This window comes from Liolophura sinensis, chromosome 12 (assembly GCF_032854445.1).
Source record: "Liolophura sinensis isolate JHLJ2023 chromosome 12, CUHK_Ljap_v2, whole genome shotgun sequence".
Lineage (NCBI taxonomy): Eukaryota > Metazoa > Mollusca > Polyplacophora > Chitonida > Chitonidae > Liolophura > Liolophura sinensis.
The window spans coordinates 11,052,677-11,117,958 of record NC_088306.1 but is presented as its reverse complement, the minus strand read 5'-3'; the positions used below and the strand labels follow the sequence as shown (position 1 = coordinate 11,117,958).

At 39.6% G+C, this 65,282-nt stretch overlaps 2 protein-coding genes across 2 annotated transcripts; both read left to right on the top strand.

The window, feature by feature from the left end:
• Window positions 1-4,715: 4,715 nt before the first annotated feature.
• LOC135479479 (short transient receptor potential channel 7-like) lies at window positions 4,716-23,524 on the top strand. Its single transcript, XM_064759329.1, has 16 exons — window positions 4,716-4,844; window positions 5,697-5,899; window positions 7,017-7,190; window positions 10,451-10,948; window positions 11,755-11,928; window positions 12,322-12,486; window positions 13,073-13,322; window positions 14,035-14,174; window positions 15,275-15,377; window positions 16,550-16,701; window positions 17,543-17,694; window positions 18,584-18,785; window positions 19,839-20,021; window positions 20,204-20,347; window positions 20,990-21,059; window positions 22,057-23,524. Exons 2-16 carry the CDS (start codon window positions 5,876-5,878, stop codon window positions 22,401-22,403), a joined length of 2,778 nt encoding a protein of 925 aa, XP_064615399.1. The 5' UTR covers window positions 4,716-4,844; window positions 5,697-5,875; the 3' UTR covers window positions 22,404-23,524.
• Window positions 23,525-34,857: 11,333 nt separating this feature from the next.
• LOC135479687 (short transient receptor potential channel 7-like) lies at window positions 34,858-47,972 on the top strand. Its single transcript, XM_064759590.1, has 14 exons — window positions 34,858-35,046; window positions 35,690-36,178; window positions 37,125-37,298; window positions 37,939-38,103; window positions 39,534-39,774; window positions 41,441-41,580; window positions 42,243-42,372; window positions 43,122-43,273; window positions 44,123-44,274; window positions 44,657-44,858; window positions 45,212-45,400; window positions 46,169-46,288; window positions 46,728-46,797; window positions 47,533-47,972. Exons 1-14 carry the CDS (start codon window positions 34,858-34,860, stop codon window positions 47,970-47,972), a joined length of 2,853 nt encoding a protein of 950 aa, XP_064615660.1.
• The last annotated feature ends 17,310 nt before the right edge of the window (window positions 47,973-65,282 follow it).

The following is a 65,282-nucleotide window of genomic DNA, read 5'->3' as shown; positions in this document are numbered from 1 at the left end:
CTTTGCTTCCCAGTAATCTCAAACACAGTCAGAAAAGCTTTCAAAGCCATTTTTCAGCTGAAAAAAGTCCTCAGAATAAGGGGTAAAAAGGTTTTTTTCGACATTTTTGTTATCGCCATTAAGCTTGTTCTGTCCATGTAATATATGGAAGATTATACCTGATTATATTTCAAAATAATCTGTAATATAAAGTTCACACCTTTCTGCAAATACGCAAGAGTGTGTCAAATAATGTTAATCATTGGTATATGCTGATAGAAAATTTCGTTCAATTTACTTCAATACCATGTTCAATTTTATCCTTGAAATATTTTAATATTTTAACTTTCACGCTGAATTGTTTGTCTCATCAATTGTGCCATGATTCATTTTATGTGTGGTTGTCAGTGGCTTCCGAATTTTTTTTTTTTTACAATAAATGCTGTAAATCATTACTTGGTGTTTCAACGCACTACATGTTGATTTATCTACACATAAATGCGTTGATCTTACGCGACGTGTGAAAAAAATCAAGGTTTCTAGAATGATTGGTTGATTTATTGATTGATTTGCTTATTTCATTGGTGTTTGGTGTTTCACGCTGTACACAAGACTATTTCACTTGTACGACGTTGGCCAGCATTATGGTGGGAAGAAACCGGACAGAGCCTGGGGGAAACCCACGACCATCCACAGATTGCTGGAAGACCTTCTCACTTAAGGCCGGAGAGGAAGCCAGCATGAGCTGGATTTGAACTAACACCGACCTCCTTGATGGGAGGTTGATCTATTTATTAAATTTGCATTAGATTACGTTGAACTAAAAAAAAAACATTTCACTTATATAGCGACCATCATGGCCTGTCGAATTAAACTTAGTCACTTTGACAAGAATTATTCATTTATTTGACCAGTGTTTTACGCCGTACCTAAGAATATTTCACTTATGCTACAGCGGTTTGACGAGAGGCGAAAACTTTTACACATGGTCAAAATAGAACGCCAGAACCGAGTTATACCTGATCTTTTATTTGGAAGAAAATCAGTTTTGTCTCCTGCACATAGTCTGTTTTACGAAATCTAGCACAAGTGTATGAGTGATGGAAATCGCACATAGCCAGCTGGAAATCACCGCGTCTCGACAAATCTCCTGATGTAAAGCAGCAACCTGACCATATGGTTCTTGCCTTGTATTTATTAAGCAACTGAAGATTTAAGTTATAAAGTGAAAGTGTTTAAAAAAACAAACCCTGAACAAATTGTGGTTGGTACATTGGTCAAAGGAAAGAGCAGTGTAGAAAGTTGAAACATTCTAGAGTCAAAAAAGTATTTGTAGCTGTGTTATTTTTGGCTTAAGTGGTCGGTCTTTGATAAGTATGGACCCTTGATTCAAGCACACGATCTCATATTGAGCTCAGCGCACGTGGACAACAATCTTGTTGACAATGGGATTTCTTGATCATGGTAACACAAATGTCGAAAGTTCTTCCAGTACTCAGACTCTGGAAAACTGGTTATAAAGGTTTAGCTTGTTTAATTTTCGGCGACAAAATATCCTGACACAAATGAGCCGGGCGCAGATTTGGCCCTTGGGCGGGCTATCTGGATATTGTTGTGTACATCATCCAATCAGCGTTGATGGAAATGTCACGTGTAAAATATAGATAAAACGTGTGATTTGTCCCAAGAATCCTGAAAACAGACAACTGAATGTTACCCGTGTTCTATAAAACCACAGTAGAACCTCAATCATTATCAGTGTTTTGTTAACTGTTTAACGGAGAATGAATTATGAAAACCATATCTGGACAGCATGAGAATAATGCTGCGTACTTTATTTAAAAGAGACAAAAACATCCCACGGCACATGTCAAATTCAATCAAATTGTTGCCATTATTTAAGAATACCCCCAGTCATTAGCATTCACAAAGTATTTACCTCACCTCTACACCGTTTTCTAATCCATAGAGAGTACACAGAAACCAGTCGAACCCTCTTAATTTGTATTTTTTTAAAAACTGGTTAAGTGATAGAATGAATCCTTAGTTATGAAACACTTTTACATTTTTCGGTTCCAGAATCGGTAAATAAATTCCTAAAATGTATAGAGCGAGTAACATGATAATTAACTTCTACTTTCTACTGAAAAGCTATAATTTGAGCTATTCTTGGTATATCCAGCAAATCTTTTGCCAAAAATCCGAAATATCCTATTTATAAGTGACTGTTTGTTTTAACTATGAATATAAGATCTTTGGCATCGTCAGCTTGGCAGCCTTCTTCAATTTTATCCAAATGTAGACACTGTACTTTGTTAGTGCATTTCTTACACCACTGTGGTCAATTTTGTCAAAACACAGACGAGACAAAAAGGCTAACACCCCTGTGGAACTTGGGGCTGTTGGAATCGTCGTGTTGTGTGGTGTAACGGAATCGTGTATAAACGAGCTATATGTATATATAGGCGATGGGCACGACTGTCTATTGTGCTCCAGATCCTCTGGCTCCAGGAGCATGTAAATGGCGATTTCATTTATTTGACTGTGTTTCATTTTTTGGGATCTTCAGTTAGACGTAAAACACCAACCCAATAAATATAGAAATAATTTTCTAAATGGAGGCAACCTGAGTGCCCGGCGTAAACCACCGACCCTACTCAAATTAATTACGAACTTTTTTCTTGTGACGTACATAATTGCACACTAGTTTGTTGGAAACACACTTTAGACAGCACGGATGACCACCAGTGACAATTTTTTGCCACCATGGTCCCATGAACACTGAGTACGACAATGATGAGGCCAGGAAACTCCGGGATCAAGCGGCAATTTTGAACCTACAACCAAGCATGTTTGCTCCTACCGCTATACACAAAAATCGTCGAGTGGCAAAATTCGTGAGTAGTTATTTACGACAATGACATAAAAAAACAACAACAAATGAATAGAATAATCCTTAGGGAATACATCAAGATCACTGAGACCAACAAAGAGTCTGGCTCAATCGGAAATTGGATCGACAACCAAGCATAATTACTCCTATTGCTTTACGCACAAAAAATTCATGTGAGTTAGGAATAGCTTAATACTTGATAGAGCCCACTTACTATGTTCTGAACGAGTTTAACATAGGCATGACACAAGATGTTATTTGCGACAGACCAGGTTAGCTAGTGTCTATATTCCAAACATGTATAAGGCGGGGGGTGGGGGGTTAAGTTAATAAGCCAGGTGAGTCAACCTGAAACACGATCTCAACTAAAGTACCCTCCACTACGATATTTTATTGCCATTGGACGTATAACCTTCACGCAAGGAAAACTATACAATGGCTTTAACAAAATAAGAGCCGATGTTCATAGATGCGAAATCCAATACTAGTAATCACTGGGTAAGATATGTGGAGATGTGAAAACTTGACACATTCAACAACAACCTTCTGCTGTCAGCTTTATGGTAAAGGAATTGCATTGAATTTCATTACTCTTTACGTACTAAATTTGTCAACCCTATCACCACATGTAGGTTTTTGGAAGATATCAAAAAATCAACCCAACATGACCACCATTTTTTGAACTGTGGTTTCTGGAAATGAAGTTGTTACCTGGGTAACCTCCTGGGGATTGGGTAGGAACACTTGGCAATAAGTTTTCTGTTCTATCCAACAGACAAAATTCTGATATATTTTAACTAGGTGCACAATAGCAGTACAGAAATATCCAATCAGTGCCCCTTCACTCTTCAGTTCGGGGCCAAATCTTTGACCCAACTCCCCGAAATGCACTTGTGTAATCTTAACAGCAATGGCTACGGCTGTTGTCAGTTATCGAAGAAGAATTGGCAACGGATTAAAATTTCGTCGCCGTTTTTTCTTAATATGTTCCTCTTGACTATTTATTTTTTTAATTTGATGGAGATTCAATGTTTCGCTGAACAATTTTCACTTAAACGACGACGGTCAGATAACCGGAAGGTCAGGATCTTCACTTGGTACATGATTTTAATTACATCGTAGCTAATATTAATGACATCTACAGTTCATCTTATTTCTAATGAAGCCCAGATAAATTTATTGATCAATCAACCACATATGTAGGATGTTTTTCGTGTTTTGATTGAATGATTGTTAATATCTTTTTCAAAGCGAGTTTTGGGCTAACGCCGTCGTTTCCTCAAATTACAACTTTGCGGCCTCTTAGCTTCTACCACGGGTTTGGCTAAAACTATAGGCGTATCCATAATTCTCTGCCAAACCTTCGGGGTGCTGTGGAGGCATGTCCAGTCTTGCATGTGCCCTCCCCTTTGTCAATATTCTTAAACAGGTGTATCAAATGTTGCGGAGTTGTGCGGAAAACAACATAACGTACACTTAATACAGCCAGTCACGTGCCACACAAAACTGCAGTCTTTGTATCTATTTCCCAATTACCCTTTATTCCATGCTGTTTTAACTTTTGACCTTGGCCGTATACATGTACAAATCAGATCATATTAGATTTCTTATCACTGCCAGAACACCACTCAGAAAATAATATTTAGACCACACCTTTGTTGCTCTAATGACTCTGGAAACTTCGCATAAAAAAGTGCACACCTGTCGTCAGAAGCTTTTGTAAGGAACAATGCCATCGGTAAGTTTGCTTACATATGCCTGGAGCTAAGTTTTCTAAAATATTTCATTTCAAGAGTTTTGAAAGATATTTCATATTTTTGATAAACATTTATCGGGCTGGAACGAGAATTCAAAGACAGGGAGGCTACACTAGGAGCTATGTTTGTTGTACAGCTGGTGTGTCAAGTCGTCATTGGTTTGTCTTGTATGCAGCTGTGTGTCTTGTCTACAGTGGCGTGTCTTGTCTAGAATGGTGAGTCTTGTCTACAGTGGTCTGTGTTGTCTACAGTGGTCTGTGTTATATACAGTGGTCTGTGTTATCTGCAGCGGTTTGTATTGCATACAGTGTTCTGGTTTGTCTACAGTGGTTTGTGTTGTCTACAGTGGTGTGTCTTGTCTACAGTGTTTTGTCTTGTCTACAATGGCAAGTCTTGTCAACAGTGGTCTGTGTTGTCTACAGTTGTCTGTCTTGACTACAGTGGTGTGTCTTGTCTACAATGGCGAGTCTTGTCAACAATGGCGAGTCTTGTCACAGTGGTCAATGTTGTCTACAGTTGTGTGTGTTGTCTACAGTTGTGTGTCTTGTCTACGATGGTGAATCTTGTCTACAGTGGTATGTGTGTTGTCTACAGTGGCATGTCTTATCTACAGTGGTGTACCTTGCCTATAGTAATGTGTCTTGACTACAGTGGTTTGTCTTGTCTACAGTGGTATGTATGTGTAGTGTCTACAGTGGTGAGCCTTGCGTACAGTGACGTATCTTGTCTACAGTGGTGTGTCTTATCTACAGTGGTGTGTATTGTGTAGAGTGATGTGTAGTGTTTACAGTGGGGTGTCTTGTCTATAGTGATATATAGCGTTTACAGTGGTATGTCTTGTCTACACAGTGGTGTGCGTTGTCTACAGCGGTGTGTCTTATCTACAGTGGTATGTCTTGTTTACGGTGGTGTATCTTATCTACATTGGAGTGTCTTGTCTATAGTGGCATGTCTTGTCTACAGTGGTGTTTCTTGTCTATGATCGCTTCCAATAAGAACCAATGACACAATTGCTAATTTAATTATTAACTTACTTATCTAATGCATTATTTCTTTTTCTTTTCCAGTTTCTCGCTTGTATAACACGGGGTCCTGAACGGCTAAACCTGATTGCTTTTTGATACTTGTGATCAGTTTTTGGTACTGGGGATGAGTTTCGTTGACATTTCTCACTTTTACACTGGTGTTGCCTTGTACTGGAAGCAAAACGTAACTGTTACACCATCGCTAAACCAGGAGCATTACCATGGATCAAGCACATGGATTTCAGGTAAACATCGCTGTGACGCATTATTTTCATGAACATCATACACTGTCGCATTACTTTCATGAACATCATACACTGTCGCATTACTTTCATGAACATCATACACTGTCGCATTACTTTCATGAACATCATACACTGTCGCATTACTTTCATGAACATCATACACTGTCGCATTACTTTCATGAACATTATTACCGTCGCTCTTATATCACATGTCCGTCAATGAATTAAGGGTGTGTCAATTAGACAATCCCAAGATCATTACCCGAAACAGTTATTTCGCATGTCTATATAAAAAAAGCAAACTTTTTAAATGATATTTATGCGAATAACATTCCCAAGATCCTGATTGTTCCAAACTTTGTTCATTCAAACTGAGATATCATATGAATAAAATTAGAACTCATTATTTGTACGAAATAAGACTGCCTGTAGGTGTACGAAAGTGCAAAGTGTGGACTTCTAAAGCAGAGTTCAGTTTTGTCACACTGTTCTATACCTATCGTATACTAGTTGCTTTATGGAGTACAATGCCTGTGTAAAATCTAAAATAGATTCTGTGAGAAAAATCTGTGTTTTTTTAACCGAATGTCACGGAATACACTTTATTATGTTAAGTGATGAGCTCAGAGTGAATAGTTCAGTCTCAATGCACTCTATGAAATCAAAATAATGTGCTAATGGAAAATACATAGGCTTACTGATATCCCACAGGACGGTCACAAACGAGGTGTGAATTGCACAGGAAATGTGTAGATTTCTTCGCCGGAACCTTTGTGACGATGTATATATCTCCATACGTCACACGTGGAAATGTCGTCAGTAACCTCTCGACAATCGAGATCCGTGCACTTATCTCAGGCACTCTGGTTTCCTCAACACATAAAACATATCGCTATGGTATACCTTTACAATTCTCAAGTATGGAGTTAAATAAACAAATAAATAAATAAATAAATAAATAAATAAATAAATAAATAAATAAATAAATAAATAAATAAATAAATAAATAAATACAGAATGGCCAGGTTGTCTTGTTGCCAATCGTTCATGGTCGGTTCACATGTTCTGTATTTCTGGGTTTCCCTGTAAATTGTGTGCAATTTTTCCAAACTTTCAGAAGGCCCAAACTCAAATGGAGTCGAATTTACTGATGGCCTGTTCGAACAGCGATATCCCGGCTTTGACCCAAATTCTGGAAAGTCGGGATTCCTTAAAGGAGATTGACTTTGGATGCGTGGATTTGCTGGGAAGAACAGCACTTCAGCTGACGGTAGAAAATGAGGATATTGAGGTATGGCGTTATCACGGGTTTCCTGTGAGGCCACCTTTTCGATCAGAGGAATAATTCAGTTTTAACGTTGTTAATTATCCTTAGTTGGATGACATTGTACCGAGCGTTTCTGTTTCGGCTAAATATCTCGCCTTGTATTGGACTTTTTGTGTTGCGTGACGGTTTCAGGTCGACAATTCGAAATTTTTTTACCACAAAAACCAGGCTGTCAAGGTTGTTCCATCAGATGCTTTCACACTAAATTTCTTAATTTTTACAATGAGTGCAGTCCTGTTGTAAGTCTCTGTGTCCAGAAGCACTGGTGCTATATACTTCAGACTGCTACGAGTGTTAGGCTTGTTGATAGGGGAGACACGCCATTCATGAAGGCCCTTCACTTAAAGAGAAAATAACACAAAAAGTAAGCATCGGTACAAAGACCTTTAATGTTGCATCAGGATAGATACTTTTTGAGAGTTTTGTCCACACAATCGGATGCAGTGAAATGTTTGTAAGACAGTAAAATGGGCGTTCTAATAAATTATATTGATAATGTACATATATGTTGCCATGATATATGAAGTGCATGTATTTTCAGACTTAGTTCTTTCTACTGATTAGTACTTCGTATTTATGTTTTCTTTCCCTATCACGGAAAGACAAAAAATATTAAACACGTATACTGCCAGGTAGAAGATCCATTGTACATACCAGAATTAGATGTTTATTACATTCCATTTTTATTTTCCAAGGGAAATTGGAAATTGAATGCAGGTATCATAGCCTCGTTTAACTTGTCACCTACGTCCACTCATACTCACTGTTAGAATTGTCTGTCGTTAGTGGCATGTCACAACACAAGCTCTACACATTGTTATTTTAAAGAGAATGCAATCAGAATGCCATTTCTAGTTCACGTTATAAGCTTATTTTCTGGACCAAGAACCATTGCCGTGGGTGACGTCATAATTATTCATGAACGTGTGGCGTGCTTGATAATGGGCGTGGACCCAAGAGTAAGCTGTGGTTGAGGCTCAATGAGTATACGTAATCACATTCCTACAGAGCTGGCCTAGGACCAGCAATTTCAAGTGCTTCACACACCAGGGACAGCTTCAACTTCGACTTTCGACGGCTGGCGACTAATGACTTTTGAAAAGTCGAGGATTAAGTCCGTAGCGGTTCACAAACTAATTGGTGTGTTTAGATTTAAGCCAGGGAGCTTTGGCAAAAAACTTGGCAAAACGACTGTGCTTTGCTCGGGCTGCACACCCATCCTCCACTCATATATACTACAGGGCAAAAGAAACGTATAACTTTTAAATGCAGTTTTTTCTATGGAAAAATAAGTTGAATAAGTTTGAACGTTGTGCGAATACGTTTGCACATAAGCACCCTGTGTACACGTCACTTTTTAACGAGATTTATTGAAATTGGTGTGAGACATCATGAAAAATGAGAAAAACAGAGTTTCGGGCCCTGTTGAAAATTCTCGATAATGACCGCCGTATAAATACCGATGTAGCACATGGTAAGGGTGCAATACCATAAAAAAACATCTAAGAGATGCCGAGACTCACACAAGCAGAACGTGATAGAGCCACTGGTATGGCCGACATGGGGGCCAGCCAACACCACATTGCCAGAACATTCAATTGCAGTCAAGCCACCATCAGCAGACTGTTGGGTCGTTACCGCCTAACAGGCAGGACACAAGATCGTCCAAGATCGGGCAGGCCAAGTGTTACAACGCCTGGCGAAGACCGGTACATCCGCACAATCCACCTGCGTAACCGGTTTGTGACGGCGACGTCAACGGCGGAAACGGCACTGGGACACACCATCAGCAGACGCACAGTCTTACGACGACTCCGTGTGAGTGGTATCAGAGCCTATCGCCCCTTCCGTGGAATGGCATTGACTCCTCTACACCGTCAAAACAGGCTGCGTTGGGCATAGTTGTACGTCGATGGCAGCGACGAGACTGGGAAAGGGTGCTGTTCACTGATGAAAGCCAATATAACCTCTTCAGAAATGATGGTCGAATTTGTGTGTATCGACGCAGGGGAGAGTGATTGGCACAAAACTGCATTCAGAATGTCCACCCTTTTGGTGCTGGTGGGGTGCTTGTATGGGGCGGAATTTGTGGACAGGTGAGAACGAGATTGGTCATCATCCAGGGAAATCTGACTGGCCAAAGATACCGAGATGAAATATTGGAACCTGTTGTGGTGCCATTCGTGCATCAAGAACAAAGGGGTATCCTTTTGCAGCAGGACAATGCACGACCTCATACCGCCAGAGTTGTACTAAATTATCTGGACACCGTTGATGTCAACGTACTGCCTTGGCCAGCACGATCGCCAGACATGCATCCCTTAGAGCATCTGTGGGATCATCTTGATCGACATCTGAGACAACGCGTCCCTCCCCTACAAAACAGGCAACAGCTCGAACAGGCTTTATTTGAGGAGTGGGACAGAATTCCTGATGACGTCATCCGGCGGCTGACGACTTCCATGAGGAGACGTATTTTGGCTTTAATTGATGCAATGGATGCTCACACACGCTACTAACGATCTGTCTTATGACATGATAGGACATTAGGTACACCTTTTTAAGGGAGTCCCTTTACTTGCATTTGTGTAATTTTTCAGATTTACCCCATGCCTTCTTTACTCGGCCTGACAGCAAGTGTAATATCCATATGGCTTTGAATTTTTGAACAGAAGTTGGAAAATGGTTTATTGCAATATAATGCTTATCATGTTGATACTGTCTGTTTTTCTTTCTCTTTCTTGTGGTGCTGAACAAGGTTATACGTTTCTTTTGCCCGGTAGTTTAGTTAACAACCGTCATGCAGGTATATTTACTTTATTATTTATTTATTTTATTGGTGTTTTACGCCGTACTCAATAATATTTCACTTATACGTCGGCGGTCAGCATTATGGTGGGAGGAAACCGGGCAGTGCCCCGGGGAAACCAACGACCATCTGCAGGTTGCTGACAGACCTTCCCAATTACTCCCGGAGAGATCCTGGATCATTACGCTGCCGTAGCTCGCTCATGCAGGTATAACTAAAACAATGTTTGAGCGCGGTGTTAAATACCAATCCAATAAATAAACAAATAATCATCCATACAACATTTCGTGTTTGGCAAAAAAAATCATCTCTAACAACGCTTATATACACGTAAATGACACAGGAAATGCATTCAAATGCGTGAAATATATTCGACACCTCTCATGACACTTGTGACAGATGATGTCTGTTTCAGGCGGTGAAACTCTTGTTACCTCATTGCAAGACGAAGAACATAGAAAACTGTTTGCTGTTTGCCATAAACCTCTCCAAAGAGAAAATCGCCATGGCAATGTTGAAGCACCCGAGATGTCAGCGCATTTACAAAGGACACCAGATGAAAGTTATGAAGGGCACTCAAGACAAGTTCGAACCTTTGCCCAATGACTCACAGTTCCCAAGAAATACAACGCCTCTAGTACTGGCCGCAGAGCGCAACCTATACGAAGTTGTGCGCCATCTGTTGATAGAAAAACACAGAATTTCCGTGCCTCACTCAGTGTCCTGTCCCTGTGACACATGCGTGCAGAAATCAGGACAGGACTATTTCCGGTTTGCTCACGAACGTCTGAACGCCTACCGGGGTTTGGCAAGCGAATCGTACATAAGTCTGTCAAGTGTCGATCCCATTAAAGACACTTTCTCTCTGAGGAAAACAATGTTGACTCTAGCTGAACGAGAAGAGCATTTCAAAGTAAGTTTTTTTAGAGTGAACTTGAATGAACAATTTTTTGCAGTGTAGAGTTGATTTAAAAGGAAAGATAACAAATCATATTACAGTGCCTTAGTTATTTAGGAAGCGGGTCGAATGATCACAGCCATTTTTTTCTGACATGTAACTCTGGACATGGTACGCCATATGAGAGAAATCCTACTCTATGCTCTATTTGGCAGATTAAATATATATATATATATATATATATATATATATATATATATATATATATATATATATATATATATATATATATATATATATATATATATATATATATATATATATTTAATCTGCCAAATAGAGCATAGAGTAGGATTTCTCTCATATGGCGTACCATGTCCAGAGTTACATGTCAGAAAAAAATGGCTGTGATCATGTATGTACATGTACATGTATGTACTATAATAAGCATATGCATACACACACATATGTATACTACACACAATTTTTCCATGTCTGGGCTTGTCTTAGTAAATACAGATCGCCAACCAGTCAAATATGAATGACTGAACAACATAACTCAGTGGTTAATATTGAGAATTTGGAAGGCTAAACTGATGACGGCGCTATGGAGTTTCTCGACTGTGGGCGTTTTTTTTCTTAAGTTGTCCTAAATATCACCAGTATATAACATCACAACGGTATTAAAGTACGCTGTTCAAACTTTAGGATACGTAAAAGTTTATAAGATACTTTATCAATGCATATTAGATCTTATTATATTACTCTTAACACGGCGAGAAAGTTACAAATCTTATTGTTGCTCATTTTTTCTCCTCTAGAAAGAGTACTGTGATCTTGCCAATTCCCTGAGTGCCTTCAGTGTGAAACTTTTGAACAAAGTCATGGGGGACAGTGAACTGGACATCATCCTGGACAAAGTTGGACGCCCTGATCAGGACGAGTTTGCTCCCCTTGGACGACTACGGCTGGCTGTGAAGCTCGGAGTTAAAGAGGTACGCTGATATATTTTTGTAGTTATGACAACTGTTAAATCCCGTAGTTAATGGTGTATGTAGAGCGCCTAATCGTGCGATCATGTATAAAAACGCCTAATAAGAGTGAAATACTGCGTCAAAATAATTTTATTGAAATACAGAATCTACAATGGTCTATATACATTAAGCAGACTAATAAGCAACGAATACCCTGTTTGGTGAAAACGTTGTGATCATCTTGCCGTTGGCCCATGAGGTGGCATGGTCAAATCCGCACCTCGCTGAGGCAGAAGGTTTGTGAGGTATCTACCACTGGTGGTTTACTTCTAGCATTCTGATTTCATTTTGATCGATCAATAAATCAATCAATCAATCAATCAATCAATCAACCAATCCAGTTCTATGTTTCAGTTCGTTGCTCATCCCAGCAGCCAGATGCGGCTTCGGAAGATGTGGTACCAGGGGTTTCCCAGACTAAGCAGAGGGTCGTTACTCCAACGATTCCTCATCTGTATAGGGTTTCTCCTTGGCTACCCCTTTATTGCTTTGGCCTATATATTTTTGCCAGGATTCGAGGTAGGTTAAAAGGTTTCTGGTAGATCAATTTTTATATCCAAATTCACACACTAGACAATAATACACAAATAGTTTATCTGGTAATAAAATAATACACAATTTTTCAGTTACAACACTTTTCGGAAGAAGACATTCAGTTTCAAAACAGTTGTGCCAATTTTCAGATTTATGTATATTGTATGGGCTTTGGGATTGACATTCTGCTGTTTAGTAGATTTTCCCATAAGAACTACTTCTGCTAAATGTTAAATGTGTTATTTGTATACAGAGGAGGCCTGGCTTGCTCAGTTGGTTTTAATGTTGGCTTACTGCCACCATCAGGTCCTTGAATAGTTAGTTAACGTGTTCAAATCCAGCTCTCTCTGTTTCGGCAGAAGCTTTAAGTCAGGATATTTGTCAGGTACTTGGCGAAAGTTGTCGTTGACTCCGGGCACTCCTGTTCTTTCCACAGTTCACAAGTATTGGGTCGTAGCAGCAGGGACTGTTGTGTTTTTCACTAGTTTTGGAACGGACTTGTGAAGACAGCAAATGCTGAGCGGTCGCGCCTGTTATAGTGTCTGACTATGTTTTCTGTTTTCGTCCTCAGTTCATCCAGTTCATTAAAGCCCCATGCGCCAAATTTATGGCCCATGTCCTGTTTTACGTCATTTTGCTGAGTCAGTTGCTAGCTACAACAGCGGTTACCTCCCCTTATGCGGAAGTGCCTGTGGATTGGGAAGTTGAGTGGAATGCCACAATTGCACAGAAGTACCTTCGCACTAGCGCAGACGGGTCCTTCCGCGTTCGAAGTGGCCATGCTCTTACCATTCACTATCTGATTGTTGTCTGGGTTGTAGGTATGTTAATCAGTGAATCAATCAATGAAGTATCAAACAATCCATCAAATTTCTTGGCGAATTTTTTTTTGATTCTGAAGTAAATGATAATGCAGAACAAAACATACAATTTCTTCGCATGTTCAGGGTCCATTTGTTGAAAAATGCTTTACTAACAGTAAACTTGTATGAACTTTACTCGGGAATGAAGTTGGATTGCTTTTATATTAGGATAGTATTGGTGCAAAAAAAATATGTCTGGTTTAACTCTGGTTCAATCATACACTTGAGCAACCGACGCAAAGTATTCAAGACATGCGACAGCGAAAACTCTTTCTTGTAGGAATCAAAAAATCAGTCAAAGCGTAAAGATATATAAATGAAAGGATGATGAATGACTAAACGGTTCTGTCTAGTGAATCAACCAATCAATCATGCAATGTTAAACACTATTTTTCCTCCCTGTGTCTTATAGTTTTTCTGTTTCTTTAAAGCATTCCAAGGCTTTTCGTTCACTTTACGCTGTACATGAATTCCCATGCTTGTGTACTTATAAGACATACTTGCATCTTCACTTTTCCTGTCTTATTTTTTACTATTTGTTAACTGTTTAGTTCAATAGTATTATAAGCTTAAATGTGCTGACCCCACTGGAAGTCTGCCATGATTCTTGTTGTCGGATTCCTGTGGTTAAGTAAAATCCTCTTAATGAAGATATCAATTTTTCATGCAGGTCTTCTATGGCAGGAAGTGAAGGAGCTGTACCGTGACGGGTGGGAGGAGTATGTCTCATCTTTTCTTAACTTTGTGGACGCCTTGATGCTTATTTCCTACTTCGTCTCTTTCGGATTCAGATTCTACGCCGTCGCCGAGGTAACGGACTAGCTCTGAGCAGCGACATCAGTGAGATGGCTGATATATGGTCACACGTAACCGGATGAAAAACGGCTTCTTGTCATTTTACCTCAGTCAGGGTTTTATTCTAACTGTTCATGTAAATGCATAAATAAGAGCAAATTACACGCCCCCTAGCACCATGGCTGAAGCAGAATAAAGTAAAAACAATGCAATGATGGTAAGTCCCAGGAAACGAGACAACAGCCATAGCATTTTAGATAATTGTCTAAATTACCGGCATAAGGAACCCAAGTGAAAAGTCACAATATATGTTAAACGGTTTTGCGTTTGAATTTGCACGATCTTGCATCCAATTGGCCAGGTCCGGAGCGCCTCTATTTTTGCCTTTTATCGTTGGTGTCCTGCGTTCTAAAGCATGCTCAAATATACTTCTTGAAAGGAATTTGCGTCATGCAAATTTAAAAGTAAAGACAAGTAATATAGTCTTAGTTATTAAGAACGGTCACAGAATGCATTTCTTTCTGTGCTTGATAAATTATCATTTAATTAGGAATTCTTACGATGGCACGAGATATGCTATGTTAGATAAACCTGCAATGACCCAGGAGCCTCCCACCAATGCCGTTGCTGTGAGTTCAAGTCCAGCTCATGTTCCCCGTACGTATGAAGGCCCGTCAGCAGCCTGCGGATGGTGGTTGATTTCCACCGAGCTCTGCCCGGTTTCCTCCCGCCATAATGCTGGCCGCCGTCATAGTGAAATATTCCTGAGTACGGCGTAAAACACCAATCAATGAAATAAGTAAATAAATTTATCTATTTACATACGTAACTCGTACTCAACGCTCATATTGCTGAAACGGGGTGCGCGTGACATCGGCGGAAACAGCCGTGTTCTCCAGTTACAGAAATAACTAGCGCCTGATTGGTTATAATTGTGGTGCTTTCTTTTTACTCGCTGTGCTCGAGTTTGCCTACTTTCAGCAGAGATATCTCGGTTATGCAACATGATAAAAATAGAAAGGTATGTTTTATACAGGATACTGAAATAGCCCTACACTTGTTTTTCAGCATCATCAAAGGGCTTTATCCACTCGATTCTTTTACTTCTTTTTCAGATAAATAAAGCCGTACAGTATTTTTTGGACACTCCGTCGTTTTTCGACCTTTTGGAGTACCAGGATATCACTGCAAGGCAACATTACAAGTGGCTCAATCCAGGTGAGTGAGACTCTTATAAGAGGGATTTTACCTGTGAAAAGGTAAAAAACAGTCATGAAAAATGTTAGGTGACCTATATTGACATTACTTTAGAGATCACCTGTCACACTCTGGTCTAGAAGTAAAAACGACACCTATTTTCTTTAGGACCTTCTCAAGTTCACAAAAGTTCGGCTTCTCAGTTTTCTCTGTCATTCGTCTAGTCCAAATTAATTTATATGAAACATATAACAGGCGCCCATGTTGTAATAAATGTTATCAAAAATAGTTGCCTAACATTTTTGAAAGGTCACATGATACCGCTGGCCTTTTTTCCCTTTATGGATAAAAGAGTTCGAACTCGAAACTCGTCTGTTGTATGTATATGCATGTATGCCTTGAGTTTCACGTACTTAACAATTTTTCAATCATACGACGAGGAGAAGACATTAGGTTTATGTACATATACTGTGCGAGTCCAAGTCGCTAAAGTGCTGCCGTCACTGAAATGTCATACCAAAGATACCAGACATGACACCCCACTTAGTCACATTATACTGACACCGGTTCATACAGTCTTGTTTCTTGCTCTAACCTCTCCGTGCTGAGCGCCAAGTTGGACAGTAACAAACAACATTTTTAAAGTTAAGACCTGAACACAATTTTATTCCGACTTAGAGGCGGACACTGTAACCAATAGGCCACGGAAGTGGTCTAAAGATCTAGTTGCACACGGAATATCTAATCCACATATACAGATGATTTTGTTGCTCTTTTGTTAATGGCCTTTCCTGATAACACTAATTCAGTCATATAAGGTCTCTTTCAGTTATTGGAAAACATTGAAAGAAAAAGGACAGCACGTAATAAAGATTGCCCACTTCAGATAAAATTATAGCAAGATTTGCACACTGTAAATTTGCGGTTGTTAGATTTGAGTTAAATTGCACCCAGATGCAAATCCATCCCATTCTAATTGTAGTTGTAGCAATTTGTTGGGCTACGGTTTTAACTGATTCTCACGAACAATTTACATAACGAATTGGGAGTGTCGTAATAACAATGAACATGGTCTCTGTGAAGCAAGTGAAATATCCCAGAAAATATACGGCGTCAGGAACCAAATGAATAAATAAATAATTTATGTTTGCCTTCGCCATTGTCACATAAAGGACGTACATTTATTTCTGCAGATCGCTTTTACTGGGATGTGGTGGACCCCGTCATCATAGCAGAGGGGCTTTTCGCCATTGCTAATGTCCTCGACTTCATGCGTTTTGCAGCCTATCTGCCCGCCTTCAAGGCACTGGGAACTCTTCAGATCTCCTTTGGGATAATGCTCAAGGTACGCTACAGCTGAGACGCACATAGATATTGATCTTAATTGAAGTCATGATACGCACTCGTATTATAATTAAGATAGACGAAAAGTTAACAAAAATGTACTCAGGAGAGAACAAGATTACAAACTTTATTAAAGACATGTATATATACAATCTGTGTAGTGTATTTGTACAAAAAATGTATGGCTGGCATTTCATATTACGTGTCACAAAAGTAATTTAGCAGCTTTGTCCAGCAGAGGTATTTTGAACATATTCGTTTATCATATACATTAGTTAGAGAATTTAAACAAAACAGAAACAAGAATTTCAAAAGAAACATCATCGTCGGAGAATTTGTTTATAAAAATTTCATTTCCGACAATGAAACAACCCAAAGTGTGTAGATAATCCGAGCTATGGAGCGGACATTGGTCCGATGGTTAAAGTTGCATGCCTTTCAATCATAGACAAGGACTTAGTAAATGTTACCGCTCTCAGGGGGTTGTGGAGCCTTGAGGTCAATAAACCATCATCCACGCCTGTTGTGACCGCTTACAAAGTCAAACCCTCCTTGAAGGCCACTTGTCTTTCATCAGTATGGTGCACATATCACATGTGGAAAAGTTTGTCAGTAAGTTGCCGGGAGTAGGTGGTTTACAACAGACACTCATGTTTCATTCAACCATAAAACGGACCGCCATCATATAAGTGTAATTTTCTTGAGTTTCTTGACTTATACAAATTCAGGTAAATTAGTTAATCAGAAATCAAATCAATAAATGAAATAAAAATAAGGCAAAATAAAGCATAATAAATTAACTGTTTATTGCTATGATGAATCGATTACTGTTCTACTTTCAGGAAATTTTTCGCTTCCTAGGCCTGTTTGGGCTGGTTTTTCTTGCCTTCATGGTCAGCTTGGCCAATCTGTTCTGGTTCTATAGGAAAGCGAACCGAACGGCTGTTGAATTAGCCGTTCATACTGCCACAACGGCGGAGGAGGCCTTCGGAAAGTGAGTACTGTACATGGTGTGCTATTCCCCAAATATGTACACAGTAGATCTAAAATACCATAGTCCAAGATTGCTCTGACGTTATGGGTTTGACAAAATGTTATCCGCGTAAAGCCGGACCCCAACTATCGTCACAGATAGTTTCATTTAAAACGTGTTATTTGCCCGAGGATGGAAGTCTAACGAATAGTTTTAGGCTCTACCAAAGATGTTTGGAAATACCCGATATTCTAAATACGCTAAATTCACTAACAAAAAGGTAAGAAACCCGTGAAGCTGTATTCGACCGGTATTGTTTGACTTCATCGCCTTGATAAATTGCCAAGACAAGTGGACCGGATTTTTTTAAAACGGAACTCTCACTGCAAGACGTGGTTTCATTGGCCGAATAAAATCTTTGATAAAATAAATGTCAGAGCAGTCTTGGACTAAATCACCTGTGTGACTGAAAACATAGCCCCTTCAATTCCTGCAGACTTCACGTGTGTACTATGTTTTGGTGATGGTCCAAGTCCACAGAAATACGTGTAAGCATATGTAATAGAGGGATGCTAATGTCGACTGCCATACTGATTTGTTTATTATTTAAAGGTGGAGTAAACATAAATATTACATAAAGTTTATATGAAAGAGTGCGAAAAGTTATTCCTAAATGTGGTCTTCAATATTTCCCCGATTTTTCCTTAAGGAGAAAAAGACTCTTGAAAATAAGTTTTGTGTGGTGGGTATCTTGGACCAACTTTTGGTATTTATAGTCTTTGTTTAATAATGTCATAAACGAGAATGTAACACATGTTTAGTAAATATTTTTGCACTAGAACTTGTTCTTTTCACTAACAAATGTATTAATCCTCAATTTGGTTTTTGGTCTATACGTTTTTCGCTGCAGCCTCGGCTCCACTTTTATGTATGGATTTTGGTCGCTGTTTGGGATGGGTGAAAGAAACGCGCCAGAAATCTCCACCTTCAAGGAGATCCCCTTCACCGAAGTGATCGGTTACATCCTCTACATGGTATTCATGGTATGCTGTGCCCTCGTTCTCCTGAACCTGTTTATTGCCATGATGAGTCTATCCTTCAGTGAAATACAGGTACGCCCTGACGAATCGCCCCGCTGTGTGGAGACTGCAATTTAGCGCCAATGATTTATTCATTTATTTATTTGATTGGTGTTTTACACCGTACTCAAGAATATTTCACTTATACGACGGCGGCCAGCATTATGGTGGGTGGAAACCGGGCACAGCTTGGGGGAAACCCACGACCATCCGCAGGTTGCTGTTAACGCCAATGATCCAGTGACGCCCACTAGCCTTCTGCATATGGAGGCAAATCTTGTAACCCAAGGAGCAGTATTGCCTATCTCTAATAGTGTCAGCGATTTCAAAATACAAGTGATCATGAATAACTTAAGCTGGTATTGCTGCTGAGGTATAAAGAGAACGCTGATCTTCCTAGGGTTAACTCCCCTTTGTAGCGTACTTTCAGCCTATCAATTTCGTGAACTTCCTTAGAAACGGAAAATGGCTATTTGAAAGCCATAGCTCCTGCTTCCTAGTCAAATATATACGAAATAGTAGAATTCTATTTGGACTTAATTCTCTCCACTCAATCACTTATATATATACACGTATTTATTTCCCAGTTTAAATATCTATATTATAATTCATTTATTTATTTATTTATTTCATTGGTGTTTTACGCCGTACTCAAGAACATTTCACTTTATGGTGGGTCAGCTTTATGGTGGGAGAAAACCGGAAAGAGCCAGGGGAAAATCTTCGACCATCCACACATTGCTGTAAGACTCTCCCATCTACCTATGCACTAGAATTGGTGTCTTCGTTATTTTATTTCTTGTAGATGAATATGTCTTTGGACTGATAAGCAAACACACGAACAAACAAAATTAATTAAATTATAACAAACAAATTCTAACCATTCTCTTCCAGGTCCCGCATTAAATTACTATTTCAAGCGACATTTCGTCAGCCACGAACTGGTTGCCATGGTAGTAAGTTTCGCGAATCCAGGCCTCAGTGAAGTCAAGTGTAGACAATCTTGTGAATAAGCTACCTAACACGGCCCTCTTCGCAGACCACTTCATGTATTGATTTCTTCATCAAAAGTGTCCTCAATTTCAGGATGACGCTGATGTGGAGTGGAAGTTCTCCAGGACGCAGTTGTTGTTTGGATACATGAAGCCTGGGTTAACGCTTCCTGTGCCACTTAATCTATTCCCCACCCCCAAATCAATCGCTTACTTGGTCATCTTCCTCTATCGTTTTCTCAAGAAAAGGAATTTTGGGTTCAAGAGCTGTTGCACGGTATGTAAAAATCTTGCCTCCTGGAATATTTTTTGTAATTTTTAAAACAAAGATGCGCCCAAGTATTCAGTTAAGTTTTTAACGTAATGACAGCGGAGATTAGTTTCGTGTTGCGGAGATCTGTTTTTTCTGTGTGGTGTATAATGATGGCAAGACAAGTGCTTTCAGTTTCTCTATTTCAGCGATCAAATTTGAGGATATCTCCAGAAGTTTTACCAGAGAAAAGTTTGCCGGATGATGAGGAGATAGATGAAGGTCAAACAGAGCCCCAGTCTCCTGCAGAGACAGGCGTATTTGACAACACTTCTGGAAACAGCAGATATAAGGTAAGCAATGAAAAGGTTGTCTGTAGTGTGGTGGAGAGCAATGAAAAAGTCCTACGTAATGTGGTGGAAAACCATGAAAAGGTTGTCTGTAATGAGGTGGTGAACCATGAAAGCTTCGTCTGTAATGTGGTGGAGAATAATGAAAAGGTCGCCTGTAATGTGGTGGAGAGGAATTAAAAGGTCGTCGGTGACGCGGTGGAAAGTAATGAAAAGGTCGTTTGTGATCTGATGATGAACAACGAGAACGTCGTTGGTAATGGAGTGTGGTAATGAACAAAGGAAACTTTATGGGAAATGTAGTGAGCAATGCAAAAGTCGTCTGGGAGGTGGTTGTTAAATAATGGAAATGTGGATGGCAATGTGTATCATTCGTGAATCGTTAACAAGCTGTTTCACCATTTTGAAAAGACGTGGGCCTCTTAAACATGCTATGGGGTACTTCACTGCACCTGTCAATTCTTACTTACATTGCAGTTTGTGCGAAAAGAAAAATTAGGGTCTATCATCGGCGAAATCCGTTGCAGATATTTGTCTCAGTACACCAAAGTTTCCAGCCCTGAATTACCCAGAATTAAGTTTTACATGTATATAACACAGAGTATGGGGAATCTTAGTAACAGCGTAACTCCTACTGTCTTACAGGAGGTCATGTCACAGATTGTGCGTAGGTTCATCAACGAGGCCACTTCCGTTAAAGACGAGGATAAGGATGGTAGGTTTTCTGCAATTACTAAAATGCAGGGACTTTTTGCAAAGAATAAAACTGTGTTTTCTCTTGAATATCAGTGTAATTTGTTAAACATCATGCATTGTTTCCTTAAAACAGTCCTGAAAGAACCTCACTTCATTATTGTTTGCACAAAAAACATTGTGTTTATCAGAAAACGTAAATATTTCTTTTTCCTAAAACAGAAAACGGCCCGGGAAATTGCGTGTTTCTAAATCAAAATATGTATTTAAAAATATTGATCATAACTTAAAAGAAAACGACACCCAAATAAAAGCAACAGGAATCGCCCTTTCTATCAACTTTCTTCACTTTTTCACTTAGAAATTTTGGTTGATATTAATAAGCAACCTCCTGTGAATAAGCAAGGGTTTTTTTAAACAATGCGGGCAAGGTGTGCCTTAATTCATTAAAAGAATGCTTTCTTCATCGAAATCCATTGTTACGTTCACCTGGTTTTCTCATTTAGAGATGTATTTCTGTCAAACTCGAATCTCCTTGTTTTCAAATGAAAGGCACTGACTAAAACTAGCCAAGGTGTCAGGCGTTGCATTTAGTATGACAGTTTTGGACCGAGTACACCTGAACTACAACCTTGTCAACACAATCACTGATATCAATTACAGTGCCAAAAGCATCATATTAACCGAGTACACCTGGACTACAACCTTGTTAACACAATCACTGATATCAATTACAGTGCCAAAAGCATCATATTAACCGAGTACACCTGGACTACAACCTTGTCAACACAATCACTGATATCAATTACAGTGCCAAAAGCATCATATTAACCGAGTACACCTGGACTACAACCTTGTCAACACAATCACTGATATCAATTACAGTGCCAATGGCATCATATTAACCGAGTACACCTGGACTACAACCTTGTCAACACAATCACTGATATCAATTACAGTGCCAATAGCATCATATTAAGACTTCAGAAATGGTATAAAATGGTTTTTGTGCCACACAGATGAGAATCTGAAGCAAGACCTTTTACGGATTCGCCGAGAGTTGACGAACGCCCTAGAGATGAGAGCGAGAGAAATCGAGCAATGCCGTAAAGATGTGATGACGTCACGGGCTACTTTCATTCACGAATTGAGCGTCTGCATGATAGCTATACAGCAGCTGGACACCAAATTCAAGACTACAGACGGAGTGTTGTCAAAAATATTGGAGAAGACGGAAGCGGTGGAGGCAGCTCAGCAACGATTTACGACAGCGCCGATTACAGAGGAACATCAGGTTACGACATCACTGACCGAGCCAGGAAAGAGTGCCGAGAAGCAGGATTCAGGGGCGGATAACTCTCAGTGATATCCGGAGAATACCGAACCTTGCTGTCAGGTGGTCATTATAAAAAACGAGTTAAATTAACATAACGGTTTCAGGGTCAGTATTTGCGCATTTTTCCAACGAGGTACAGAACACAACTGCCATGATGGAATACATGACTAAACAAAACAGTGTTTTGTAATTCACGAATATCGATGACTAAGCGGATGATTGTTTCCTGATTCTTAGAGTTCTATTGATTTTAGAAAGGCATTTGCTTGGAAAGTGTGATGATATCCGACTGGAAAAATGTAAGTTTCAGGACCAAAAGTATTATTTTCTCCTATAAATACACTTTTTGGGCGAAAATGTAGGTCATTACCATTATATGCCTGAAAGTAACTTAGAGTGAAAGACAGCATCTGACTAATGTTTACATCCACTGAAAGGCTACTATTCAAAGTATCTCAAACCGGCATTAAATATGTTTTTACATTTTTTTCAAACCAGTAAAAGTTTAGTGAAACTTCATCTTGACACAGCTTCAGCACGTCCCCGTTATCGAGAGTAAGGTGACGTGAGATTTACTCTTGTTCTCTAGTGTCGAGGCTACTTTCCAAGCAGTAGCCTATGACAGATAAAAGTTGTGGACTTCGGCGATGAAGGCCCAAGTGATAAATATAGTTTTCGCGGAAATTGGACATACTAAAAATATTTCTTCCACTACTTAAACTGTTGATAGAGCAGGCCTACTAAATCTTTTACAAGAAACCCCAGCGACCCTATTTCAGTAGCCTAGCTGTGGATACAGATGCACCAGAGGGGTTGTGCTGGTGATTCTGACCCCTATTTAATGTTTACAAACTTACAATTGGATTGTTGCACAGCTATATTCATGCTCACTTCGGAAACAAATGGAAATAAATCTTAAGTACCACTGAGGCTGATCTAGGCATTCGACGGTCGCTGGATTTTATGCTTGGATTTTGTAGAGGTGGCTTCTAAGATGAGAGCAGCGCTGACCTAGTCATCGCGGACATCAGAGAAAGCACCTCGGCTCGAACACGGCGTTTCAATGATTTTACTGTTTCTTAGATAAAAAAAACACCCCTTGTATGCGAGAAAGACGAAGGAGCAAAACTTCCGTTCCGAATAAATTGTAATCATTGTAATAAATTCACAGAAAAAAAATTATCCCATAAGATGTCAGGTGTCTGGTCTTCTCATTCCCATAAACCTTCGGCTTCCCAAATGAATTTTACACTGGCTCTGATATTTGTTATGTAGAAACTACTTACTAAACGTTAAAGATGAACGACAAAAAATGTATGTGGGGAGATGAATGTGGTTTGGGCCGAGACGGTATGCTACTGTCTGACGTAATTTGTGATACCATCGCTGAATATTACACGGCTTCTAATCAACTGATTTTACGTCTCTGGTGGTCCGCAATACAGATAACACGGAACTGCCACATAAGATCATAGATGGCAGAATAGGCCGACTGCTATATATACCTAATATATAACAAGGTAGATAACTTCAGTGCGTAGGACGGAAGACCCAACTTTACATAACTGGACACAAAACACGAAAAAAAAGTCCAATCTCAACCAAACGACGTTCGTTCTCACTGGTGTATAAATCGGTTCACAAACGTGCTTTCATTTAGCTATCCGAAGCCGGAAACCCGTAAGTTTGTAAGTTTTTTGTTCAGTCGGACAAATCCAGTAACAGGGAAAAGGCCATCGGGCGACATTTCTGGCTTGATTTCTCAGCGATGAAAGCCGCTAAAACCACTATATTTGTACCATTGACCAAGTGAAATGTTATTTTAATAAAACATTTTGAAATACCTTCACTGTCTACAGGAGTTAAGCGGCATTCTCTGCTTTTTACTCCATAAATGCATAGCGGTCAGTTCAACCTGCCTCCATCACTTGTAATCCGTCAGCTTTGCTCTGATTGGTCGCTGATTTGCTTACAGCCAATCAGAGCTAAGCTGTTATCGCCCTGACGGGTTACAGTGATGGAGGCAAGATGAACTGACAGGTTTGCTTTTATGGAGTAAAAAAACAGAGAATACAGCATAACCGCCGTAGACCCTAACCAATCAAGGTATTTCAAAGTGTTTTATTAAAAGATCGTTTCACTTGGTCGATGACAGAAATATGATGGCTCATCCCTGAGAAGTCTTTTCAGAACTGTCGCCTGACGGTCTTCTCCCTTTTACCAGATTCGTGCGATTAAACAAAGAAGCAACACAAAATTGGGTTTTCGGCTTCGTGTAGCCAAGTGAAAGCATACTTGTTTGCCGATTCACACACCAATGCAAAGCTGAATATCTTAGCTTTAACACAGACACGCCCCACAACACTCTGTGAATTGGCCCTTGGGCTACACGTTACTAAGTTTTTTTAATGATGTCTTATGCAGCAGTTCCGTGTTATCATTTGTCACTTCATGGAGTGAATGGGCAAAGGCTACGCCACAGCTCAGGCCGCTCAACCTCATAGCAACGTCCTTTATTGGATAAAATTCTCAAGATGGCTGCCTCGCCTCATAGCAGCCATTTGTGCAGTATTGTCATAATGAAGTGTTATACTTTTAGAAAGCCTGAGAATCCTGCTTTCGACTGATGTATTTTTGGCAAGGTGCTATCTTGTCCTTTAACACTATGGTAGGCCGTTTGCCTTGAAAAGAAAATGCTGTCTCTGGCCTATAACACCACATGGTGTGACAAATGTGAGTGAAACTAACTGTGGCCCTCGTCTGATGGCTGGGGGCGATAGTTCAGGCTTGGGTGGTAGTTCAGGCTTGGGTGGCGCCTGTAAACGGGAGCTCTGCGGTCTACTCCCATCTTCTGGAACCAAGGTAGTGTAAGTAGAAGATCGGATCTGCATCACTTGGTTGGCGAAGATGGTGTAATCCAGAATCGAGTCTTTCCTAAGACTTAACCCAGAATCGAGTCTTTTATCAAGACTTAATCCAGAATCGAGTCTTTCCTTAAGACTTAATCCAGAATCGAGTCTTTCCTTAAGACTTATTCCAGAATTTAGTCTTTCCTAAGACTTAATCCGGAATCGAGAATTTCCTAAGACATAAGCCAGAATCGGGTCTTTCCTAAGACTTAATCCAGAACCGCGTCTTTCCGAAGACTTAATCCAGAATCGCGTCTTTCCTTAGACTTAATCCAGTATAGAGTCTTTTCCTAAGACATTAACATCGGTAATCTTGGCACAACCTCGCTTGGCCCTAAGCATGTTAGGCCACATACTTGCTTGATGTCAGTATTTTGTGACCAGGTGGAGCGTCGTGTTTGGTGTGTTTTTAGTGTCTTCCGTATAATCTACCAGTGAGACAGCACCATAAATATGTCGGCACTGGGTCCGCTCTGCTACAAGGACACATCGTCATGATGATACGTGTTGATTCAGCAATAAGTTTAGCATAAGGCAAAAGCATGCATATTCTGAAAAAAAAAAACCCAGAGAAGTCTCATATTTGACGTTTCAATATTTCGACAAAATTTTATTTGTCATCCTTTTGACGAATTATTGAAACGTCACATGTGCAACTTCTCAAGTAGATTTTTACGGAGTTTCTATGCTTTTGCGTGGGGAAGATACGTACTTTTACGGAGACATATGATAAGATAACAACTTGGTAGGTACAGTTACAACAGAATGAGTACAAAGAACGGATACATAACACGGTCAAACATTTATTTATTTCTTATTGTCTACCAGTTAAGTATCATTAGAGTTATTGAACATAGTGTGATAAATCCAACATAAAGAAAGGAAATAAAATAGAGCGATTAAGAAGACTGATGAAAGAGACTTATAATTTGACACTCACCAGTCACTCATCAACATTCACTTACTTTTGATAAAAAAGCATACCATTTGGTTATTGTTGAGCTGAGCTGGGTCTTCAACTTCCGTGTATGTCGAGCTGAAATGACTCGTATCCATTCTGTTAAGTCATGTTTTATTTTAACTTAATTTCATTCAAGAAGTTCTTGTAAAACTTAAATTTGGGTTGGGTGTGTCATCCTGTTTGGGTGGGCCTTTTGTCTGTTTGTGTTTTGTCTGTGTGTATGTTAACAGATGGGTTTTTGTCTGGTTGATGTTTGTCCTACACTGTCTGTGGGAAAATGTTAACCTTTGCATTACAAAAGTAAATGTATATTTTTATGTGAAGTGAAACTTTACTGAATCGGATATAGCCCAGCCGTACCCGGATGTAGCCCAGTTTCACCCGGATGTAGCCCAGTCACACCCAGATGTAGTCCAGCCGCACCTTTTCAGTAAACCTTTACGGGAAAATGACATCTGTTTACATCTCTTTGGTTCCAGCCTGGTGGTAGAAGGGGTGGAGGTTGCATACATTTCTAAATACAGATATCAGTCGCATCCCAATGTCGATGAAAATGACCGTGGGTGGCTACTTAAATGTCCCTGTATCTCACCCGCCTACATGCACGCCTCTGTCACCAGAGATGAAGGTATATCAAAAGTCAGTACTAGTATAATCAGAGCACCAGAGTGTTCAAGTGAACCAGACTATAATCTATTTCTTTTAGAGTGTTGCCTACATTCAGTTGTTTGTAAAATCCGTCATACTCTCTACCAAAATTACCTTTAGTCAGTGACAGGTAACAACATAAGCTCTTCGCATTGATATGTTGGAAGTTCGTATTCTTGCAAAGAAAATCAAATTAGAACACTTTTTCTAATGTATAATGTTAAACTGCAGAAGTTCAGTTTCGACGCCAAGAACTCATTGCCTCGTGTGACGTCACAATTATTTAAAAAAAAAAGAAAAACAGTGGCATGCTGGGGATGGGCGTGGAGAGAAATTTATTTTACAATAGATACACCAACATGAGGCTAGAACACTTCACGCAGTAACACAGCCTACACTATACTCTCAGCATATAGAGTACATTGTGTTTTATAACAAAATTTCGACAGCCAGCTTTAAAACCATACTGTCATGGGATCATACATTGCATGAGATAAAATAAAATTCATTCACGTGTTAACAATTTCAAATATAACAAGTGTTAGAAACAGGGTTTACAGTAAAACCGTTAGCAGTTTAGGTAACTGTTGTCGACCTCCGTCAAAACATGTTGAACTTCGCCCAAAATCCCGCATGCCACTGGTTTTTGAATGATTACGACACATAACTTAATAATCTTGCCGTCTAAATCGAGCTTACGGACTTTAACATTATGAAATATAAAAAGTGTTCTAACTTCATTTTCCTAGTAACGATGTGGACGTTTAGTGTATCAGTGCGTAGAGCTTATGTTCTTGGTAGTGAGTATGACTACCAGAGATAGAGAGAAAGCAAAAGACTATAACAGCAAAACCACGCCTAAGTTAACAAACGTTAAGCCATCGCAAAATAAACAGTGGCATCTCAAATATTTATTTATTTAATTGGTGTTTTTTTCCGTACTCAAGAATATTTCACTTATATGACGGCAACCAGTATCATGGTAGGATGAAACCGAGAAGAGCCGGTGGAAACCCTTGACCATTTGCAGCTTTTTGCTGACAGACCTTCCCACGGGCGGCTGGAGAGGAAGCCGGAATCAACGCCCAGCGCACTGCTGTTTCTCGTGAGGGAATGTACGAATTACGAATGTATTTCTGTGTATTTTAGGGTGTTAAGTCTTTTTTTTCATTTCCAGCCTGCCATTTTTTGTGTGCAAGTACATACTTAGTATCAAAATGATGGAAATTGTCTAAGCTTGGGGTAGGTATGAGTTTTAATGATGGAAGACAGGTGCAAGTGACGTCCTCTTGGCGTTGCTAGGCACCTCTTGCAGCTGTCGGCTATGTCAAGCTTTTTATGGCTGCTTTCTCACAGCCAGGGCCTGTTATGCACCAAAGCTTATTGGCCACGGAATGTTTGCGGGTGAGCTACAGCACTAAGCGTTCATTGGCGCTTAAGGACAATTAATGGGGGCCTGAGGCCAGCCAGCATGAACTTGACTAGAACTCATTGGTGGAAGGCTCCTGGGTCAATGCGCCGTGCTGGCATGCTAACCACGGAGGCCTTTATCTCAAATATAAACGGGAATATCGCTGTTTAGAGCGCTGTGACCGTAAAGCCCAGGACTTATGAGGTATGCAAGTTCGAATCCAAGTGTCACTCCTATAGCTGCTGCTTTAAGTTTATGAAGTAGCGTGTGAAGGTCGGTCGTTTAAGCGGATTTTTTTTCCGCTTGTACGGAATCGTCTGAATCGTCGCCGAAGCACGCTGACGATATTCGCAGCATAGTTGCAGACACAATAGGGGGAGTTTTGGAAATTCACATAATACCCATGTGCGAGGCGAAAAAATCCATCTAATGTGTACCCGATTTTAGCAAAAACTAATATACAGGCCAGGTTTGACATGTGGGGACAATCAAGTAATGAGGAATACAAAATATAAAAACAAAGCTGAGACACTATCTTCTTTTCGAATTGGTTTTGTAAAGCTAAACAGCTCTAATTTGTAGATATGTGGGACTCGAAAGGCACTGAAAGCAATGTAATACTAGCCGTCTCATGTTGTGCAAGCACTGTTTCGCTGGGATTTATAAAATTATTTCATTGTTGTTTTTACGACCCATGCAAGAATATTTCACCTCTACGACAGCGGCCAGCATTCGGGTAGGAGGAAATCGGGCAGAGCTCGTGAGACGACCATCCGCAGGTTGCTGCGGACATTCCCACGTGCGCCTGGAGAGGAAGCCAGCATGAGCTGGGCTTGAACCCACCGCATTGGTGGGAGGCTCCTGTGTCATTGCGCCGCACTGGCGTGCTAACCTACTCCGGTGACTAATTGATTCTTGAGGTTGAATTTCTCGCTGTTTTCACTGCGGCAAGGCGTTTAGTCAGAATTACAGGCAAGTTTTCACAGGTTGACTAGTAACGTACTGTGGCCTTCCATGCAGCGCCAGTTGGTTACAGTTTAGTACCAGTCTGTTATAACTTGGCTACATGATTAGCACTACAAGATAAATCTCACTTGTTTGATTTATTTATTTCTTTTATTGGTATTTTACGCCGTACTTATGAATATTTATTTTACTTATATTGCGGCGGCCAGAATGGATGGTGGGATGAAAATCGTAATTGTGGACAGGCTAATATATTAATCATGTCTAAGTGTTGTAGATAAATTAATATAATTAATTCGTATTAAAAAAACCTGATGTCAAATTCTGTAAAATATATCCTTGATGTACGCGCTGGAGCTGTGGATCTTCCTGTCTTAGTTGAATAAAGGAGATCATAGTATTTATCATAAATATTTTATTCATTTATTTACTTATTTATTTACTTATTAATTTATTCGGTGGATTGCTATTCATTTATGCGATGGCGGTCAGTTTTTTTTATTTGTGGAAGAAAACCACTGACCTTTAATGAGCTACTGAAGAACTTTCCCTCACGTAATGTAGTATTAGTACACCAAAGGCTATTGGTGGAAGAGACGCAATCTTCAAGGAACAATAAATTGCTCAAACCACCAGACGAGCCGTCGTCGACCACTTATTGCCACCACAAGCAGTAAAAACGGGCTAAACAACAAATTCCCTGCCAATGGCCGTATTTGAATCCATACTTGGTGTGTTCTAGCTTTTAAAAGCAACCATATTCATTTTTATGTTCTTTCCCTTTAACATTGTTATCATATTTTAACAGGTTGGCCGTTCAGTACTTTATCCGCCGCTATCTTGCGGGATCGCATTGCCGGTAGTATTAGAACTAAAGTTGAGCGTAATACTGGAAGCGAAACCAAACTGTAAATAAAGAAACTGACAGCCAGTCCTTTGTTGATGAGGCCTTTGTTGTTCACTTATCCAGTTCAGCACATTTACGCCGCAGGTACTAAGCCGCCTGCAGGCAATGAGATCAGGACAAGTCGAGTCACGTCAACCCGTGCGCCTTGCGGTCAAGCGAAATCGGACTTGTTTGTGGCCTTCGATTGGCTGGCTAGCAATTGTCCGAATTATTACTGGCATTGTAAACACCATTATGAACCACAATCTGCAGTCACTGTTTGAACAACTGGTCAGTTGTAACTCGAACTGCACGTGAACATGAACGTGAAGTCTTATGCTGGAGTGTTTACGTAACGAATATGCCAACTGGAATTTGGTTGCACATGTGCGGCTGTTCATAAGTAAGACTCTAGTACACTCTAAATGTAGTCTTCAGCGTTTGATTGAGAGTTTGGTGTTTGTGTTTGGGTAAACCAGTTACCCGTATTGTAGGCGTTGACCTGGCCTATGCCAGCCTAAGGTAAGTAAACACTGATTTATTTATTCGTGATTGATGCGACATTTTAAGAGAGCTATACTAACAAAAGGAAAGTAAACATTGATATATTTATTCGTTATTGATTTGACATATAACGCCAATTTAAAGAATTTGTCATATACACGATGGCCGCCGGTTTTAGGGGTAGAGTGTCAGTACCGGAGGTGAACCACAGACCTTCGGCAAGTTACTGGCGAGCTTTCGCATATGGCACATACAGATGACGGTAGAACACAAGTGGTCTTCTGTGATCATTGTATTGCACATAACAATGATCACACGAGAATCGCGTATTATCAGAAAAAAAAACAACAACAGAAAACAATGAACGCTTCAAGAATTAATCAGTGTTTTTAACAGAGCAATAGTTGTTAATTGGCACGTTCAAATTAAATCAGCGAGATGAACCATGTTCTTGATGTATCGAATAACATATTAATAAATTAAAAGACTCTATAGAAATGCACTTAGCGTTAAAAATTTATAGCTTTACACACTTTAAATAATTTACAGGTGTACATAAATATAGAATGCCTTGATTCAGGGTGTGACGTAACTAAGCTTCCACGGTGGCCGACGAGTTTAGACAGCTTCAATTCATACTGGGCCACGCTAAATCAAATTGAGACTTCTGACGAGGCGATAACCAATAAGATCACGTCTTCTCTCCCGGCCTGGCGAGATGGAGTGGTTTTATTCCAACCAAAAACATGACTGCCGTCACATTTTTAAGTTAAACGCTCATTGGTATACCGAGACACCGGTAAAAATAACAACAGGAAAGAAAACATGAAGAATTGCAAGCAGCGACGCATGCGCATGTTTGAAAATGCATTATAGAATCAAGATTTAGAAGGGCACCATCGCCATCAACAACAACATCGCAATATATATATATATATATATATATATATATATATATATATATATATATATATACCTTACAAATTTCTTATATATATATATATATATATTCCCACTTTCTCTCTCTCTGTCTCTCTCTCTATATATATATGTATATATAAATCGGAGATGTTTATTTTCTAATGTTTCAGTTCCATTCCGTTTCAAGTGCAATGTTTTTAAATTCGCCGTTTGAGACAAGTTTTAAATAAAACCAAAAGCTGAGCTGTCACCATGACAACTGGAATTACAGGAGGGTTTGGTTCTGTTGTAAGTACAATGTATTTCTCTCATGTCTTACGACATGTTGTCGTACTGCCAGTAAGAATTCTTCCTGCATTTTTTTGAAGTACTGATCATTGTAATCATATACAACAACGACATTTAAATGCCAGAGTAACTTTTATTTTCAGCTTACCGTTATATGGGTTTCCTCTCAGTAGGAGAAAATAGGAGAAAAGGAATAAGAGTAGGAGAAAATCCACCTCAGCAGTGCTTGTAAATTAGACTTGTTAATGGGAAACAGTCAGCCATCTGTTTGAGGAATTTCACACTATAGAGATCGCCAAAATTGTACTCAATCAATAGCTTTAATTTAGTGAGTGAGTGTTTGGGGTTTAACGTCGTACTTAACAATTTTCATTCATATGACGACGAAGGAATCCTTAGTGTGTATGTAATGTGCCTCCTTGTCGCAGGACGGATTTTCACCGCTCTTTTATCTAGTGCTGCTTCACTGAGACGACGCACCGAAGGCAAGTAAGCCTCCCCGCCCGAGCCGTTATACTGATACAAGTCAACCAGTCGTTGTACTATCCCCTTCATGCTGAACGCCAATTAATTTAGTTTAATCCCACTAGTGCAGTGCTGAATCTATGTGATTTCATAGCGTCGATAATAGGCGTATGAGGTTCATTGGTGACGGTTTACTTCACATTGACACCCCGCGCATGAATACGTAGCATCGTTTAAAACGAATAACTTTATTTATAGTATACAATGCCATGAATCTGAATTCTACATAAATAAATATATATATAGATATATATGTATAAATCATTCAACAGAATATCAGCAAAAGATTTAAACTCGTTTGGGAAAACTGTTCTGATGACAGTAAATCTGCGTCACGGTATGGTGGGAAAAATGGTTCTGAGTAAACCGCATCGCACAACCTGTAAAACGGAATTTAACCTTCACATAAAAACCCTGCCTATTGTGCCAAATTTGATCAGAGTAAACACGTGTCAGTACCAAAGTCTGAATCACCAAACTTGCTCGACATATCGGTGTCTGCTTTATACCTACTCTACAAAGATCGGCTAACAGGCGAAGTTGTGATATCTGGCTAGGTGCCAAACTTGACCAACATACAAATAATACGGTGCTTGGCGTATCTGTTCACGAAAGCTTTGATCATTGTGCTCATCAGATCGTGTCAAGTTGACCCGAATTCTAACATGTAAACATTTACCAAAATCCTCACCGGTTACCAGACCACATTTTCTCGTCTGTCGTACATTTTGTTGATGAAAACACCTGGAAGTTATAAGAAGTATGAGGACAAACTAACTGATCATGACTGGAAGTTTAAGAAAGCACTTACACTGGTTATTAAAAAAGCAAAACACCATTGTGTGATGAAAATAAAATAAAAACGAACAGAATGTATATATATATATATGCATGTATATTTCTGTTCCTAATCATATCGGTAAGCCCGCCAGCGCAGCGTACTGACCAAGGAACCTCTCGAAGGTGCGGTCGCTGTGAGTTCAAGTCCAGCTAATGCTGGCTTCCTCTCCGTCCGTAAGTGGGAAGGTCTGTCAGCAACCTGCGGATGGTGGTGGGTTTCCCCGGGGTTCCGCTCGGTTTCCTCCCACCATAATGCTGGTCGCCGTCGTATAAGTGAAATATTCTTGAAATAGAGTACGGCGTAACACACCAATCAAAGAAATAAATAAATAATCAAATCGTTTGACATCATCAAATAACAGGTAATACTGGCGTAATCATAGATATGACTTGCACAACCGTGATAAGCGTTTGTATAATCACAGAACCGATGCTCATGATTATGAACAAGGTTAGCATTATCACAGACAGGCATAATGATAAGTATTCATAATCACAAGGAAGATTAGCATAATCATAAAGCAGGTATGGATGATCGTGAGACACGTGAGAATAATGATAAGCGGGCATTACCATACGGAAAATTAGCATAATCATATGTCCGACTGGCAGTTTAACCCTCGTGCCAAATTATGGCGATTGTTTGCCAAATCATTTGAATGTTTTCACACAAGAACGACGACGCATAATACTTGTCATGTGTATAGATTGGCGGTTTGGTGACGACGCCCTGGCCCGTGAAAATAGACGACTGGTTACAGACCTGCAATAAAACGATGCCGTCAAGCTTGGCTTTATACGGTCTATCAGAAACAAATAACATGTTGTACATGCCGACCTAAATCTGGTCTCATTTCATCTGTATATTGTCACGCAGAAAGCCAAACAATTTTGGACGATCTTAATTGTGTACATATTAAGTGTGTACTCGGTTGCTAAGTACATTCTGATAGTCAATGTGCCTTATCGATATATACAGTCAGTATAACAGGTTTTTAGTATCACGACATAGACATGTTTCACACTTTCGACTAGATTTCTAGACGTCCACCTGAAGCGACTTTACTATCAATGTCAGTCGCTATTTTGGAATCTTATTTAAAATTTTAAAAGATTTCACTTACTGCTTACTCCATTCAAAACATCGTCATAATTTTGTGAATGAAATGTTACCCAAATAACCTCAACAAGGTTTACGTGAATGACCGCTGGGGTAACGCCACTTTATGTTTCACCGGATTTATTGTTTATCAAGATTTACCGGAATAACATGGCTTTGGTTTGGAGGCAGGACTTATAACTTACGACACGAACAGTTCTTCATTACTTTGTTAATGGAATGATCCCTGAATGACCACAGGAATAAGTGCACTGTGACTTTTACTGTGAAAAACAGCTTTACTTCGATGACCAATGGAATAGCTTCTAAGTAAGGTTTTATGATAACATTTTGTGTGAAGCGAAGGCTGTCAAAACGAGTGTAAGTTACGTGATAATATTGGCCGAGCACCCAGAGTGTGCTTTTGGTGTGGCATCATTCTGACAACAGTTGCAAGTTTACCGTTATTCCTTGAGGGTCATGACGTGTTGAATTAAGGACAACTATATTTACCTCTAGACGCATTATGGATGTGTTTATAAATTTCCAGGGGCCTAAAAATGAAGTGGAGGAGAAACTGTTACTGGCCTGCTCGACCAGTGATATTCCCGCCATTGCCAAAATGCTGGCGAAAAAGGAGGAAATTAACTTCGATTGTGTGGATTTGCTGGGTAGAACTCCACTACAGCTGGCCGTGGAAAATGAGGATATAGAGGTCAGTAACTAAATCTCTGCAAAGCTCCATGCGAAACTAAACAACTTAATAAATGTTATTATGTATACGATAAGTCTGTGGGTATAAAATGTAAAGCAACACGAACAATGTCCTCGACGAAGTCTTCTTGTTAGTGGTATAGTTATTGCATTCGGTTAACGTATTGATGTGTAACCCTGTAGAGTTTTTTTTCGGATGAGGGCTGCTTTAGTGATATTACAATCAGTGTCCACCGAGAGGACAGAAGTTTTAATACGTTAAATTTCACAAACTAATGCTGCTTTAATTTGTGCTGGTTTTATTTCCAATGATAGGCCTGGTACTGTGGTATTAAACTCCAACAAATGGCGCATGATCATACTTAAACTTAATGTTTGTGCTTTATTTCACCAATTTTCAAGAATTGAAAATGCCTTGGTTTAAGTCCTTAAAAGGTGTTATTCTGATTATTTTTGTTACTCTAGTGATATTACAATAAATGCCAAGAAGACACATGGTGTATACCGAAAATTCCCAGATTTTTAGATATATAAAGATTTAGATAGATTAGATAGATTATTTAGATATATTTAGAGTGTTGTTAACCTATTTATTGTGGTAAAGTTTAAAATCTGTGTAAAATGCCTGTTGTGGTCTGTTTCAGGCGACAAAGTTGCTGTTACCTTACTGTGAGAAAAGAAACATCGAGGACTGCCTTTTGTTCGCTATCAGTCTCTCCAGTGAGAATCTCGCTATGGCCATGTTAAAACATCCCAGATATATCGACATTGACGCTCAAAATCGCAAACTCGCGGACAGCTCTTCTTTCGATGTTTTGCCCAGCAACTCAAAGTTTCCCACCAACACCACACCGCTCGTGCTGGCGGCCGAACAAAATTTGTATGAGGTGGTGCGCCACCTGTTGGTGGAAGGGCACACTATTTGTAAACCTCATCCGTTGTCTTGCCCATGCGTGACATGCGCAAAGAAGAGCAAAGCTGACTACTTCCGGTTCGCTCACGAACGTTTGAACGCTTACAGAGGTTTGGCGAGTGAGTGTTATTTGAGTCTCTCAAGTGACGACCCAATTCTGGACGCTTTCATGCTGAGGAAAACGTTCCTTAAGTTAGCAGAAACAGAGGAACATTTTAAAGTGAGTCGTTTGGTTGATATTTTCTTTTCAGCTTTTAAAGTAATAATCATGATGCTTTTTCTCATGTTTTCTTCAACGCTGCCAAAATACTTCACGAATCCATTTCCCAATTGCTCGTCCGCACGGCATTAAATCAGCTAGGAGGTTTACATGTGCCTGTTACCTGGTTGAGGATGTTGCTTTAAATTCTTTGTGAATTCCTAAAAAAAATCTATAACCAGATTTATCATAACCTTAACGCCGTCGTAAGAGTAAAGCTATACACCAATCATTTAGGTAGGGAAACAAAGAATATTCATATTTCGTTGAAACATCACAATCAGTAAATCATACAATATACCATAGGAGATCATACAGTGATGCAGCAAGCACACCGGCGCCAGGAAAAAACACATACTTTAAGCAAGCGTGAAAGCAGCCTACATTTTATTAGAAGATATTTAGTGAAGAATAACAGAGAAGCTTTGTGACGTCATCATTCTCTAATTTGCACATGGGATGCACACATTATTGAATATTCATCACTGTACCTCCTTGTTTCCTCTGGCATATACCCGGTTAGTGTAAAACAGATGAAATGAACAGTTGTTGAAAAAAAAATGACAAATATACATACCTACATGTACATACCAACGGAGATCCCAACTCCCAACTTAATATATACAATAAGATATATTTCCAACTACTAAAAAAAAAAAAAAAAAAAAAACGCTGAAAAAAAATTTGAGACAAAAATGTGAGTTATACAATTAAGTTAAATCAACTCAGATCAGTCGAGTCCAGAAAGGCTCCTGGGAGCTGATCTATTCATATTACTCAGTTTTCTGAGTTGAATTAGCTCAGTTGTATAACTCGAATTTTTGAGTCAGTTTACTCAAAGTTTTCTCTCATTGCAGTGTCATTGTAAAGCTATTCCTCTTGTGATATTTTATCCCATGTTTTGCAGAGCGAGTACTGTGATCTGGCGAAGGCTCTGAGTGTGTTCAGCGTCAAACTCCTGAACAAAGTGATCGGTGACAATGAACTGGACACCATCTTGGACAAAGTCGGCTCCAAAGACCAGGACAAATACGCTCCACTAGGGAGAGTGAAACTGGCGGTGAAACTACAGGAGAAAAGGGTAAGCTATGAGTGTTCCCTTGCAGTGAAGTTCTGGAAGGGAAAAAAAGTAAAGGCAAGTTCTGCAGAAAGACCATGGAAAACTAAATTTGAATTCTGGTTCAAAGTACAGTTATATTTGGAACTTTTATTACTTCAGTGAATGATAAAGGTCTTTGAATATGGCTTTAGGACATCCGGTTCCCATGCTGAAGGCCACAGTCGTGATTTATGAGTTTTTATCTATTAAATATTACTGTATAAATAGATTACTTCGTCTGATCCTTAAAACACACAAATATCTGGCAGGCGCTTTGCATGGATTGGTGTACTATTCTGTTTGATTATCTTGTGAAGTCTTCATCCAGAATTGTCAGCCACGTTCTATATATTCGACTGTTTAAGTCATGACTGTCGGTACATCGTGTCCTTCATTGGATATCTCAGTTTTGTTGAGTATTAACATTTATTCATTTATACTATGTATCCTCTTGTTTTTTGAGTGACATGTATGCAAAAGGAGTCAGTTTAATGCTCCATAAAACTTGTCCATACATCGTTTTCTTCCTCGCTTGTCTCGGTGTTATTGATCATATAGAATATCTCCTACACATGTGCAAAATCAGCCTGTTAATTTTACTATTCCATATTATCCCCACCAGTTCGTTGCCCATCCTAGCTGTCAGATGAGACTGAAGAAACTCTGGTATGAAGACTTTCCCATCCTGGGCCGGGGGCCCTTTCTCAAGCGGGCTGCCATCGTGATCTTGTTTGTCCTCTGCTACCCATTCTTAGCCGCCGCTTACATCTGTGCACCAAAGTTTAAGGTAAGAGTTCAAGACAAATTTGAGTCTAAATCTCTGCATACAAGAGAGCTTAAGACGCTACTCAACGCAGCTTAACTGGTCGTATGCAGTTGGTCTGAGTCGCTGATAGCCGTAAGACTTTACGATTGACCGGCCTACACGTATATCGACTAGAGTAGAACTTCAGTTGAGTCACGTTGTTATTTCGTATACATGAGCGCTTAAGGCCCGACGCAACCGTTAAGTTGAGTTGGATCTTTAGCTCTCGTATAAGCCGTGCTTTACATAATATATATATTTATATACAGCACTATGCAGCATTTGGCATTTCATGTGAATGTCAGAAACGCTCATTATTTACTGATTTTGTGGACACAAGTAATTAACTTTTTTCGTCAGTATATAAGGTCATGTTAAGATCAGTTATGGCGTTATACAGTGATGAAATGAATTAATAATATTAAGTTTTCGCTTCCGTACTCAATATATTTCTATATTTCACATATATGGCTAAATGTGAGTCTTAACGGGGAAGTATGTAAAGCACTTGCCTCACTGGACGGCTATGCTAAATACGGCGCCCCACCTAGCGTATTAAACTGATCCTTGCGCTGTGCCCCAAGCGAGGCGGTATCAAGACGGCCAGTGTTAAACGTATAGGCTCGAAATTTAGTATACGCGTACGATCTTATTAAAGCTAAATCCGTGCTTTATAGGCTCTCTAGAGTCTATGTGTTTATGGTAACGGTAACCTTTGTATATATTCGCAGAGGCCTGTCCTTTGTGTAACCTATGTAGTTTGCGTTCTCGTGGATTTAGACATGTCGTTACATGCACCCAGAAGACGCTTATAAAGAAGCCATTTTGTTTTTGTTAAGCAACATTACAATTACAGCTGATCTAGACCGCTTCTGTGATCGAATGATTAAAGCCGTACCTCTCTCGGCTGTACCCAATATACAGTACTTCTGCATGCTATATTTTAGGCACTACCACCTATCCCCTCATTGTCACTGTGGTTTCTTCCAGATAACCGTCACTTCGTCAAAAAAGTTTTGGTCTATAAGTTCCAAAACTTTCGACCGAATAACTTAGTCTGCTTTAATTTCTTTCCAAATACCGCAGCAAGCTGAATTTGATTAACGTGATTTAGGCCTAATTAGCTTAGAAAAGCAGATTTATCTCCCAATGACAACTCCCTCATAGCTTTGAGTTTTTGCTTTCATCGTATTCAGTTATTAATTGCTTATTCTTATGAATGAGTTTCTGGTAAATCAACTTGCTCAAGTCTGTTTTCACTTCAGCATTACCTCTGTTTGATTTGTTCTCATTCCAAAGTTTGCTCTGTTCCTTTCCTTTATATGAAACTTTTCTCGATTAATTATCTTCATTTCTATCACAAATAAATTAATCAATACACTTTTGTTTTTGTTTTTATTTTCTCTCCGTAGCACATCAAATTCATGAGATCCCCGTGCGCCAAGTTCATCGCGCATGTGTACTTCTACCTGATGTTACTGGGACAGCTCCTATGGACGACCATCGTGGCTTTGCCTTACCGGTCAGAAAATAATGCCAGCTGGGACATGAACGTAACACAGTCTTACTTCCGGACGAACGCAAATGGTTCTTACCTTCTTCGCAGCGGCCAAGCTACCACTGTCCACTATCTGATATTCGTCTGGGTGCTAGGTATGTAACAGCCCATATTCTTAGATCTCAGAATGATTTTGTTTACTTTGATTGATTATAACTTGGTCACAAACTACTAGGGACGCTGGTTAGTGTAAGTGTTAGTGACACAAAGAATTCAAGAAAACCCTCATAATTTGAATATTTTTTCTTGTAATTACGAAAGTTCCTTACGTGACTGATATGCGCGTCTACGAATCAATGAACACGTCCATCAACGAGTTGATTTAATCTGTCATTCAATCATATCAACAAATACTCATTAATTCAACTAGTCATTGAACTAAATCGCCACTTTGGCAGCAACAGCAAAGTGAAATACCTCACTTTTAAAACTAAAGTGTTACATTTAGCAATGCAAAGATTACGAGGTGTGACTGCACTTACATTAGAGTTATCTCACCATTTTCGTAAAGTGTAAATGTTTTAACACTCCCCAAAGTGCTCACATTCCAGCTCCATTAAAAGTTGGTTAATTAACATCTTAAACCAACACTTGAAAGAGAGTTTTAAAAAAGTTAACAATTTTAATACAGTTAGAGTGAGTGAGTGGGTGCTTGGGGTTTAACGTCGTACCTAACAAGTTTTCAGTCATATGACGGCGAGGGAATCCTTAGAGTGCATGTAATGTGCCTCCTTGTTGCAGAATGGATTTTCATCGCTCTTTGACGCTCACCTTTGACGCCTTACCGAAGGCAAGTAAGCCACACAGCCCGAGTCATTATACTGATGCTGGTCAACCAGTAGTGACACTATCCCTTTCATGCTGAACGCCAAGCGAGGAAGTTACAGCTGCCTCTTTCAAAGTCTTAGGTGTGACGCGAACCCAGGATTGACCCTGGATCTACCGCTCCCGAAGCGGATTTAAAAGAGTTAGAATCTGAACACATTTGAAGAGTGTTGAAACATTAACACTTAATAAAAACTAGTCAGATACATCTTACTCTTATAAGTGCAGTCACGCCTCGTGATCTTTACAATGCTAAAGGTAACAGTTAAGTTTTAAGAGAGCAATGATTTGGATCAATGATTAGCAGACTACGGCTTATTAATGGTAATTAATTCAACGGAATAACGAACATTGCTTGCCTGCGCTGTGTAGTCTGTTGCCAATTCCTGCCTTTTTGGTGTTGTATCGTTGGCAAATTACCAACGTGTTTCTCATTCTTTTGTTGGATGATCAATCCAGCTTGGACCCGAGACAAGATTGCGCGGTAAAATGTAGGCCTTCCCCATTAGTCAAGGAAAATATTTCTTGCCGAAATTAAATTTTTCCGGACCAAAGTTCTCTATCCTATTTACCCTGTGGCCGCTACTTTGACCTAATAGTTAAAAGACGGGTCATACTTCCGGCTGTACTTCTTGCTACCTCGCTTGGCACTCAGCACTGAGAGTTTAGAACAAGGAAATAGGACTGGTAGGCTCGGTGACATTATAATGTGAATGGGAAGGGTGTCATGTCCGGTGTCTTCGTCATGACACTTTAACGACGTAAAACCCCAATCATACATACATATACATTTGCTCTGTTGTTTATTTCTGTTTATTCGATGATGAATTGATGGGAATCCTTGTACCGTGGTACTAATGGGCGATCCGGCATGGACCCGCTTCTCCAGTAATCGAGAAAATGCACCCAACTGATGAACGAATTTATCTCCTGCAGGTCTGCTGTGGCAAGAAGTGAAAGAGCTATACCGAGACGGCTGGAGAGAGCATTTCTCCGCAATACTCAACTGGGTGGACGCCATCATGCTTACAACATATCTTGTGTCTTTTGGTTTCCGTTTTTATGCAGTCAGCATGGTGAGTTGACTGATTGACCTTTTTTTATTCTCAGTCACCAGTAATAATATGGGTTACAATGATTTTAAGGTTATTAAGGTTACTTTTCTGAAATGTAATAAGTTTACCGATGCTGAAGTGTTATTATATACGTGGAATAGATAATGCAACAGTACCTTCCAGAATAAAGCACACCACTTGTTCATGTGACCTTTTTCAATTCCACACACCAAATTTCCAGTCCATTTGCATTATTTCGTTGCTTTGTTTTTGAATTATTACAGTTTGGCTATTTCTTGATCGGTAATCAAACCTGTAATTTAATAGATTTCTGAAATCCAAAAGCCTATTCAAACCAGTGTGAAGGAAATTGTCAACATCTGTGCAGAAGAGTAGCTAATGTTTCAACCACAGTTCCAGTCTACGCGGTGGAGTTGAAGTTGACGTTCCAGGACATGGATTTGAACATGAATGCTAATTTTCAAATTTGTCAAGAAAGTTTAAACAATTTTAAGAGTGAAAATATAAATTCCTTTGGTGAATCAAATGTCTTTGTTTTGAAATTAATACCAAATCTGCCTTATAAGCAAAAGTAGTAAAGTAAAATAAAGAAGAAAAACTGCAGCGATGATGACATGTCGCCAGAAGCCGTTTGAACAAATCTTTTCATTTGTCTCTTTCAGGTGCAGATTTCCACGGAATATTTCCGGGAGTACCAGCACAGTGATGTATACAACATGACATTAACGCCTATAGAACTACTGGATTTGGGAGACTCGATGGCGGAGTATTATTACAAATGGCTCAATCCAGGTAAGATACAGTTACACGTGCGTATAACCTGAACCGATGGAAATAAAAAACATGTTATTTAGAGTTTGTTGGAATAATTGTGTCGTTATTTGGGATTTAAATCTGGGTTAATTGTATAGCTGGTTCTAAATGCTACGAATTAGTATTTGACTCCTGGCCCGTAAGCAAACTTTAGGAGTGTACTGTACCTTACCCAGGGCCTATTCCAAATAGCGTAAATAAATATTATGCACTTCATATATATTACCTGTTTGTTTTGCGTTAAAAGCCTTCAAAAGTTAGTAAAACATCTGAAAATTCACTGCAGTTATTGTTCAAATAGTGAACGATTTAACAATTCTTTTCTTCAAAGGATGATGTCCATGTGGGTCTATTTAGTGCTATCATCCAGAGGACTTTAATTACCACGACACCATCCAATGATTTATTGGCCATAGGGTCAAGAGGTGCCTCGCAATCTCCAATTGCCTTTGTCAAAATTAACATTAAACCATTGACATATTTGGTTCATAAAATACTAGCATTTGGGCTATCGCACATCATCTAGACTGATTCTTGGTTTCAATTACACGGTCAATTAACGATGTCACGTGATGCTCCGCAAAACAAGAAACGCGTGTCAAGTGATCGGATATTGCTTATCTAAAGCGACTTTTCTGTCTTCATGCCAGACGAGTTACAAGTTAATTTGATGTACCTCAGCCGTATTGGCCCATTTAATCACATAATATTTCGTTTTCTTTTCCCAGATAGGTATTATTGGTCAAATTACGACCCTGTGATCTGTGCCGAGGGCCTGTTTGCCATTGCCAATGTTCTTGACTTCACCAGGTTCGCTTCCTTACTACCGGCCTTTGAGGCTCTAGGAACGTTGCAGATATCGTTCGGTTATATGATGAAGGTACGTGTTACGGTCAGTAGTCACTATGCCATATGTCATGGGGCCGAAACGTGGAAAACTTTAGCCTTTCGCCACAGATCTGGTGATATTAAGTCCAGCACTGCATGACAATTAATACAATTGTCTTTGCTGCTTATGAAAACACCACTAAAGCGGGTGAGTTTAGACTAGCGATCAAGTGATCCCTGAGTTTTTGCCCCTACCCAAAGCATTTACGAACCCTGCACAGTGTAATCGACCGTCTGCTACCAGATGAGACCAACTGCGAGCGTTGTGCTCGTAAAAGACTCACTCTGGCTCACTAGCCCAAACTACCATAGTGCCTTTTCGAATATCGGAACGCTTTTGAAAACCAGTATTAAAATGAATGATGTTCGAAAAAATTATACCATCTTTCTGGAATTTGATAGCTGGTCTTGGTCTTGAATTGGTCTTCGAGTTGTTGACATTCTAAATTTGATTTGATGAGTGATAGCTATCAATTTTATTTATTGCATGTGTAAAAGTGAAGTAGTCTCGTGTCTCACTGTTTCAAGCTTTAATATGAAAAATCCTGTTTCATATTTGTTAACAATAGCTCGAAAATATATTGATTTTAATCTTGCGGAGACCAAATTATTGAAACTGTCATCTAAAAATATTTTATTTATTTGTTTGTGGTTTGATATGGTACTCAAAAATATTTCATTTATTCATGCAACGGCAGGGTTTTGGCTGACGGAAATCTAACAGGTGCTCAGAAAACCACAGTCCTTGGCCAAAAATGTTCATAAATCTCCTGCCTTAACGCTGCTGGTTTCTTGCGGAAATGCACTCATAATGTTCCTATGGTTCTCTGTGTTTTATCAGGACATCCTTCGCTTCATGGGCCTGTTTGGCCTCGTCCTCGTTGCCTTTATGGTGGGCCTGGCTAACCTTTACTGGTTCTATGGAATCGCCAGCCGTCAATCTGTGGAACTCTCTGCTCACGACGCGTCTACTGCAGAAGCCTACTTCGGAAAGTAAGTAATGAAATCACGAAAAAAAAAAAAAAAAACGGGCGTCGTACTGAACACTGTAGGATGTTATTTGTTGTTCTGACTTCGGGCTTGTACAATTGTATAGTGGCAAACCAATAAAAATAAACAACAAAGTTTATGGCCTTGTACCCAGGTCAGAGAAAAACATATTTAACTGAATCAAAGAACAAAGCCTACAATAAAATACACCGGTCTGAAAAAAATAATTCACGGTATCCCGGTCAGTGAAAACAAAGTATGTGAGCAAGTTCCGGTCTAAACATATCCCCTTTACAGCCATTTGTCCTACATGTATTTGGGGAAAACTCAGTTTATAACAAGTTTTTCAGAAAGTTTATAACAATGTATGATTATAAATTTTCAGCATCGGCTCAACCTTCAATTACTGCTTTTGGTCCTTATTTGGGATGGGGGAGAGTGACGCTCCGGATCTGACGTCATACAGGGAAATTCCCTTCACGGAAACCATCGGCTACATCCTGTATGGCGTGTTCATGGTGTGCTGTGTCATCGTTCTCCTGAATCTGCTGATTGCCATGATGAGTCTCTCGTTTAGTCAGATACAGGTACGTCCTCGCTAAATGCCCTTCACGACGGAGAAAATCTGTCCCTGGACACGTGACATACTGAGCTAGAACATTCTCGTGTCTCATACCGTATATATGTTTCCTTCTGAAAGCATTCCAGTTCAAATATACAGATCTTTCGTAGGATTCTTGTTTATCATATGTACATTTATAAACTTACTGCAGTAAATACTCGTTGCAGACAAGTTTTATTTCGTAATAGAGACATAAGGCAAATGCTAGGGTGGGGATGATGTTGCAATCCGTTGTTTATGTATACTTTGCCCTTTTCGAATTTTGCATAAATGAACCCTATTTCACTGAAAAAACAAAATGCCATTTTTTTTTCTTAGGACGACGCAGATGTTGAATGGAAGTTCTCGCGCACACAGCTATTCTTCGACTACATGTTTCCCGGGGCAACACTTCCAGTTCCGCTTAACCTCATACCGACTCCCAAAACCGTGTTTTATGCTTTCAAATTTATATGTGGCTGCTGCAAACGAAAGAAAAACAAAACACAGGATCTCGATAAAGACGAGGTAAGAATATAAGAATAGAAAGTAAATACCAAAGGACATGCGGGTATTAGACGAAAATGTGATGTGTCAGACGCCGACAAACTCTTTGTGAATTGGACATTGGACAAATGTGGTCGTCGTCAAGCGAGCGGCACTGAATGAGGCAGATCTGATTTCCTTCACATCAATGATCCAAGCTACATTGCCGTTGAGCCAAGTTGAGTATAGATAAAGAAAGTAGCCGCTATTTTCACGCACTGATATGCACGGTAATTCCTTGCGTCTTCGGCATGATATGGTAGAGTGCATGATACGTCCATCCTTGTCACAGGGCGGGTCTCCACCGTTCTTTTATCTGGTGCTGCTTCACTGAGACGATTTAGCCAGGGCAAAAAGCGGTCACGCGCGAACCGTTATGCTGATACGAGTCGTTGCAGTATCTCATTAATGCTGAACGCCAAGTGAGGACGTTGCAGCTTCCTCTTTTAAAGTCTTAGGTGTGACCCAACCCAGGATTGACCCTGGATCTACCGCCCTCGCGGACTCTCTACCATCTGAGCTATTGGGCCGGCATCGTTGAAAACACACAACTATTCTTCTCTTTACACCAATCCATGCCAATGTGTTACTTTACATTGTATATACATTCTTAAATCATTGGTGGTTTGTGTTGTGTCTTGTTTTGGAAATTAATTTTTCGATTATTAACTCAGTATTATTATACCATTGTATTGCTTCGACGCTTAGATTGAGTTACTTTGACACCTTGACGGATTTGTCGTCTTTCAGATAGAAACATCTTCAGACGGAAGTACTGAGGCCACAGGAGTGAGTCCTCAAAACGGAACGCTGGTAGCTGTAAACGGAACCAATCAAAAATTTGAGATTAAAACTCAGACAAAGTATAAGGTAAAGTATATTTATGATTACATAGATTATATGGGAGATATCTGGCAAAACGTTATCAGTCCAATACCAGTCGAAGTTTTGTCATTATTTTAGAAAAGCTGTAATAATTAGCATCCATAAAATATCAGCCTGGCCGCCCATAATCGTTCCCAAGATTTATAATGCGGGTTTATATAAGCATTTCATTATACCGATTTTATAGTAATTTTAACACTAAATGTAGTAGAGGTACGAGTCTGATATTACTGAAAGGCAATAATTTGAGCTGTTCTTGGCTAACAGGGAAACTTCAAGAGGTTTGTCAGGTTCATGCGGCTTATGGCAACCAGGCTTTCCCACCCTTGTATCTTATCACCTTTGCATCACACTAATCAAACAAACAAATAAAATGACCAAAAAATGGTTGTTGATTTTCTACTTTTGTTGTTTATCGTTACAGATCGTAATATCCCGTATTGTAAGACGGTTCATCAACGATGCGAGCACGAGTAAAGACGACAATAATGAAGGTGAGTTTTAATTACCATTAATTAATACAGCCTTTGGCACAACTGAAAATATCCTTCAGGATCCATCCATAACATTTTAACACTTTAAAGAATATGCAAATTTCAGATAAGAAATTGGTGTCAACAAACGCACCACTGATCGAAAAGAGTGTCTAAAATAGATTTACTATTTTTTTAAAAACTTTATTGGATATAATTTACCATATTCAAAATCTAAAGTGATCGTATTTATCTTTTTGAAACCTGTAAATATGGTCCATACAACCCCCTTTTAATTTGAACATTTAAATGCATTTTCATGCTGACTTCCAATCTGATCGTATATGGGAAGGTCCCCGAGCAGCCTGCGGATGGTCATGGATTTTCCCCGGGCTCTGCCCGGTTTCCTCTCACCATAATGCTGGCCGCCTTCGTATAAGTGAAATATTCTTTAGTACGGCCTAAAACACCAATCAGATAAATAAAATTTTAAATGCATTTAATTCTGTTTAAGAACTGTGAAAAAAAAGCATTTTATATACAGTTTTTAGCTGAATATGCATGTTGTTCTTTAATTAAAATTAATTTAATTTAATGTAATGACGTCTTAATACACAATTTGAACTTCTGGTGCCGTCTTTATTTTAACCGTTTATACGCTTCTTGTCTTTTGTGATGGATTACTTTGGTGCATTTTTGAAATGCCCATTCGTTGTAGTAACCACAAGTGGGTAATTTTTGTTCTTCTTTCCGCAGATGATAATTTAAAGCATGACTTGTTAAGGATCCGTCGTGAGTTGACAAATGCACTGGAGATGAGAGCCAGAGAAATAGAGCAATGTCGAAAAGATATAGCGGCCACAAAAAACACATTCGTGGCAGACCTTAGCGCCTGCAGAACGGCCATCAGCAGGGTGGAAGCGTCCATAACCAACATCGCTGTTATGCTGTCAAAACAGGCTGAAGAAAAAGAAGTTCCTCGACAGATTGATAGGCGGGGCTCCATCCCCGCTGCCATGACGACTCAGGTGACGTCACCTTTAGCGTCAGCGCAGGTGGACGCGCGCCAGGCTTTAGAAGCGCGTGTGGGAACGCCGGCTCCCGTGTTGGCGGCGCAGACGAACAGCTCGTCCACCAAACTGGGCGCCATCGTCCCTGCGGTGGTGAACAATCCAGCCAAATACTCACCACCTTAACCGGCAATCATGGAAATTAGCATAATTGATCAACAATGAATCACCTGCAGGTATCAATCGTGAGAGCAATAATCGAGATACTGCACGCGAAAATGTTCCCATTGTACAGTCTTTCGCATGAGACGACCGAAACAATGTTTCCGAGCTATAAATAAAACCTGGTCTCTTTAGAGTTGATGGGATTGGTATCACTGTAACCTGTGTGGGTGGTTTACACTTGTCTACTCTTCACACATATATAGTAACGCTGTAAACTTTTACAGCCGTCCATGAATCGCTCCACAGAATTGTTTGGATATGTTTGAAGTTATGCTGGCTGTTTGAAAAAAAAACAACAACCCCCCCCCCCAAACAAACAACAACAACAGCAACAACAATAACAACAACAACAAAAAAAAAACAAAAACAAACAAAGCAACAAACAAAAACAAAGTCTGTAATATCTACATTCTAGTGTTTTGAAAAATAGTCATTACAAATTAATACTGAAATTATTTGTTTTGTTGTGTTTTGGTATATAAGGTAAAAATAGATGACTTCCTGCTGTCACCATGGCAGCAAGGGAAAAGACCATTGGCGTCTTTCATTTATTTGATTTGTTTATTTGATAAATGTTTTACGCCGTACTGAAGAATATTTCACTTATATGACGGCGGCCAACATTATGGTGGGAGGAAACTGAGCAAAACCCGGGGGAAACCCAAGACCATCCACAGGTTGCTGACAGAACTTCCCACGTATGGCCCGGAGAGGAAATCAGCATGAGCTGGACTTGAACTTTTCGGTGGGAGCCTCCTGGGTAATTGCGCTGCACTGGCGTGCTAACTGTCTCGGTCACACAGCCCCTGCGTGTTTCTTTGTCAATGCGGTTAAAATTGAGAATCATTTTATTTATTTATTTGATTGGTGTTTTACGCCGTACTCAAGAATATTTCACTTATACGACGGCGGCCAGCATTATGGTGGTTGGAAACCGGTGTTATGTATGACTATTTAACGTCTTCATGTGCTGTTAGTCTGCGGACCTTTGTGAAAGCATAACAGGCCCTGTTATATATGTACAGCGCGGACCTGGCCGAAAGCATCTTGTTCAAGGCTCTGTTTATTTAACTGGCTGTTCATTGGCTGTTAATTCTGTGTCTAAGAATAGTTGAATCCACCTGGACCGTATATAAGCCGTGTTTTCTGTGCAGAGGGGAGGTATTTTTGCTGCATCCACTGGGAGCCAGGAGAGTGTGCGACGCTCTCGTATAGAGTCCATTATGTTTATATGAGCTGGTGATGCCAGTTTCATTTGGGAGGACAGATTTTTATGCCGGCACCGTTTGTGTACCACAGTAGTACTGATGTCTGGTTTATGTGAATTTCTGCGGAAGCCACGTTTATTGGTGTTCGGATCTTTATTATGATTATACAGTGTGGACTGTGTAATTTGTTTAACACGCTGACCTCACCTGACCGACAAGGTCGTCAAGGACTCTAAACTGAAGTTTTCAGTTTTGGCAAAGTACGTTCGTTCTGCCACAAGGTGACATTACTATACGTCTCTGAACGGCTCGTTTGTGAGCTTCTGCGGGAGCCGTGACTGATCTGAAGTGGATTATACCTCCATGCCTGTATTTGCCCTGTGTTGTGCTCTGCGGGTGTGACGTCATTCAAAGGCTTGACTGTTCCAGTTCTGTGTAACCTGTGTACTGTGTTCGTGTTCGCTAACCTGGCGAAGTACCTGTCTAGGACAATTTGTGAATTGTGTGTTTATCCCATGGTCTTTACGTTGGATTTCCTGGAATACATTCCTTGGGATGCAAAGGTGAACTGGAAACTTTTAAAGACCGGTAATACTGATGTGTATGTTTTTTTTGTTGTTGTTGTTGAACTGTCTGTAAAACTGTATGTCTCATTTTATATATATATAAAGCATTGTTTACATTGTAATATTGAGTCACTGAGTCTGTTTTCTGTTGCCGTTTTCAATACCGTAACAGAAATTGGGGGCTTGTCCGGGAACTGATTGTTTCCTTTTTGTTTTGCACCGGAGATTTGAAGTTAAACACAAGTGAGAAGCGATTGCTTAATTTTAACGGTGAATGATTCAGTGGCTAAATATTTACAATGGGAGATTTTGATCCTAAACAGTTTGTTAATGCGCCCGATCAGGATGTTTTTGAGAGTTTAAAGAAGGAAGACTTGGTTAAGTTAGGGACATTTTTAGGTTTGTCCATAAAGTCTTCATGGAGGAAAAGAGATATGCAGCATACTTTGTTGAAACATTTAGTGGAGATAAGGAAGTTTGATAGTTCTGCATTATCTGATTATGAGTTCGAGGGTCAGTCTGATGCCGAGCTTAAGTTTAAGCAGTTTGAGTTAAAGTTGAGATTGGAGAAAGAGGAGAGAGAGAAAGAGAGGGAACATGAGATAGAGTTAGAAAAGTTGAAAATGCAGAGAGAGGAAAGAGAGAGGGAAGTGCAAGTGCAGAGAGAGGAAAGAGAGAGGGAAGTGCAGAGAGAGGGGAGAGAGAGGCAGGAAAGAGAGAGGGAAAGAGAATTGGAGTTCCAAATGAAAAAGTTAGAGATAGAGAGAGATGAGAAACCGGGTCCTTCCTTTAGACAGGGTACAGGATTTGATGTGACCAAATACATTCGGTTAGTTCCATCCTTTCAGGAAAAAGAGGTGGATAAGTATTTTCTGCATTTTGAGAAAATTGCAAATAGCTTGAAGTGGCCTAAAGAGTTCTGGACTATGTTATTACAGAGTGTGCTAATTGGAAAGGCCAGGGAAATTTACACTCAGTTAAGTGTAGAGAATGCTTCCAATTATGACTATGTGAAAGAGGTAATTTTGAAGGGTTATGAATTGGTGCCTGAAGCTTACCGCCAGAAATTTCGTAACTGTGAAAAAGGTAGAGATCAGACATACGTTGAGTTTGGTCGAGCTAAGGAGCAGTTGTTTGATCGCTGGTGTATAGCCAAGAAAATAGGCAAGGATTTTGAAAGTTTGCTTCAGCTTGTGCTGGTAGAAGAGTTCAAGCGTTGTATTCATAATGATGTAAAGGTGTTCATTGATGAGCAGAAGGCGAGTACACTTGAAGAGGCAGCCAGTTTAGCTGATGATTATTCCTTGACACACAAGGTTACATACACGGGTAAGCCATTTAATTCATTTATACGTAGAAATACCCAGTCACATGCAACAGGTAGAGGTAGCTCTACACCAGGCCCCAATGGTTCTACAGCTCATGGTTCACGTAGTTCAGATTGGAAAGTCCTCGAAATAGGGTCACTTGTAATTTTTGCAAGCGGGTAGGTCACGTGATGAGTGAATGTTACAAGTTGAAAAGGATACGGGAAGCTCAGAATGAGTCTAAGCCCACAGGTCTTTGTGTTGCAATGCACAAAACATTGCCGGAAGATACATCAGCAGTTAAAAGCAGATCTGAGTTAGCTGATATGGGATTGGATAAGATTCCCTAATGCTCTATGGATAGCTTCGCTCCGTTTATCAATTCTGGTTCAGTGTCGCTTAGAAGCGATATGTCTTGTGCTACCCCTATAAAGATATTAAGGGATACTGGGGCATCTCAGTCTCTGTTGTTGATGAATACTCTGCCCTTTTCTGAAGAGTCATACTCTGGGGTTCGTGCCCTTATTAGAGGTGTAGAGTCTAGTGACTTTGTCAGTGTTCCCCTTCATGATATTTATTTGTCATCAGATTTGATATCTGGACCTGTCAGGGTAGGCATTAAGCCTTCATTACCTTTTGAGGGTATTCATTTGTTGTTGGGAAATGACTTGGCACATGATAAAGTTACTGTTGATACCTTAATGGTTGATAAGCCTTCTCTGAATTCAGTCACAGAGCCAGTTGAAAGCGAGATAGCGGGTTTATATCCGTCCTGTGTTGTTACAAGAGCTATGTCTAGAAAAGTCAGTACAGACCAGGGTAGTACTGTTGATTTGAGTGAGACTTTTCTCAACAACATGTTGGATGGAGATTCTTCCAAATTAGACAGCCAGCAGGAAGTAGATACTAATTTTGTTAGTGGTGATCAGCCACTTTTTGTAGGACTGAGTTGATTGCTGAACAACACAGTGATCCAAGTATTTCTTGCTTGTTTAATGATGCAGCTAAAGATGGTGGAATACATTCCTTGGGATGCAAAGGTGAACTGGAAACTTTTAAAGACCGGTAATACTGATGTGTATGTTTTTTTTGTTGTTGTTGTTGAACTGTCTGTAAGACTGTACGTCTCATTTTATATATATATAAAGCATCGTTTACATTGTAATATTGAGTCACTGAGTCTGTTTTCTGTTGCCGTTTTCAATACCGTAACACCGGGCAGAGCCCGGGGGAAACCTACGACCATCCGCAGGTTGCTGGAAGACCTTCCCACATACGGAATGGACTTGAACTTGAACTCATAGCAACCGCATTGGTGAGAGAATCCTGGGTCATTACGCTGCGCTAGCGCGCTAACCAACTGAGCCACGGAGGCCCCCTGAGAATCATAAATATATCTATAGTATTATTCATGCCTCAGATGTGGCATATATTTATTTAATTAGTTGATTGGTGTATTATATCGTACCTCAGAATATATTACTTATACGACTGCGGTCAGCATTATGACGGAAGGACTTCCAGTATAGTTCACAGGCGAACTATTTCAGTTCTACGAAGACTGTTCATTGAACACCAGGTTCGTGCTTACACTTAACCAGCCTTAGAGATGTTTCAGCGAAAAGCCCTACCGCGTATCTTGTGGTGCCAATATGAAACACAGGGCCTTAATACAATGTTACGTCAAAAAAGGCTTGCAGCGAAACAATGTTACAATGGTATATAATACAGTAATGTCATAATGTCTTTAGTGTGACGTCATCATATTAACCTGTTAAAGGAACATCTTACGTCAATTAAATGACGTGAAGGTCCAACTGATTTTTTTGCAAGTGTCTTTAAAACAAGCGTAGATGTACGTCAATAAAACCTGTATTTTCTGATTTATTTGATTGTTGCTTAAAGCTATACTCCTTTGTTGACCTATGTGATATTTAGATATGCACACCTGAATTTAAATTTGCCTAGTTATACGTCCTGATTGTCACAATATTTACTCTTGTTACACCAGTATTATTTTTGTCGGACTGATTGAATTTCTAATTGCTTGTAATTAACTAACACAATTTCAGTGGACAAAATACATACTGCTGGCGCCATCATAAGTATAATGATGTTCATATCATATATTAAGTTAATGTTCATGTATTAAGTTAATGAATAGAACCTGTTAGAATCAGTTCATTGACAATGGAATACAACTGTTCTTGACAACGCCGTTCAACTTATCATAACATTGAGTTAATGATGTTATTCTGAAAGCTGGACGCGAAAACCCGACAAGCAGGTGAAACTTTGAAGAAAAAGAAGCTTTCATTGTACGTGTATATTATCTACCCACCGGTTACCAGTCCGTACGATTCTCTCGATTAGATGAGTCAAACTCTGTGAAAGAGTGTAGAAGGTCAGGGTGACGTAAGTTTCAGTGAGTTTTAGAGATATATTGAGGGCACCTACGGCGGTGAAAGATGCCTTCCCGGGCACAAGTGCTGACCTTTCTTTGCCTGACATTCAGCATTTTATCATCGGCCATCAATGGCATAGATATGGCATTTAACGTGTATGCCATTCCTTTGAAAGAGACGTTCAACCTGACACAGGTTCAAGGTATGTACGTAACACGCCACGCTAATCTGCAAGCCGTTTAATCCCGGATGTCTCTGGCCGTAGGTGGGAAGGGCTGCAAGCATCCTGTTCGTGGGTTTCCCTGGGCTCTGCCCGGTTTCCTTCCTCCATATATATAAATATAAAATATTTTCTCTAAATACTCCCGGACGTTTTCGCATAAAACATCAAATGAAAAAACAGGTGTGGGTTCGATTCCTTTCTTGCAGAGAAAATTTGTAGACTACATGTACCTCTCTTATTGTGTGTGGAGCCTTGCTGATAATGAACGGTCGTAGACGTGTGTGACGTCCACTTGATGTCCTCCAATATGGTCCCAGTTGTTCAAAACTGGTTGAAGACTTAATACCATATTTAACTTTAAACCAAGTCCTCAATTTTCCGCTTAGCCCAAAAATAATTGCATAGCAGTATATTAAATATGAACTAAGTTTGCTGCTGTTATTCTTTAGACTTTGTTGCTGAATTTGTCTAAAAATCATAATTATTAAATTGACTTAATACCAGTTTTCGCTAACTTTCGAACAACTGGGCCATGGTGCGCATATCTGTATACATAGTTTCATGTACTATGTCGCCACTAGTGTAGTGTGCTTCGTGGGACAAAATGAAATGCTTAAAGTCGAAACACTACGACTGTAAGCAACTCTCGAATACATTAAATATATTTTGCAGAGAATAGTCCTCTGGACAGTTCTCTCTTGTGTTCGACGTTAAACCCCAAGCACTCGATCACTCTCTTGTGTGGCAGTGTATCCAGTTGCCTTTCACCAGCATCATTGCACGAGGAAGAGTTAACCAGAACGATACCAGTGGCCACTGGTTTATTCCGGGCTTTGCAGTTTCCTGCATTCATAAAACTGGCCACCACTACATGGTATGGATTTAAACAGCCACAAAAGGTCAGTTTATCTATCGATAAATTGAAAAAGCTGGCGTAGCAGCGAGTTTACAGCAAAACACCAGTCAAAAATTACAAAAACGTTACACTGATATTTAACATTTTGAAGTTTTGGAATATTCCAATTCTATGTGGTGCCATAAAAAAATTCGCTATACCTGCAACAATCTGGTATATGATTTCCTGTTGACTTGCACGCAGGACCTCGTTAAGTGAATTACCTATATTAAAATACACAATGCTTAAAATGTTACTAACCGACCGCCTTCTTTATAGTCGCAGCTAAGTTTTTACAATTTATCAACAAATGAACATGTTTTTGTTCCAGTTGAAATTGCAGCATCCATGGGATCCATAGGGAGTGGCTTGTGTTTTCTGGAGGCACTTCTGACCGCCACCCTCGGGTATAAGGCCACCTTTCTCCTCACCTGGATCGGGATGCCGGTGTCCAGTCTGATATTTTCCCTCTTAGCCATCCATAACACTTTCACCCACTACAGACCACTTCTGATTTACCTGACTCAGCTGTCCTTATGTAAGTATAGTAGTATTCTTTCAGAAATAACCCATGTGTTAGTTCATTCTTTAATTTACAAATGATTTAACGTTGATTGCAATTTTTAGGCGTCATATCTGAACGACGTCTCCAACTGAAAGGCCGATTTTAATAAAGACCTGTTCACTGTGCGATTCCTCTTCCCTTGTTGTTCGGTAAAGTGTCATGGGTCAGTGGTTAACTCTGAACATTCCAGTTTTCTCCACGTATTAAAGTGACCCCATACCATCATAGAAGTCAAAAGTTCTTCAGTATGTAGTCGTCACGGACATTAGTATGCCAGGTTTCAATCAAAATGAACGTTTTGGGTGAATTCCCAAAACAACGTTCGACACAGACCACCAAATAACTAATAAAGTACGAAGTTAAGACGGGTTCATTTAAAGAGAAGCAGTCAACAGTTTTCAGTGATGTTGGAAAGACGCATGGAATGTTCTAGGCGAATGAATATATTCAGTATCCAAATAGCGTACCATGGTACGTGTACTACATCAGTTGTCGATAGCACCTAGATCCGATTTAAGTGGAATTCGACACAGTTATGAAGCAGAGCTCCAGAGAATCATATTTATTTATAAAATAGAATTATACTCATTCTAAAACTTGAAAAAGACCTAGAGTGAAGACATTTGATGGAATAACCTCTTCAAACAACACACAGGATCTATCAAATGCTACAAAGCGTGGTATGTAATATGCCTATATATAGGGTAAAAAAGAGTCAATCAAAATGAACTTTGCTTTCAACATCATTTTCTTCATGCGACCACAGTCTCTTCTTGCAGCAGGCCAACCATAATGCCGATACATTTATAGTGCTGCCCAACTGAAACGACATTCCGAAGACACCAGGCATGATAATCTCTCTTTACATTGATACCGAAGAAACCGGTCTGAATATATGTATGTATGTATGCATGTATGTATGGATGTACTTTTGGGGTTTTACGTCGTGCTTAATAATTTTTAGTCATATGACAACGAGGAGTCATTGGATGTGTGTACATATACGGTGTCTTCTCATGGCAGGGTGAGTCCATGCCGCTTAAGTGCTGGCGTCACTGAAGTATCATGCCGAAGGTACCACTCAGTCACCTTATACTGACACTGGACCTAATCCCTTCCTGATGAGCGCCAGGAAGGTAGTAAAAAGTCTTTTTGTTATAACCTGGCCCGACTTTGATCCCAGGTCCCCCGACTTCGAAGCAGTGGCTCCATCAAACGACCGAGGCAGTCAAACAATGCCGATTGAGAGCAGCTATCTATTTGAACCGCATTGTCGACTTCTGTCGATAGCTCTGTTCTTAACGTCGTCCGTCTGAAATTTCCTGGACAGCTATTGATTTGTACTTGTACTGTTTTGAAATCGTTTGCAAACTGTGAACTTTTATTTTCGAAGGTAGCCTTCATTCCAAGCATTGTCCCCGTCTATACGCAGTATTGTTTGAATAATGAAATATTCCTTTCTTGCAGCGACGGCTAACTGCATGGCGTGCATTGTCATATTCCGTCTAAATGTTGAGCTATATCCAAAAACACATACTGGGAAGATCATTGGCCTACTGGTTGGTGCTAGCAGTTTTGGAAAGATTGTTTTCGCTGGAATCATTGATCTGTTCTTCTCCAATAATTTGCCTGGATTTTTTCTCACCCTGGCCTTGGCCAGTGCCATTGCCTTCAGCGTTTGTTATTTACTTCTTTACTGGAGACTCACCGAGAACAAACAGCAAGCTGATGACGATGTGTGCCTGAATGGAAAAGAGGAAGAACGAAATGGGCTGCTTAAAGATCCTGGCTCTTGTACCCAGGAAGATCCAGAAGTGACCCTCAACGATTTGCTACGTTCCAGTTTTTTCCACACGACGTTTTGGCCTTCTGTGGTTTTCTATGCATGTTCATTCGCCTGCCTTAACAACATCACTGCAATAGCGGTCTCCGTGAACATGAGACATTCTCTTGTCAGCGTGTATTTGATATCTGTTGTGATATTCCTGACACGTTTAAGCTTTGGTTTCGTCTTTGATCGTTTCTCTTCCGAGCTTTGCGGATTCGTTTTATTATTCGTGGGTTACTTGACTTTCTCAGCAGCTATGTTAACAGGCATGGTTTGGTTCAACGCCTACTCCGTGTATCTGATCATCCTATGTGTTGGCGTCGGTCAAGGAACCGGCATGACTATTTACGTGTCTCTATTTGTTGTCCATTTTGGACGGTCCAAGGTTGGAGTCTTAACTGCGTTGTTTTACGCCGCTCTTGCCGCCATACAGCAAATTATACAGCTGTTAATTGGATATTTTTACGATATTAACATTGACAATCTGGGCTCTTCAAACTTGTTTTGCGTTGGAAAAGATTGCTTCTTCTGGTCGTTTTTCTTTATACTAATATTAACACTTCTTGTCGCATGCACTCAGGCATTTAACTGTGTCCGTGTGACATGTATTCCGACAAGGAGAAAGGAGTACTACAACATGGAGGATACTACAACCTTCGCCAGACGATGAACAAAACAGCGTGGCCGTAGAAGGGCGGAGGCGGTGGTGGGGGGTGGGGGGAGTCGTGGGAGGAGGGAAAATTGTGTGGTTTTATACACTTATCAGTGTTATTTATCCCGATTATATTTTCATGGGTAATAAATGTTTTTATTTTGTGAATTTATGCGGTTTTTGGTCCTGCAAGATTCAGAATGGGTTAGTTGATTATGGGGACCACTCGGTTGACATGGATTTACTCTAGGGAAGTTTTAATGAGCGTGTGAAGATGCGGTAAATGTTTACCGTCGACACATTAGCAGCAGTTTCTCCCCGTAACTCTTCGAACACTTCGTCTCGGTGGATTTCAGATTTTTACAGTCCACAACTATGCGTGTGTACCAGGAAAATCCGAATAGTGTACCGCTCACTGAAATTGAGCAATTTAGTGCTTATAATCTTTATAAAGATATACTATGAAATTACACATCACGTAATTACAGTAAACAACTCATCACGAACAAACGTGCTAACAGAAACGACAGACCTTAGCAACGTAACTGAACCAGGAAAACGCGATATCCGAGAAAAGTCGCGTGCGCCCATCTTACATGCGAATTTTTTTCCAACACTACAAGTTGAATGCTATAAGTTGGTGCTGCAAATCGCATCATAAGGAAGGGCTATTTGTTGTGATGTTGTTGTTGTAAAGTAACTGCACCCCTATCTAAAAACTAGGTGTTTTTCGGCATTGCGTAGAATCCATACACTCGAATGGTCTGTTTGTCGTCGGAGTAGTTTTCTTTCAGCCATACTAGGGCTCTTAACCATCAACCTGCATAGTTATAGTTATAGTGTTACACTGTTATAATGTAAGTACCAATTTAAACACCAATCAAACAAATAAATAAAGTACAAATACGTGTACAAGATGGCCCTAGAACACACATCGCCGCCACAGATGAATGTAGAAAAATAGTGATGAGTTTTTACAAAGAGAGTACACTGTGTTAGTTACTACTACAAAGTAAAAGACAAACATGGATTTGTGTTCTATCTGGAATTGGTAAAGTGTCCTTTAAAAAAGTCATGGATGCTGATCCGGGTCAAGATTAAATTGTCACGAATTGGTCCTTAGCTCAAAGCCAACCTGTCGAACAAATTTCATCTGAATTCGTGGATAACTTTTCCCGTAATTTGCCTGGTTTTACGCCTAAGTAACGTCTTATTGCAATTAAAATCACTGCATTCTTTGTTAGGTATTTAACGATCGTAAACCGTGACAATAATCATACAAGATCCAGATGGCTCGGATAGGGGCGACATCTGTGTTCGGCTCGTTTGGTTCTGGATAATATTTGCATTAACATTTACTTCACAAATTCACGCCTGCATCAGGGGCAGGCGGAACTGACGACCGAGGTGTTCACTTGTGTTTTTACTTTCTCAGAGTAAAATACGAAAAGTTTCCACTACACGGACACATATATGGTAATACTCGGCAATTGTATCTCCCAGTGGTGAGGAAGCCTTTAAAAATTCCAGGACGATGATCCACGGTTAGCAGCTGGAAACAAGAACCCGTCCACAAACGCTTTTCGTAAACTTGTTCACATACAGACAGACAGACAAAAACTGTTAAACCATTTGTTCGCACGTTTTGTCTTTAAATCGTCCTCAAAATAACCTGGATTAAGGCACTCCGAGAACTTGAAAATTCGCCACAAAAAACTGCACACATCTGCCACTATACAAACACTCGGCAATACTCGGCATTTCTTTCCTATGAAAATAGAGCAGCACACTCTACTATCGATAAATCTACAACGTCTGGCGCAAAGAGCTCAACACCGTTAGCCCAGGGCATGCATTCATTAAGACTTTTAAGTTCTTAAAATGCCAATCTCAGAACAGACCAGAAGTCAAATTTTAGTTTGTACATATTTCTGCTGAAAAAGTATCAGTGTACAAATTTTAAAGTTGCTATAGAAAACATTTGAATATTTTTTGTGGGATACGTCTTAAAACGTTTGATGGCTCCTGAATTCCAAACCTGCCAGGAACTGACCTTGATTCCGCCCCACATGTATACTACTGGAATCCCCAAGATGTTACATGTTATACAGTTCTTGGAACTCTGCCGTCAGGATATTTTCATGCGGTGGGAACAAATGATGCGTTGTGACAGCAAAAGTATCTGATATTTTGCGCCACATTGTAGTTTTCTGTAAATAATCGTCTGTCATTTGGTAGTAAACTTGAAAAATTTGAAAGTACAACCAGTAACTTAATTAGTCGCAGCATGATCCCGTCCTATTTTAGATACTTTCTTTGATCTTTGGTTGTTTGTGTTATGTTTGGGAATTGGCCTTGCGATTATTGACCCGGAACGTCCATCTTGGCTGACGGCTGGTAAACGAATGTCAGTTTCGACGTATAGATTCGTTTATAATTTTTCTAAGCCAATGTGCTTTGTAATGTATTTGCAGTGTTCTTGTCTCTCTATCTGTAAAATACGATAAACTATTGTGTGTGTTTTAGTTATATATTAAAATATTAAAATTCTGAACCAGTGACGTCCAATCATTTTCAAATAACATCACCGCACATTTTTTCACCTAATTCTGCTTAAGCAATGGTGCTAGGTGCGTGTAAATTGCTTTTTTTCATGCATTTACATGAACAGTGAGAATAAAACCCTGATTGAGGTAAACTAATAAGAGGCTGTATTTTACCGGTTACATATGACGATTTACCAGCTATGACACCGTCGTGGCTGCCCTGGTCTTACTCTTTGTGCTGGACGTCTTTAATTATATGTATGTGTCGAATGCAATAACGTTGAACATGAACAGCGTTAGCTTTCATTGAAATATAGATTTCCAAGGTTTTAGAAAGCAATATTTAGCTGCACGTTTCTGTAAACATTCTTCTTCTATCCTGGTCTTAATTGCTGAAATCTGACAATGTACAGTTGCTTAGAAATATATCTCATTATGTATTTAAAATCCTGTACTTTACAAAATCGCGTTACTTACAACGGATAGTTTTCTCCCACTCAATATTTGTACTTCAAACTGGTGCTATACCAAATAATTTATCAATGTAGGTCTAAATTGTTTTGTAATGTATACTCCTGGACAAACTGGCCTTCTGAAAAAAGTTCAGTTATGCAGACCGATATTTTGTACACTGTATAACTCCCCAAGAAAATAACATACGTAAGCAGCAATGACAGGTATACGATGCAGTATGTAGTGGTAAATACGAAACTTTCTTTCCACCTTTCCTTTGAGCAATGCAGTTTATACTGATGCGACGAACAAAGCTTTACCTATGTATCGCAGAGCAGCATTCATCGTTGCCCATGCAGATACATATCGTTATCACTGAGAAGCCCGAGCCAAGCTACAGCTTTGGAAAACATGGCTTGCCACTGGTGAATGTCATGCAGTGTATACTAAGCTTGCGTAAGCTTAGTATACAGCAAAGGCATAGATACATAGAGAGAACAAGTCGCATATTTGACATTTTAATATTTCGACACATCTGTATTTGTCATCTTCTGCATATGAAGGTATACTGTGTATCATATATTAGGCAAAAGGTACCTGCATATACACAACATACTACCTAGCCTTTTTGTATATTATACGCCCTTATTTGACAGTATCACGCCCTCAGGGTGCATGTGCCCCTATCCTTACTACCTCTATATTGGTTTGTAGGTTGAAAATGTCTCCAGAGGTCAAACTACTGGCGTATAGGCCTACTTATATTTAGATAGCCATGTCAATCTGATCAGTGAATCGAGACACTGGTTTTGTTCCATTAGCTATTACTACCACTGGCAGCGAGAGTACAGAATACATAGCTCTTGAAACATTTCGTACATTTTAACAGTTTCGCTGTTTCACAGTTGGAGCGTTATCTGGATATGGCCCGGATTAACATTGTTGTCCACTGAAGGTGTATAGGTCTATGGCGTGGGCAACGTAACTAAGCTGGCACAAGAGAAGCTGCCCTGCCTTCAGCACATGCAGGTATGAATTCCCAAAAATATCTTCTGTTATTTTCAATTGCCTGAAGTTCCAAAATTATTAAGCATCTTAAATGTTTAGCAACTCGTTTGATTGTTTCCTTAGAGTTTAACACAACTTCCGGACCTCATGATGCTAGACAGTGTTACATTGTGGAAATTGTGAGTGCCAACTGCTATGTGCTATAATTCATTTTAACTCTACGTTTTCGATTTAGCACCTTTCATTCGCTCTCCGTTTTAAGACTCTGTAGCTAACATGGTCAGGATACTGGTCTGTTTGTTTGTTTGTTTGTTTGGAGTTGTTTGGAGTTAATATAACTTTTGACATTATTTGAAACTCATCATGATAGACGGTGTTATAAATGTAGCAGCGCAATTGATGCCGGCACACTTATATTGCCGCCTGCCGTGAACACCGTATGAAGGACATTGCAAATATCCAGCACTAATTTGTCGAACTACTCGACAGGTGGACTTATTTCGTTGCTTTTTACACATAGCCACGTTTTAACTACAGAGTATGCCCTTGTTACGTCAGCACGAATTCCACTTCAACGAGATATGTAAACACCATATACAGGCCCCTTCAATATATTGTTATCCATGCAATATAATTAAGGACCTACAGTTTAGAGAGTAAAACCAGAGCAGTGATGACGGTGTGATAACTGGTCACAAGCAACTGGTGAAATACAGCCTCTTGTCGGTTTAGATGCCAGTGCTTTATTCTAACTGTTCATGTAAATGCATACATAGTAGCAATTTACATGCCCTTAGCACCATGGCTTAAGCAGAATTAGGTAAAAAATGTTACTTGTAAGTTATTAGACGTCACTCGTCTAGAATTACTCAAAAAGATATTGTCATCACATTTAACATACAATCGTAGAACTACCATCTCATCTTGGAAGCTGTTGATTTGGGTTCAGTCCCCAGTGAAGTTAAATCTGGAGAGGAATGAAAGCGACGCAGAGGACTCTCGACTTTGTGCTCATCGTAAGGGTGTGATTCATAAAGTGATGTGACCTACATCTTTGGCATAACGTATACAGGCTCCAGGAAGATATCTGAGAATTAGGCCAGACTTTGTATTAACTTGTGCTATTATCCCTCAGCCTAAACTTTGAAGTGAAGAACCAATACAACAATCAGTATTGAAGTAAAAAATCCTTATGTGAATCACAGTTTTATCTCGGGAAACTATTTTGAATTTAAGGTTAAATTTGACTTAAATCTAAGACAGTTTCGTGATTCTGGAGCCTAGAGAGACAAGGATAATGGTGAAAGGGGCGATAACTCCGACGAAACCTAGGGAAATCACTACACAGGACAACAGGCTGAAAAGTACATGTATCGCAATGTTGAATTAGCATTTCGATGGCGATAATAGTGAAATGTTTTTCTTTTGCTTCTCTCTCATAATATTTTCATTTTATTTTGTCAGATGAAGAGTGAAGAAGCATATTTTGACAACATTTCGCCCCATTGCGAATACCTATATATACGTTAAATATATATTTTCTCATACACAATTTCAGTCGGCCTTTTCATCATATACCAATCTTATGTTGTTTCTGTTGACAGATTCGATTATTTCAAAAAGCGGAAAGATTTTGAAAATGAACTTCTAATTTTCGAAGATGCCTACCTGTAGAGAGTTATTGATAGGGCTAAGTGTGTTACTCAGTCTTCTGTCTTCTGCCATCAACGGGTTAGACATGGCTTTTAACACGTACGCCTTAACTTTGAAACAGACGTTTAACTTTACCCAGACTCAAGGTATGTCAGTACTTTATTTGTTTATTTATTTGATCGATGTTTGATGCCAGTCGTAGGCCTGCCCATAACGTTGTTGTTCACTTCCACAACAAATTTTGAATAATTTACCTCACAAAAACTTCAAATCAGGATACTTTTGTCTGGGCACATCAGTGTTTCAAATTTTAAATTTCAGATTTATTCTAAACTTGGGGATTTTATGCACTTTATTTTATAAAATAGCCCAGTGTGTGTTCATTATAGATATATATCGCGTTCACCGACGTCTGGCATGACAAAGTTGTAATATACAGATAGTGCATTGTCAGCTCAAATGAAGTGATATTCAACCAGGGTGAAGCGTGACGTTGCATTGCTTGGGCGCGTCATCATTGTACTTCACGTTTTGCGGAATATCACGTGACCGTCTGTCGTCCAATAAAAACGCAGAAAAATCCTATGAGGTATAATAATGTCTGTTTCTTCTAGGCTGGTTAAGAGGAGAGCAGCGTGCCATTGCTTATTTATTTATTGATTTAATTATTTACTTATTTATCTGAAAGTTGCTTAACACCACACTCAACAAGGTTCCATTTATACTATGGTGGTCATTTTTATGGATGTAGGAGACAGGTTTGCCAGGTGAAAACCACAAAACGTTAGCAAGCTACTGACAAACTTCGTACCCTGTGACGTAAAGATATGCTCACCATACTGGTGGAAGATAAATGGTCTTCAACGAACGCTAGGTTGTGGACATGGCAACACGAACTTCGTCAAAAGATATAATCATCATAGAGCCCTGTAAATGATGATGGCGGAAAAAAACATAGATATATTAGTTATCCGATCAGTCTTTCATTCCGTTGCAGTGGAGATCACGGCCTCTATGAGCACGCTAGGAATGGGCTTATGTTTCGTGGAGACTCTCCTCACAGCTACTCTCGGTTACAAAGCCACTTTTCTCGTGACCTGCGTTGTTACCCCATTGTCTTGCCTCCTATACTCCCTGCTGACCGCTTACAGCGATTTCGCCAGTGAGAACCCAGTTCTGGTCTACATTACTCAGCTCTTCCTTTGTGAGTACCACGTTTGTTGATTGATTGATTAATTATAGGTTTAGTCCTTAAACGCTAATGTTAAAATGCCTGCATTTCCTACGTGTTTAAATGATAAAACGTATAAAGGTCTTCCTTTTAATATCTGTGGATATCTTCATTCTTTTCAACCTGTTCCAATGACATGACATGTCAAATATGATAAAATGTGAAACGAAGGTTAAAATGTACCAGTCAACCCCTTTTCTACATCATATTGATTCAGCAACTAACAAAAAATGTGATCCTTGTAACATCTTTTTGTGGCAATTTCATTAGACATATTTTGAAAAAGTCGAAAATTACTTACTATCTGTCTATCTAAGGCTATCTAAAACAAGTAGTAGTACCTAACGCTAATTTGGGGGCGGCTGTAAATATTTACAACAGGGTCGACACGACTGTAATTTTAAATTGTAAGTTGCGACGATCATAGCTTATAATCCCTTAGTGTAAGAGGATGTACATTGTAAGATATAACTACATTCGTAATCTTTGTCATTTACAATCAGCTTAGGCTTACGATCATTTTGTGGAAGCGACCCCTTTGAGCATGGCAATGAAAACAACCAAAGTGATGAACAAACTCCCTTCTGTGTATTGTTTTGAAAATGAAAAATCCATTGTATATTTTTCTTATTCAGTAGCATTTACATGTTGTTTATGATTTATCTCTTTTTCTTTCAGCATGTGTGAACTGTATCGCGTCTTTAGCAATCGTTCGTTTCAACATACAACTG

Coding starts and splice junctions, on each gene's coding strand:
- LOC135479687 (XM_064759590.1), top strand. CDS start 34,858: ATGGATGTGTTTATAAATTTCCAGGGGCCTAAAAATGAAGTGGAGGAG. Junction 38,104..39,533: donor TCTGTGCACCAAAGTTTAAG/GTAAGAGTTCAA, acceptor TTCTCTCCGTAG/CACATCAAATTCATGAGATC. Junction 42,373..43,121: donor TTACAAATGGCTCAATCCAG/GTAAGATACAGT, acceptor TTCTTTTCCCAG/ATAGGTATTATTGGTCAAAT.
- LOC135479479 (XM_064759329.1), top strand. CDS start 5,876: ATGGATCAAGCACATGGATTTCAG. Junction 11,929..12,321: donor TGAAGCTCGGAGTTAAAGAG/GTACGCTGATAT, acceptor TCTATGTTTCAG/TTCGTTGCTCATCCCAGCAG. Junction 15,378..16,549: donor TTACAAGTGGCTCAATCCAG/GTGAGTGAGACT, acceptor TTATTTCTGCAG/ATCGCTTTTACTGGGATGTG.